The sequence below is a fragment of the Nelumbo nucifera genome, chromosome 4, assembly GCF_055504915.1.
Source record: "Nelumbo nucifera cultivar China Antique chromosome 4, China Antique-T2T, whole genome shotgun sequence".
Taxonomy (NCBI): Eukaryota; Viridiplantae; Streptophyta; class Magnoliopsida; order Proteales; family Nelumbonaceae; genus Nelumbo; species Nelumbo nucifera.
In genome coordinates this window covers 97117939-97178886 of record NC_142652.1, presented here as the reverse complement: position 1 = coordinate 97178886, position 60948 = coordinate 97117939, and the positions used below count along the sequence as shown (strand labels likewise).

The following is a 60948-nucleotide window of genomic DNA, read 5'->3' as shown; positions in this document are numbered from 1 at the left end:
TGGCCTAGGCCCGTGCGGGCCCATGTCGTGCCATGGGCCGAGCCTTGGGCCAGGTCGGGCCATGCATCAGGCCATAGCTATTTATTTAAAAAAAATTGACAAAAAAACTTAAAATTTTAATTTTAAATGAATTTTGTGTATACAATTGCTTATATATAATAATTAAATAAATTAATATAATAAAATTTAAAAATTTATTTAATTTATTAATATATTATATACTATATATTATTATACAATTATAATTTATATAATATTATATAAATATATATAAAACATATATATGGGTCATGCCGTAGACCGTGTTATTGCCCGTGGATCAACATGTCAGTGGACCTAAAACCACAGACCCAACATGACCCGCATGATTATACCAGACCTGACATGACACGTGGACCATTGTGTTGGGCCAGTCCAAATTCGTGCCAGGCCATGCCAAGCCACGAAAGACACGATCCGATTTACACCTCTAATGGCGGTGGAGGAGAGATGGAACTTGTAATGCCAAGTGGTGGAGAAAGAAGGATGGTGGAGCAAGAGTGGCGGTGGAAGACTTCGATCGGTAAAAAAGAAAGAAAAATATATATGATAGAAATATATTGAATAAAAATGGAATGTGATAGACCATAGACAGTTTGACATGAAAAATTGTCATCGTCAAAGCCCGACCTGTACACAAAATATTTTATTTTCAGTGTACTTTTATAAAGTGGTATTATATTAATTTAGTTATAATTTAATAAATTAATAAACTAATTTATATTTTCTAATAGTAAACTAATATTTATTAATAATTTAAGAAACAAATATAATATATATATATTTATTATATATAATATAAATTCTTTTTTATTATATGTAATAGTATCGGGCTGGGCTTATTTGAGAAAGCTCGAGCCCGACCCAAAAAATGACTGGGCCTGGTATTTAAAGCCCGAGCCCACGGGCCTCAAGTTTTGCCCAAACCCGAAAAATAATGGGCTGGGTTGGGCTAGGTAGCCTTACTATCAAGTTTTGCATATATAGTTTTAGAAGGCTTTAATTGTGGAAATATCTTTTAAAACACATTCCACTCCCTCTTAGGTTAGGCTATTTGGGCAACAAGTGGTATCAATGAGACACTGTAAAGTGGGTTAGGTTTGATATGGAACAACCTTACTCCAAAACTAAACTGAAACCTATTTAAGAGCAACTTGACCTTACTATTAGGACCATATTAACATGGATTTATGACTTAGCCTGACCCTCTCTAACATCCCTTCTCCTTTCTAAAGTCATAAAGGAATGCTGATATACTAGGGCTGTTCATAAGAAGGCCCAACCCGACCAACCCGACTAGCCCGAACCGACCCAACTTGACCAAACCGACCAACCCAGACCGACCTAACCCGAGTCAGCTGGGTTTTCATCAGCACCGATTGGTTTCGGGTTGTACAAATTCATAAACCGATGGTTCGGGTCGGTTTCTATTTTCTTGTGTGAAAACCGAAATCGATTTAGTTCCTACTTAACTAAAAACTGAAATATCTGAAAATATATATTCCCATATCTATATCTAAAAAATATATATTATGAAATATGTCAGATATATATTTCCAGAAAATATATATTCCAATATATTTGTATGTATATTTTTGTTTATATATATATCTAAAATACATATTTCAGTTTTAAATATATTTCTAGAAAACTAGGTGGACATGGGGGGCATGGATGAACTTAGAGCCGAAACAGACCCAAACCGACCCAACCCGACTCAAATCGACCAGGTCGATTTTGCTTAACACTGGGTCGGTTTCGGTTTCTATCTCAGGTAACCCGACCAAGTCGGACCGGTTAGAAAAACCTCAGTAAACTGACCCAACCCGACCCATGAGCAGCCCTACGATATACAATGAGTTTATGCAACTTTACTTGTCTCCTATCATCATGAGTGCAACTTGAGTAGGCCTAACTTAAGTTTTCATATAGGTTGGGCCTAAGTTTTTAGGCTATGGGATGGGCTTGGGCCATAAGACTTGAACTAACCTTGGATTGAAGTCTGGGTAGATCAAGCCTGACCCAATCTTGGCCATAAATTTTAGAAATCTCATTGACACCCACCCCACAAATTGTAATCTCATCATACACTTACAACAATTTAAAACTTCCCACTCCATACCCCTTCTTTATTGGCATTAATACCCTTGCTATCACTCTTCCCAATTGTACGATGAAATAAATATTTATAAGGTGAGGTGAGAGTGAATTAAGATTCCTCAATTAAAATTTAATAAAAGATGGTTATATAAGTATTGAACGATCTATCATATACTACCTGATTGGTCACCTCTCTGTTATGATACCTTCTGATTTTGATTGGTTGTAAAATTTTCGTTATCATAGTTGAATCCAATCAAAATGTATACATAAAAGGTTTGAACTAGTTGCCCAAAGGCTCCAAACCCGAGCCCAGACCAGCCAAAACTCATATCTCTTTCGATAAAGCTCGAACTAAGGAAATAGGACTCAGTCAAAGCAAAATCTATTCGAACAATCATCATAGCCTAGCATTGGGAATATCTCTTCACGAAATAAAGCATAAAACTATAGAAATATTCCTGATGCAAGGCTATAAAGACTGTTTGAATAGTATTCAAACGGATTTTGCTCTGATTGAAGCCATGTCCAAACTAAAATTTGGATTAAACTCAGGTTAGGCTTGAATTAAGCTTCAACTCGACCCAACCCCACCACCACTCACCTTGAACTTTAGAGTTCACATCTGCGCTCTACAAGGGGTGCCCTCACAACGTCTGAATACACATCTCTTCGGTGCATTGAGAATATCTCCCTATGATGACATTATTGCTTCTGGTATTATTATTGGAGAGATGCTCCCAATACAGGGCGGAGATCTGCTGTTGGACGTTGTGGGGCGCAGATCTGAACTCCGAACTTGATACAATCACACTCCGTGGTCGGTGGTCCATTGATGTTGTTCATAATTCCATCTTCAAACACATTTGCTTTTATGGTGGGTCCCAAGATTGACTACTATTCAGCTGATTTTTAACTGAAATCGTATTTGATCATCATAAAACCGTCACACCATGCTCAAACCCCTTCACAGCCGTGCATCGGAAATATTTACCATGATAATGAATAATACATATAAATACGGAGATATTCTCGATGCACGGCTGGAAAAAAGGCTGTGAGGATGGTGTGTCGGTGTGAGAACCAAACTCGAATTCTTTTTACTGTGTTCCGCTTACTAGACGGCAACTTATGATTTATGAACCATTGCGTCATTCCCTTCTTCCATACACTTGCTCGTACCTGTATCACCGTAGTATATTACGTACGGTTCTATCCTCTACCATCAACAACCAGGACACTGGCAAGACAAATCGTAGGAAAAAAAAAGAACAAGAATACATCTAATCCCGAATCCTGGCTTCAAAGATAGGAGAACTCAATTTGCCATGTGTTTCTCACTGAAAATACGAATCTGGACTTACCCGTCTCTCTAATTCAACTTTTGAGGAAATTCTTGTGGAGGTCGCTTTCTAGCTTCTACGAACAAGACCTACCATCGCAGAAGTCTCTCTTTTTCTCGCTCAAAGACGGGAATTTAATGAATTTAATGTGTTTCATCCTGTAAAACGGTTTGGGTGCGCGTCAGAATTCTATATCTTTGATTCCTTGGCTTCAGAAGTTGCCAAGAAAATATGGTTGCTGCAGCGAATTCCCCCTTTCCCCCTTTGGCCAGTTTCCGGTGCTCCTTTCAATCTGCTAGATTTTTGGTTCCCAGCAGAAAGAGATTGGGTTCGTATTTCGGGGAGAGGAAGATTATTTGTGCTTGTTCGGCCCCTCCGAGGAGCTGTAGCGGTGGCGTATCTGCAATCAAGTTCAATGTTGGTTCGCCAAATTTCCATTTACTCTGGAACTTTCAACTTTCGTGTTATCTTTTTTTTTTTTTTGCATTTTGATTTTTTTTGGCATCTGACATTGCTTCAAATTCGTGGGCGATGTGCTGAAATATGTTTTAGCTGAAATTTATGTGGAGAAGATTGTAATAATGACTTTTATGTTAATTATGTTGTTAGGGATCGTCTAAAAAAGATAATATGCGTGCGGTTAGAGAGGTTGAGGATGAGTCGGATGTCCTTATTGAGTGTAGAGATGTTTACAAGTCATTTGGGGACAAGCACATCTTGAGAGGTCTGAGCTTCAAGGTGAATTTGACTTTTCTTTTTATTGAACATTTATGTTATATATGTTGAATCATGGTGCTGTTTCGTTAAACCAAAATCTAGCACTTCAAGGTCTATTTTCTACAACCCAGTTTCTGTTTCATTAAACTGATTAGCCCATATGTTGAATGATTTATCATCTGAAGCACTCCGCAAGAATTTGTAAAAAGGAGAAGGCACCATGGAAAAATGGCCTTTCTCTTGTTAGGCTGTGAAGTTGGTAGCCAGTTTATCTATCTGCTGCCAGCTACCCTCCTTGTCTGCGGGGTTTGGATATCTATACTAATGGATTGGAAACGCAAATATCTATTTTAAGTGATTGACCTACCTAACCTTCTTGATATCTCCACATGGGTTCTCTTTTTTATTAGTGTTTTTATATTACTCTCAATCTGGTTACACTAGAAACTAGAAAGTATATATGGTTTACTCTTCAAAGAGCCAAGGAGATTTTGCAGTTTGGGTAAGAAGTAAACCATGCTAAAATACAGATACATTGCATTATCTTGGCTGAGGTTATTATTTTAGTTTGCTTATTGGCATTAGGGTTGCAAAGGGGAATTTGACTCAATCTTAGGACTTTAGGATAGAGAACAAAATAAAGCAAGTGCAGGCTTCATGCTGGATGGAACACAAAGTGGATAGTAGGTAAACTTTTCATTCCCTTGAAAGCTCAATATCACTATTCCCTTCTTTCATGATATTTATCAGATATACCCTATGTTGGGAAGTAAGCTAAAGTTCTTGGTGGGCTTATGGTGGAGGGACATTCCTCCTTATGCCCTTCATTATAAACCTAATCTGCACTAGAATTCTGTTAGAATTAGGGTTGAAGAAATATTAGAGAGACTAGAAGAAGAAGTAGAAGAAGAAGAGAGGAGAATAAAGAAGAAGAAAATTCTGTTTCGAACTAGAGAACTCAGATCACTCTCTAGTCGGCCAGATTGAATTTATATGTTTCTATCCATAATAACAAAAGACTATTTTGTCCCTACTTAAGTGTGGGACACATCATCTAACAGAAACATTACACATCGGCTTTAAACATAAATATAAAGACTAAAATACCCCTACACAGTCAACACTAACACTCCCTCTCAAGCTAGTGAGTATATATCATATAGTCCTAGCTTGTTACATATGTAATCTACTCTCCCCCGACTCAACCCTTTGATGAACATGCCCATTGATTTCCTGTGTTAACATATGCAGTATTTATCACTCCACTCATCACCTTCTCTCTCACAAAGTGACAGTCAACTTCTATATGCTTTGTTCTCTCATGAAAAATCGGATTAGAAGAGATGTGGACTGCAGCTTGGTTGTCACAATAAAGCTTCATTGGAGTGTTAATCGAATATCTCATCTCCTGTAGAAGATTTCTCAGCCACACTAATTCACAAGTGGTATGTGCCATAGCTCTATATTCGGCTTCTGCACTGCTTCTTGCCATAACTGTCCGTTTCTTACTTTTCCATGTTAGCATATTACCTCCAAGGAAAGTATAATAACCTGTAGTGGATTTTTTGTCAGATATAGAGCTAGCCCAATCAGCATCAGTATATCCCTCTATTTCGAGATTTCCTCCACTCTGATATATCAAGCCACGACCAGGAGCTCCCTTCAAATACCTTACAATCCTTAGAACTGCATTCCAATGTGGAACCTGGGGTTTCTGCATGAATTGACTCACCACACTAACTGCAAATGAAATATCTAGCCGGGTAATGGTTAGGTAATTTAGTTTATCCACCAACCGCCTGTACCTTCCAGGATCATCAAACTCTTCACCCATATCACTACTCAGCTTGGTATTTGATTCCATAGGTGTTTCAGCTGGTTTGACACCTAATAATCCTGTTTTTTCCAACAAATCAAGAACATATTTCCTCTGGCACAAATTAATACCATGCTTAGACCTTGCTACTTCTATCCCCAAGAAGTATTTTAGTTTACCAAGGTCCTTTGTTTGAAAGTGTTCCTACAGAAAGATCTTCAACCTATAAATTCCTAATTTATCACTCCCGGTAATGATAATATCATCTACATATACCACCAATAAGATCTTTCCGGCCTGTGAGTCATGACTGAAGGCTAAGTGGTCAACCTGACACTGCTTCATACCAAACTTCTTTACCACTTTACTGAACCTACCAAACCATGCACGAGGAGATTTTTTAAGTCCATAAATGGCCTTCTTTAGTCTGCACACCTTACCATCCTCCCCCTGAGCAACAAACCCCGATGGTTGCTCCATAAAGACTTCCTCAAGTAGATCACCATGTAAGAAAGCATTCTTGATGTCAAGCTGAAAGAGAGGCCAATCATACATAGCAACTAGAGATATCACAATACGAACTGAACCAATTTTAGCAACAGGAGAGAAGGTCTCTGTGTAGTCAATACCATATGTTTGGGAATACCCTTTGGCAGCCAGTCTAGCTTTTAACCGCTCTACACTGCCATTGGGTAAATGCTTAATAGTGTATACCCACTTACAACCGACAATTTGCTTACTAGGAGGAAGTGTGGTGAGATCCCATGTATGACTATGAGTTAAGGTAGAGAGTTCTTCTTTCATTGCATGGTGCCACTCTGGAGAGGCAAGGGGTTCCTGGACATTCGTAGGAATGGTAATAGAAGATAACAAAGAGATAAACTGGCGATGGGAAGCAGAAAGATGAGTGATAGAAACATAATTAGAAATAGGATGAAGAGTGCAATTGTGTTTACATTTCTGCAAGGAAATTGGAAGATCAAGATAAAAAATTGGGGTTGTAGCTGGTGTGGGAACAACTGTCGGATTTGTTGACGGTGATGGAGCTGGAGGAGGAACCGGTACATGTTGTCAATGTGTATTGGGAATTGGGGACTCCATCAGGGTAGAACTTTTAGCTGCTGTACAAGGGGTGCAATTTGCAAACCAGCTGGGCGTACAACACCTAATAATCGAGGGGGATTCCAAAGTGGTGGTGGGTTGGTTGAAAAATCCTGAAGAGGCTATGTGGCGTTACAAGAATGAAATGAAGAAATTTAGTTGGTTGACAAGGAATATGTTGGTCACTGTACAGTGGGTGGGGAGATCAGCAAATACTTTGCAGATATGTTAGCTAAGCAAGGGGTAAATAGGGAAGAATTATTTTGGGCTCAGTTGTGATTTTTGCTTTTCTTTCCTAGTTTACTTGTAAGGTTCAAGAAGGGGCTGCAGCTCGCGCCTCTCGCTGGGATGTTGTATGAACTCACTCTAAATTTGCTTTTGAATTAATAAATTTATTATCATTCATCAAAAAAAAAAAGAGGAGGAGGTGGTGGGGAAGAAGAAGCATCACTTGACCCTGAGAAAAATAGAGTGGACTCAAAGAAAGTAACATCATCACACATAAAGGAACGTCAGGAGCTAGGGTGATAACACTTATACCCTTTCTGGGTCTGGGAATAGCCAAGGAAAATACACTTAATGGATCGTGCATCTAACTTGTCCCTTCTCGGTACAAGATTATGAACAAAATAGACACACCAAAAAACCCGAGGAGTAAGGGGAAATGAAGACAAGGTAGGAAACAAAGTGGTGAAGGGAGAATGATCTTTAAGGATGGGCGTGGGCATCCGGTTAATCAAAAAGCAAGATGTAAGCACAACATCACTCCAAAAAGGTTTGGGTACATACATATGGTGCATAAGGGATCAAGCGGTTTCCTAAAGGTGATGGTTCTTTCTCTCAGCTACTCCATTTTGTTGTGGGGTGTAAGTACATGAAGTCTGATGGATAATGCCACGTTGTTCCAAATACTCCTGAAATGGTGTATAAAAGTATTCACGACCATTATCAGAATGGAGACTCTTAATTTGTACACCAAATTGGTGCGAATTTCAGCATAAATTTTTTGGAAAATGGAAAACAATTTAATCTTTTCTTTCATTAGGTAAAGCCATGTCATCCTTGAATAATCATCAACAAAAATAACGAAGTATTTATAACCATTGTATGACATTATTTTATTTGGACCCATACATTTGAATGAACTAAAGAAAAATGACTCGACATACGATTATCAACCCTAGGACTAAAGGGAACACGATGATGTTTCCCTAATTGACATGCCTCACAATCCAAAACAGAAAGATGACTCGACAGAACAAGAGACTTCAAAACTTTAAGTGATGGATGACCAAATCTACAATGCCACCGAAGAGGAGAAAGAGATGTCTGAAGGGCTGTTGATGCACTGCCACCACCATCAAGATAATACAGTCCACCAACTTCATGCCCTCCACCAATCTTCATCCCCATCTTGAGATCCTGAAGAATACAAGAAGAAGGGTAAAAAGTGATAGATCAATTAAGGGACTTGGTCAACTTACTAACAAACATAAGTTTAAAAGGAAACTTGGGAACATACAAAACTGAGGATAAAGATAAAGGGTATATGTTAACATTACCAACACCACAAATGGAAGATGTGGAACCATTAGTAAGGGTAACAGAGTGTGATGTTGGGCACTGAGAAAGGGAGGAAAACAAACTTGGACTTCCAATCATGTGATTGGAGGCTCTAGAGTCAGTAATCTAGGGGCTAGGTTTGGATGCCAGACAAGCCATACCTGAGTGTGCAAGAGTGGCTGTATTTTGTTGAGATGTGGCTTGAACAAACTTCTCATACTCATCACGTGGAACACTCATCATCTCCTTCCTGGGAACATCTGTAGATACAGAGGGCATCTGATCAGCTGGATGACCCTCCTGTCTGGAACTACTATAACTGGTCATTGCACGATTTGCCCAAGTTGAGGGTGGGCCATGCAAATCATAACAATAATTGATGGTATGTCCTTCCATACCACAATGCGTACATCTTCTTGGACTAGAACTACGTCCTCTACCACAAACTCCCCTTGAATCTCGACCTCCAATACGTCCACCACCACTACTACGACCATACATCGGTCCATTGCTACCACTATGGCCAGATTGAGCTCCCTGAGGTCCACCTCTAACACCACAACCTCCCCCTCTTGACACTGCAAAGGCCGACCTGTCAGAGATACTAGAATTCTCTGTAGGTCTAATAGAGATCTTCCGAAGACGAGCAAACATCTCTTCTAAAGATGGAAGAGCTGACCCTCCTAGTATTTGTGCCCTCACTGGTTCATATTCAGGTTTCGGTCCTACCAAAAATCTGGTCACATCTAGTTGTTCTCTCTGCTGTTGCTGAATTTTAACATCAGAGGTGAGGGGATGGTACACATTCAGCTCATTGCGAAGGTTTCTCATGCTAGCATAGTACTCCTCAAGACTTTGATTACCTTGTTGCAGATTAAAGTATTCCTGATAAAGCTGATACGCTCTAGTTGTGTTGTCTTGTCCCAAATACAGCTTCTTGGCATGATCCCAAACCTCCTTGGTTGTATCAAGGAACATGAAATTCATATTGATCTTGGGTTCCATACTATTCCATAACCAGGTTATAATCTGTGCATCCTCTTGTTCCCAACCACCATACTCATGAGACTCGGTAGAGGGTTTTTCTTCCCTTATATGCCTCACTTTCTTCTCAGCAAGAAAGACCTCTACAGATTTCGCCCAAGGCACGTAGTTTTCCCCATTCATTTTGATAGAAGTCATCTGAACATTCAAGTAGTCTGTGGGAACCACCACACTAGTTTTGTTGTCACTGTTATCTCCCATATCTGATTTTTTTTTTCCTAATTCACTTCTCACCACACTGCACACTACACCACATTGCACTCAGCACCACTTGTTGCTGAAATTATTAATCCCTACCTTGACCAAGCCCCTTGAGGCAAGATCAGAGAAGTCTATGCTAGAGTTTTAAATTATTAATCCCTACACACACGAAAAAAGATTTTATAATTTTAATTAATTTTTAAGAAGATATTTTATTAGGATGAATTAATGAACAACATTAGCAAATAGGGGGTTCTCACCAAAATTTTGTGTAGGGATTAAGAATTTAAGACCCCAACATGAACTTTTTGGTCTTTTTTCTTACAAAAAAAACATGGACTTGTTTGGGCTTGTCTCATGGGGCTTGGTACAAAGGTGGCTTGTAGAATCAGGAATGCAAAAAATATTTTACATCACAATAGCTATTTTGAAGGAATAAAACTGGGAAAAACAAGAGATATAGGGTTTTGCATGCTTGAATATGTTTTGTATGCATGATTAACTTTTAAATTTTCATTTGAATATTTTTTTATATGTTGTGTTTATGCATTTTAATTTTAAATAATAGGTTTTAAAAAAAAATTAAAATTTGAGTTTATAATTTCAATTATTGTGTTTAATATTTAATTTTTTAATTTTTAATTTTTGGATTTTTACACCTTGCCTTGGGTGCAAATTTTCCCTTGTGCTTTTTTTGTGCCTTACACTTTTAAAACACTGGAACGGGGTTAGATTATATAGAGAATGATTTAGAGGTAACTAAAAGGAAGTCGAAAACAAGGCAAAGGAGGATTTGACAATGGTGGAGTCAGGTGATTATATAGAGAATGATTTAGAGGAGAAATCAGATAATGATGAAGGTGTTGAAGGTTCTATTTTGATGGTGTTGGAGGATGTGGTGGGCAATGCTGTAGAGGTAAGATCTGAGTTTAGCATTGCTGTTCAAAAGGTCCTTTTTGTTGGTAGTAAATGAAAAAGAAAATTTATTAATAGAAGTACATCTAATAGCGATGAGATATCACTACAGAGCAAAGCTACAAAGGGGAGCATAACAAAAGAAAGATACATTGAGAAAGAAAAAGGAGAAGAAAACTTAGTCCATATGAAACAAAGAAAAAACAATTAAGCCGGCTGCAAAGTGTTCCAAAATCCAAAACCAAGATCTTCCTTTGTGATTCCTTTGAACTCTAGGAGAATGATGATCCAGTCCATAATTTGTTTGCTGCATAGAAGTGTTATATGTTCCCTTAGCAAGCTTTCTCGTCAAATATTCTTCTATTTCTTTCTTTCCAAAGTTCCCAACAAACCGTGAAAGGAATGCAGCTCCAAGCGATATTTGCCTTGACATTTCCAGATATCTTAGGCCATTTGGAGAAAATTTCCTCCACTGAATTGGGAGACCATCCACCAGCCTTGGAGAGCCTGAAGAAAAAAACCCAAATGAACTTGGAGAAGAGGCACTCAACAAGAAAATGAAAGACATTCCTCAGCATTCTCACAAAGATCGCATCTGCTAGCTAAGTGAAAGCCTGTCTTGAAGATGATTTAATGTCAATATGCCATCCAATGCCACTAGCCAAGCAAAAACTTCCACCCTTGGGGGAACATGGTTTCCCCAGATGTTCAAAAGGTCCTTCTTGTTGAGAAGGTTATGAATATCAATAGGATGGCATTTCTGTGGGTAATGTTTATGATGATGTGGTGTGGTCTCAAGACTTGTTAGTTTGGTTGAGTATTGAAATGTATAAAATTACCATTGGAAACGTGGGGTGATATGGTTTTGATTAGAGTGGTTAAAAAGTGAAAAACTCCAAGAGTCAGCATTTGGCTTGTTTTAGCAGGGTTTTCTCTTAGCTTGTAAGTGATCTTTGTAGGGCTGGGCCTTATAGAAGTTATGAAAGGGTTTAGAAGAGGTGGGTTGGTAAGGGAAGTATTCATCCCTTTAATCAATACTTTGGAAGCGGGATGCTAAGTCTTGTTGGGTGATATGGTTTTGATTAGAGTGGTTAAAAAGTGAAAAACTCCAAGAGTCAGCATTTGGCTTGTTTTAGCAGGGTTTTCTCTTAGCTTGTAAGTGATCTTTGTAGGGCTGGGCCTTATAAAAGTTATGAAAGGGTTTAGAAGAGGAGGGTTGGTAAGGGAAGTATTCATCCCTTTAATCAATACTTTGGAAGCGGGATGCTAAGTCTTGCTGATGATTGTTCTGATCTATTTCCAAAGGAAAGATTGAGGATATTGAACTATTGGTAAAAGAAAACTTGAAAGGGATGAGTTTTGATGTTGGATATGGTACTTATTTGTATGAATGGTTGGGATGCCTTAGATTCATTGGGTTAACGGAGAAAGCTTGATTCTTGAAGACTCGAGATGGTGGATGTTGAAAAGAGGGCGAGTTAGAAGTAGAATATGAAGATGAGGTAGAGAACATTCATATTGATGATTTTTTTCAAGTATGTAAAGAATTGCATTTAACAAGGGTAGTTGAAAAGGAAGTGCAAGTTGGCAAAAAATTGGGCTTGATCTTTCTTGGGGGGAGAGGATTTTGCTAGTTCTATGTAGTTGAGAAGAAAGTGAAAGTAGTAAGCTCTCTAATAATATTTGTATGTAATTGATGGTCTTGGAGAAAATGTGAGTGACATATTGGATGTTCAAGGTGAAGGTTTTCCATGATTGGCTTCTTTCTGAGAGATTCTGGTCTCTTTTTAGTAGGTTTCTATGTTAATATATATATTGCAGTGTTAGTGGAAAATTTTTAGTATAATTTCTCAAGTAACATAATTCACCCAATTAGACTAATAATTGAGCTTTTTGATATTTGGGTAAGTTTCATTTAGGAAATCACATAGATGTTCATTTAATTACATCTTTGCTAGGTGCAGAGAAAACCTCTTGATTCTGGCTTAGAAATACAAATAAGCATAATAAACTAAGTAGAATTTTTCTAGAGATTTTTCCTTTGAAGGTGTATATTGCCTCTTTATTTGAACGAAAACCAACAAATATAAATAAATAATCTTTTTTTTCTTTGTATAGCAAGAAAATAGGGATCATAATTATCCATATTTCATGAATAGTGCTGTAGGTGTTCTTTAAAATTTAAATAATGATTTTGTGTATTATCATGTTGTGAGGAACCATAATTTGCCAAGTTTTCTAAGCTAGACTGTAGATGGTTTTCTCTCTTGTACAAAGTAATGATTTCTGAGGTCAAAATGAAGTAAGGAACCATAATCAGCCAAGTTTCATAGAAAAGGTTGTAGATGGTCGTCTCTTTGCATATAAAATAGTAATTTTATGGGTTAAGATGGAGTAAGGAACCATAATCATCCAAATTTCAAAGAAAAAGGCTGTAGATAGTTATCTCCCTTACATGTATTTCAATATGAGACAAAGAAGAAAAGAAAGAAATAAATAAGGGAAGAAAGAAAGGGGTGAGGAGTAGAAGGAATATGGTCCTCCATCTCATGAAGGAGGCTATAGGAATATCATACTTGCGGAGATTCTATAACTTGATGTATCTTATTAGTATAGTCCTTTTGTACATTACTTATACTTCTTATTCTTCTTTTCTCTTTCAGCCCTATATGGGCATTCTTGTAATTGTACATATCTTTTAATATATAAGAGACTCTTTGAGGTGGGGGTCATTCATTCTTGACACCTCTAAGATTATTCTTGTTCTTCTCTCTATTCAGACAAGAGTGTTGACATGGTATCAGAGCGGGTTGCTCTCTGATCTATTTTCTCTTTCTCGTGAAACTCACTAGAAGCAGTAATCCTGTCATATTAGGGCTGTTTTGATCAACTTTTTTCTGTTCAGTCTTCTTTGCGCAACCAGTAGGAGAGATTTCGTTAGATCTCTCTTGTGAGACATTGGTTCGAGGCCAAACTTCAAATCTGGTGTCGCCTAGACTTGATCTACTCTTCCTACAAACATCATCTGATTTGGTGAAGTTTTCGAAGGAGTTCTGATCTTCTTCTTGGGGTGGCAACACTGTACAATTTCTTTTTTTGGACTGCAACAGCTTTGGACTTCAGATTTGGTGTCGCCTAGACCTGATCTATTCTACCTACAAACAACATCTGGTTTGGTGAAGTTTTCGAAGGAGTTCTGATCTTCTTGGGGTTGTAACACTATACAGTTTCCTTTTTTGGACTGTAACTTTTTTTTGGACTTCTGGTCTTCTACATCAGCCTGCGATTTGAGTTCCTTCTCTCTAGATTGAAGGGTCCTCTCAAGCTCTTCTTAATCCTACACTAAGTTTCTGGTTTGGAGATTTCTAGGGACTGTTTCGATCAGCACAAGATATCTCCTTATTCTTGAAAAAGACGCCTGCTGTGTTGGTAAATCACAGTTTTCTCTCAATCGGCTGACTCGATCAACTTATAACCCTAGATCTGGTGTCGTCCTAGGGTTTTCTTGCTTCTCATTTATTTGATTCAGACTTCAGATTCATATTTGAAGGGTTTTAGACTTGACAGTCCTAAAACTTGCCTTTTTTGGACTATCATCCTGAGTTCTTGATTGCTAAATTTGGTTGTCTCTGATATCCTTGTGCCTGAACTGCTGTTTTCTTGCTGAAATGACCTCCAATAGAGAAGATATTATTCCTATAAAGCTGGAAGGATCAACCTATGGAATTGACACTGTTGCTGTAGCACATGGGAGTAAGAAATCTACTACTGGTGGTGATTCTTTTGTTATAGGTGATTCTCTGGCATCTATGGTTGAGGAAAACACTCGACAATTGGTAACTTCTACTATTTCTTCTGCTCTTCCTGCCATTGGCTTACATGGTGAGTTTTCCGGTTATTGTGCTTCTTATTCTCATACTTGGATCATTGACTCCAGAGCTACCAACCACATGACAGGAGCCTACCCTAACCAACCAAGTAACCTTACTAAAACCCATCACAAACATATTGTTACTGCCAATGGTGAAAAGTTAAACATCATTGGTAGTAGTGATCTGTCTCTTAAGCTTTCACCCACTGCATCTTTCCCTCTTACCAAGACCCTTCTTCTTGTTCTTAATCTCACTACAAACTTGATTTCTGTTGGCCAATTAATTAATGAAGGTAACATTCTCATCTTCTCTCAGGATAGATGTTTAATTTAGGACCGGAACACTGGAAAGGTGAAAGGGAAGGGGCGCAGGTTGGGCTGTCTGTTTGCATTGGAGTTTGAGAAGCCTAAAACAGTAGCATCATCAGTTTATTTTAGTTCCTCCACTTCTAGTTCATTTCTGAGTCATAGAAATAATGTTTGGGACTTATGGCATAAACGTTTGGGTCATTTACATTCTGAAAAATTAAAATTTTTGTTTGATTCAGGCCTTATTAAGAATAAAGTTCCTTCCTTGCACACCTTTGATACATCTTGTGTTTCTTGTTGCTTAAGTAAGAGTCGTACCTTACCATTTCCTCACATATCTGAGCATGCTACCTCTCCCTTCGAGCTTATACATAGTGATGTCTGGATTGCTTCTGTCCCTTCTCGGCTTGGATACAAATATTTTGTGTCGTTCATTGATGATTGTACCAGGTACACATGGATATACTTTTTTCGCTACAAGTCTGAGGTGTTCCCAACATTTAAGTTGTTTCATGCTATGGTGCGGGTTCGGTTTCAATCACAAGTGTGTATTCTCCGTTCGGATTCAGGGGGAGAATACATTGATGGAGATTTTTTATCCTATTTGAAGGACCATGGAATACAAGTGCAACGAAGTTGTCTAGATACTCCTCAGCAGAATGGAGTGGCCGAGTGCAAGAATTGACATATCCTTAGTGTTGTGAGGACATTATTGTAGGAGTCCCATACTCCACCTTCCTTTTGGGTAGAGGCGGCCAGTACAGCTGTGTTTTTGATCAATTATATTCATTCCTCTGTCCACAAAGGATTTCTTTGTTATGACCCCTCTATTCGTCGCATTCGTATATCACGTAATGTTGTTTTCCTTGAGCACATTTCATTTTTTGTTGGAATTGCTAGATTGTCTGTTTCTATTTTGCCAAACTTTGATTCACGGGATGCTCCACCTCCTTCTGCTGAGAAGGACTTTCTCGTCTTCTCTCGCAAGTGGTTATGTGCTCCAGCCCCTACGCCTGCGACTCTCCTTCCTCTTGGTTTAGATCATCATTCTACCACTGCTCCTATAAGTGATACCTCTACTTCAGACACTCTTCATACTTCTATTCCTCTTCGTCGTTCTACTCGTATATCTAGACCTCCTGACCGCTATGGTTTTCCTTTAAACCATAGCTCTTTGTCCACTGTCCTATCCCCCACAAATGTTCCTCGCTCCTACCAGGAAGCTAATAGTAGCCCTCATTGGAAGGAAGCCATGGATGTAGAATTTCATGCTTTACATGAGAATGACACTTGGGATCTTGTGCTTGCTTCTCCAGATGCATCCATTGTTGGGAGTCGTTGGGTTTATAACATTAAGCTGAAGTCTGATGGATCCCTTGATCGATACAAGGCACGTTTAGTTGCCCAGGGATATAGTCAGGAGTATGGTATTGACAATGAAGAAACCTTTTCTCCTGTTGCAAAGATCACCACAGTCCGTGTTCTTTTAGCAGTGTCTGCTGCTCAGTCTTGGACCATATGCCAACTTGATGTGAAGAATGCCTTTCTTCATGGTCAGTTGAAGGAGACGGTCTACATGAAGCCTCCTATTGGATACTGCAGTGATCCTTCTTTAGTATGTTGCATCAAAAAATCTCTATATGGTCTAAAACAAGCTCCTCGGGCATGGTTTGAACGCTTTCGCGATGTTGTAGTTGCTGCTGGATATAGCTAGAGTTCTTCTGATCACTCTTTATATGTTAGGCGACGACCTCAGGGTAATACCATTCTCCTACTATATGTTGATGACATGTTGTTGACTGGGAATGATGTTGAAGGCATTCGTGAATTGAAACTATTACTTCATAATTCCTTTCACATGAAGGACTTGGGCCCTCTCACATATTTCCTGGGACTGGAAGTACATCGTAGTGATCGAGAGTATTTTGTTTGTTAAACTTGCTGGTCTTAATGATGAAACGCATGTTGATACACCTATGGAGCTAAATCTTAAGCTATCTAAATCTGAAGGTCCATTACTTCCTGATGCTGCCTTATATCGCCAGTTTGTGGGGTCCCTCATTTATCTCACTATGACTTGGCCTGATATTTCTCATGCTGTTCAGGTTGTTAGTTAATTTGTTATTTTGTTTCTTCTCCTCGTCAGCCTCATATGACTGCTGTTCATTGCATCATTCGATATGTTAGAAGCATAACTTCCCAGTGACTGTTCTTCTCCTCCTCCTGTCCTATTCAGTTGAGAGCATATGTTGATGCGTATTGGGCTAGTTGTCCAGACACTTAGGTCCACTTCTGGGTGGTGTGTTTTTATGGGTGATTCACTCATCTCTTGGAAGTGTAAGAAACAACAAACAATCTCCAAGTTTTTCACTGAAGCAGAGTATAGGGCCATGTCTTCGGTTTGCAGTGAGATTGTTTGGTTACAGTCTCTCTTTATGGATCTTGGCATTCAGCTCCCTACTCCTATTCCTCTCTATGTAGACAATACGAGTACTATCAAGATTGCATCTAACCCTGTCTTCCATGAGAGGACCAAGCACATCGAGGTGGATTGCCACTTTATCCGAGATCTCTTCACTACTGGGTCTATATTGCTTCCTCTTGTAGCATCAGACATGCAGATTGCTGATATCTTCACTAAAGCTATGACTAAAGTTCGTCATCTCTTTCTTATAGACAAACTGATGCTTATGTCTAGGCATCAGTTTGAGGGGGGGGGTGGAGACTCTATAACTTGATGTATCTTATTACTCTAGTCCTTGTTGTACATTACTTATACTTCTTATTCTTCTTTTTTCTCTTTCAGCCCTATATGGGCATTCTTGTAATTGTACATATCTTTTAATATATAAGAGACTCTTTGAGGTGGGGGTCATTCATTCTTGACACCTCTAAGATTATTCTTGTTCTTCTCTCTATTTAGACAAGAGTGCTAACAATACTAAAGAAGTGTAGGAGGAAAACAAGATTCCCTACCTTCCTCTTCTTCCATTTTTTATGCTCTTCACGCCAATCTTCTTTTTTCTCTTCTCACTTGCGTCTTGGTGCTGAGAATCCTGGAGATAGCATAGTATTAGCCAACAGAATGGGGTGATAGGAATAAAAGGAATATGGTCCTCCATCTCATGAGGGAGGCTGTAGGAATATCATAGTGAAGAGGTGGAGGAAAACATGTTGGGGTGGGATTTACTGCAAAAATTAAAATTAAAAGAAAGAATGATAAATTAACAGGAAAGCTTACTCCTATCTTTTCTTCCTTTTTCTTTGATGTTTTTTTTTCTCACTTTCTATATATAAAAAAAGAATTGAGCACATTTATCCATATCCCTTTTCTTTAATGGATGGATTAGAGTGCCTAAAACCTACCATAATCCATAAATAACCCACTTAGCCATTTATTTTTTTTTATAAATAACAGTTTTTTTTTTGATTACTTTTGAAGGGCCACACAACGGGGGGTAGCCCATCCCCCAACCCATAACTCCCCCCACTCAGGTGCAGGAGGGATTCAATCCCAAGTCTCCGCTACAACCAGCAGGTGACCTTACCAACCGGCTGGTTGGCACCTTGCCCCACTTAGCCATTTATCATAGTTTGCATTTCCTTTTGGAGTCATTTTTTTCTTTCAAAATTTATATTTTCATTTTTTTCTTAGGTGAGTGTACTTTTTCTTTCTCCCCATATTTTGTATGAAGGCCATTTTCCAAGAGGTCATTCATACATGTATTTGTGTTTCCTGTGCTCTTCCATCCAAATTTTGTTTGCAAAAACATGTCAGGATGGATGGGCTTTACTAGTGGTTTAACAAAGGGCCCAAAACCTCAACCCAACTCGGCCTTAATCTCAGGTAATTGGGGTTGGCTATATAGATCCTATCCTGCTTTTATGCTTTACCAAGAGCCATATTTTCTGTCAAATTTTAAGTCCGTAGATCACTTCTTAACACTTCAACTTATATTATTTTTGGTCTTTCCCTTGGTCTTTTAATAGTGTTCTACTTGCACAAGAATGTTCCTCATTAGTGCAGTCATTGATCATCTGTGCAATTACCAAATCATCTCAGTCAAATTTCTGTCATCTTGTCACCAATTGAGGCTACTCTAGGTCCTCTCCAATGTGCATATTGTTAATCCTATCCCTTCTTGTCTTGCCGTTTGTCCATCTCACTATCTTCATATCAGCTACACATTAAAGTTACATGTAAGTATGAAGACCTTTCCTTACAAGGTTAGGAAGAAAGACCAGAAGCATCAATGGCTGACCAAGATCTTATCACAAAGAGAAAAAAGATACAGAAATTAACTGAAAGTTTTACAGAACAGTAGTCCTTCTCTTGCCACCCTCTTGCTAAGCTATCGGCTATAGAATCAGGTGACCTTGCAATTCAATTGAAGTATTGAACCAGCTATTTTTCTTGTCTGCTGTGATTCAAACCTCTCTAATACAATTGAAGTCTCCATGGACCATTGGATAATGGTTCATCCATCCAACCACCACTAGATAATCATCATTTACTCCAGTCTCTCTAGTCCCAGGGAGAAGCTTACTGTCAAGCCTAAACACTTGCGGTGGTCTAGTCCTAATATATCACTTAGCTTCATCAGTCCTATATAAAAGGAACCTGAGTCTGCAACACTAGGGAATGTTCTTGTGTAGTGGTTGACTGGTTGTAATGGATGCTAAAATTCAGCTCCCACCATGTATTCAATAAAATCTTAAGAAACACCCTTATGTCCCAAGTTGTACACAAGGAGAAAACTTAGTGTATTGATAAAAAAAAGGGAGAAAACCTATGGGATGCAACCTATGGTATTTCTTTCTTTCTTCTCTCTTATAAATGTCCGTTTACTCAATGTTGGAAGCTTGAATGTTACCACATTAGTAATTGCCTATGATTTGCCGACTTATTGATGTAGAAATAAAATGACAGTTTGTTACAGGCCCGCGAATAGGTTCTCGTCACGGGTCGGTCCACGGGGAAAACCTCCTGTTTTCCCTTGTTCCTCCATTTTCTTGAGGAACCTATCTTGGCGCCTTAATGGTGATTTGTTCAAGAGACCACCAACTCTCCTCTACTCTGTCTTGACTGAGAATTTCGATGCCTCTATTGAATATCATTAGCTCCTTTAAATAGGAGATTACAAGAAGATAAGAATCCCACTTTTAGGAGGACTCCCTACTGATCTATACTACTGAATTTAGATAAGAACACTGAACAGATAAGACTCCCTACTAGATAAGATAAGACTCCCTACTAGATAAGATAGAACTGTATCTAGCTAGATAAGATGAGTACACTGAATTAGATAAGATGAGAACACTGAGTTAATCGCCCATTACTGCTGCTGTCCATTAAACTCTGAATTAGTCGCCCATTACTGCTGCTGTCCATCACTGCTGCTGTTAGCGGCTGTAAAAGCATCCACAACACAGTTTTACCTAAATTTATTTTTGAATCTACTTCAATAAAACAGTTTTTGATGTTTTCTGCTGGTTCTTTCTTTCTTTGCCTATTTATCTAGAAATTGTACTCAAGTCTTATGTTGGTTTCTCTTTCTATATGTTCTTATTGTAATCGTATATGCACACACAGATTAGACATGGAGAAGCTGTTGGAATAATTGGGCCTTCTGGCACTGGGAAATCTACGGTTCTAAAGATTATAGCAGGACTGCTTGCTCCTGACAAGGTAACCTTTTGAGGGAGTTAGGGCTAAAGTGTCCTTGGTTAGCATTTGAAAGGTGAAGAATTCTCTTTGCAACAATGTGTTCTTATTTAATATATCTGACTTATTGATCAACTTTGCTAATCCTCTCTTTTCTTTTATTGCAATGCATGCTCTTATTTTTTATTCTTTAACTTGAATTAGAACTATCATAACACCCAAACGACTACAAACACTGATGCAGAAGATGTTGCTAGTATTTTGGTAGCTAGTAATGATATGAAGGCAGTAGGAAGACTTAAACATGTATGAAGTTATACTTGTTTCAACGTAACTTATTAAATTTTAAACATGTATGAAGTTATACTTGTTTCAACGTAACTTATTAAATTTTAGAACATAATTTATTAAACTGAAACTGTAAGAAGTTATAAAGTTGTGCTTATTTATTAAGCTGAAACCTAGGTGATGGATTTTGATTAAGAAAGTTCTACATCCCATGGTAATTCCTTAATTTTTACATAGCATAATCGACATCTATACTGAAAAAGGCAATGATATTAACAACCATGCCAAAGCATCGGAAAACTTCAAATCTATAAGAGAATGGCATATATTACTTTCAATATCTGATGTAGGGGTCTTACTAATTTAAGATATGGTGGTGGGATTTGTGAGGTGAATGAGGGGCTGTGGGCGATGAGAGATGAAGAATATGGATGGAAAAGTAAGTAGAATGCTTGCTTCCCACCAAAGAATAAGGAATTAGAAAGAAAGAAGTGACTTTGTGAAGGAAAGAGTGAAGAGAGGAAAGGAGAAAGTGAAAATGGAGGAAGGGAGGTTTCAGCAGACTGAGGTTCGAAGAAGATCTCTAAGGGTGGAAGCAAAGCAGTTCCTATTTGAAAGTTACAGGGTGAAAGGGAAGAAAGCTTTAAAAATCAGAGAAATTAATATGGCCATGGTGTTGCTGGTAGGGGAAGAAGCATTGGTGTGGTTTCAGACTTTCATGGAAGATGCTGTTCAGGTGAGTAGGAATCTGAATACAAAGATTCAATTGAGATTAATGGCAGGAGGTATATAGCAGAAAGAAGGGAGAATCCTAAAGGAAGGTACGTGGTGCTTATGGAATTTTTTGGGGAAGGAAAAAAGCAGATGGTCTGCTTCCCTGAAGGTAAGAAGTGGAATGGCTGGGAAGAAGTTTCAGGGATTTTGAAGGACTTACATTACATGAGAGGAAGCTAGAGAAGAAAGTAGAAGGGAGCTAGTAGAAGAAACACAGGGGGTTTATGGAGACTCTACAGTGAGGGAGCAGAAGGAGCTGCCAGAAGAGGTAACAGAAATGCAGCTCATGGCTCAAGTAGCAAAGGACTGTTGAATGGTTTGCAACATGCACAAAAATGACTGGGAGAAGAAATTTATTCTTACCTTAACAGCCCCACCAAAGGACTGGAGGAGAATTTCTGAAGAGTTACTAAAGAAGCTGAAGTTAAACAGTACTATTATTTTAACCCCCTTTGAAAAGTGTAAGGCCCTTCTAGAGTTAGTAGAAGAGAAAATGGAACTCCAGGCTATATGTTGCCAATTGGAGTCAGCCTCTGTGACTTTTTCAAAATGGACTCCTCATTCTAACTCTAAGGATCTGCATGTGAGGGACAAAATAAATGTTCGAATCTTGGGGCTACCATTTCACGTATGGATTTCAGATGTTTTTGTCTCAATAGCAAATCTGTGCAAAGCAAGGTTAGAGGGCTTTTTTGTTAAAGACCTCCATTCAGCTGCAGTATGTTTGAGTAATGTAAACTTGGAAGATATCCCACGTTCAGTAAAGGTACTGGTTGATGGAATCTTTTACTTAGCCTGGCTAGTTACAGCCATTGAAGCTGAGCTTTGGAGGAAGGGAAGAAGGGAAGAAGATGAGAAGGTAGAAGAAGAATGGTTACGTGGAAGAAGTCAAGTGGATGCAGGAAAGGAGAAAGGAAATTACACTGAAATGGCAAAGCAAAGTCTGGGGAGAGGAAAAGGTGAACTAAAAGAGGAAGAAGTTTATAAGGCAAGGAAAGAAAGGGATGAGACACATGGCTGGTCTTATGCTGAGGCGCTGACCAATGGATCTCGACATGTGAAACAATCCCAAACTCAAATTTCAAAAGAAGGGGTGGGTCAGCCAGCTGGTGTATCGGATTTGAACAGAACTGAACCATTAGGGTCAAAGGTTAATAAGCCATCACATGGCACTTTAAGTAATCATGTGATGGGTAATAAGAAAAATGGGCCTGGGCTTTTGAAACATAGGCTGGGTACCTTGAAACATAATTTGGGCCCAGCTGTTGGGCCTCAAAGGCTTAGTTGTCAAGGCGACGCCTAGGTGACTAGGCGATTTTTAGAAGTCGCCTCGCCCAATGCCTAGGTGTTTTTGTATTAGGCGCAAGGAAAAGGAGTGTGATAAAAGACCTAATAAAAAGAGAGGATCCTGATGTGGTAACGCTGCAAGAGACCAAATTAACAGAATTGGATCGAACGTTGATCAGTAGTTTGTGGAGATCGAGAGGAATAAGATGGGTTGAGGCTCCATCTTGGGGAGCTTCAGGGGGTATAGTGATCTTGTGGAAGGATGAAGTGCTTGAAGCAATGGAAGAATTGATAGGTAGGTATACCATATCATTAAAATTCAAGAGCGTGGAGGATTGATTCAATTCGGTATTAACTAATGTCTATGGACCAATCTTTGGGTGGGCACTCAACCCCTCAAAGATTGTTTCCCCTCGCTCTATTCCATTTCCCTTCACAAACATGAGCCAATTGCAACTTTTCTCCCGAGCCCGTTAAACCCCTTATCTTTAAACTGGGACTTTGGGTTTCGTAGAGGGTTAAGGGATGGTGAGTCGAGTTGTGTTATTGAGCTAATTCATTTACTAGAATTTGTTTGCTTGGACCCCACTTCTTCTGATCAAAGGGTTTGGACTCCTCTTCCAAAAGGTACTTTTACTTGCTCTTCTTTTCTAAAATCCCTCAGTTCTAACCCCATTTCCCAAGGATTCCCTGTCAAAGAAGTCTGGGCGCGACCTATTCCCCTAAAAATTGCTGTATTCTGCTGGGAAGTCTTCTATGGGAAAATCAATACTTTGGAAAACTTACAGAAAAAGAGACCCTCGCTTTGTCTTCCCCAAATTGGTGTTCCTTGTGTAAGGCCGAGAATGAGGACTGTTTTCATTTGCTGATCTCCTGTTTCTTTGCTACAACTATATGGAGGTGGAGCCTTTGTTTATTTGGAGGTAGGTGGTCTATGCCTTCTGGTTTAAGCTTGTTATTCAACCCATATGTCTTTGTTTGGCACACTAGAAGAGGTAAGGTCATGTGGAAATGTGTTAGGGCAGCCACTCTGTGGACTCTTTGGGAGGAAAGGAATGCAAGGAAAGAGGGTTAGATGAAATGAAGGATTGTATCCTAACAAGAGCAATCCATTGGCTGAAAACTGTGGATATCTTTGATGACTTCTCCTTTGATGACTTGTGGAGGAATTGGCTAGTAATAGCTAACACTTCAACAAAGAAGGATAGAATTCTGTCAGAATGGATTCCGCCTTTGGAAGGTGTCATCAAGCTGAATTTTGATGGAAGCAGCCAAGGCAACCCCGGCCCTTCAGGTATAAGGGGTATCCAAAGAAATAAGGACAACAACATAATTTCCCTATTCTCAGGACCAATGGGAGTGGGGGATTCCACAAGGGCAAAAATCCTTGCTGTAGTACAAGGAATTCAGATCGCCAACCAGCTTGGGGTGGAGCATCTCCTAGTTGAAGGGGACTCTTAGGTGGTAACAAGGTGGCTCCTAAACTTGGATACCACCATCTGGGGCTACAAAGATCTCATCAAAAAAGTAAAGTGGTTAACCAACAATATGAGAGTTGAGGTAAAATGGGTTAGTAGGTCTGCTAATTCTTTGGCTGATGCTTTAGCCAAACATGGGGTTTATAGGGAAGATCTTTTTTGTGCTTCTATGTAAGTTGTTATTAATTTGGAAATCTGTACTTAACTAGCCCGGAGAGGTTGCAACTCGCGCCTTTCCTTGGGGACTTTGTACTATTGTTGTTGATTAATAAAATTATTTCAATTATAAAAAATAAAAGGTGGGAAGGAATCAAATTCCATAAGAAATTGCAAAGATTAAGATCTAAAATAAAGGAGTGGAATAGGGATCATTTTGGAAGGTTAGAAGAAAGGAAACTGACTCTAATTTCCCAGATTGAAGAGTTGGGCAATGTGGAAAGTGAGAGAAATCTCAGTGCGGAAGAGAGGGATTTAAGATGACAATCAAAGAAAGAATTGGAAGAAGTTCTTAAGAGAGAGGAAATATCTTGGAGACAAAATTCAAGACAAAAATGGATAAAGGAAGGGGAAGGAATACAAAATTCTTTCATGCGATCGCCAATGGAAGAAGGCACAAAAACTTTGTGGCTAGGTTGGAAATCAATGGAGAGCTAATCTCAAATCAGGATGAAATTGCTAGAATCTTTGTGGACCACTTTAAATCCCTTTACAGGAGACCTCTGGAGGATAGGTTGAGTTTAGAAGGATTGGAGTGGCCTTTACTAGATGAGGAGGTAGCAATATGGCTGGAAAGAGATTTTGAGGAAGAAGAAATAAGAAAGGCAGTGTTCTCCATGATTAGGTCTAAAGCATCGGGCCCAGATGGATTCACAATGGCTTTCTATCAGGATTGTTGGGAAGTGCTGAAAGATGATTTACTTAAAGTCTCTAAGGAATTCTCAAATACCCATATTGTTAGCCCTAGAGTTAATGCAACTTTCTTGGCCTTGATTCCAAAAAAAGGTGATGCTAGCCACCCAAAGGATTTCCGACCCATTAGTCTAGTGACCAGTGTTTACAAGATAATTGCTAAAGTTCTATCATTGAGGATCAAAGTAATTCTCCCTTCCCTCATCAGTCAGTATCAAGGAGCTTTTGTTCAAGGGAGAGGAATAGTTGATCAAATTCTAATAGCCAATGAATGTGTAGAGGAGATGAAGAGATCTAGGAAGGAAGGTTTTGTGTGCAAATTGGACTTAGAAAAGGCCTATGGCATGGTGGATTGGGGTTTTTTGAAAGAAGTTTTGCATCAATGGGGGTTCGGGGAGAGATGGTGCAATTGGATGCTTGGGTGTGTACGATCTTGTCAATTTTCTATCCTTGTTAATGGAGTGGTAAAAGACTTCTTCCCCGCTTGTAGAGGGTTAAGGCAAGGTGATCCCCTCCCACCCTTCCTTTTTACTTTAGTGGCAGTTCAAGAAGATGATTTTAGGGGTTGGAGAGTGGGTAGAGACAATGTTCCAATTACTCATCTCCAATTTGCAGATGATATCATTATTTTTTGTGAAGGGGGAGACATTAGGAAAGTTGGGAGATTGAAAAATCTAATCAAGAAGTTTGAAAAAGTGTTAGACTCCTCTCTATGGTAGACAAAGAAGATGATTTTAGGGGTTGGAGAGTGGGTAGAGACAATGTTCCACTTACTCATCTCCAATTTGCAGATGATATCATTATTTTTTGTGAAGGGGGAGACATCAGGAAAGTTGGGAGATTGAAAAATCTAATCAAGAAGTTTGAAAAAGTGTCAAATATGAAAATCAATTTGGACAAGAGTTGCATAGCATGGATTAATATGGAGGGGATGGTTCTACATAGGATAACAAATTGCTTAGAATGTCATATCACCCCGTGGCCTTTGACCTACTTAGGGCTTCCCCTAGGTGCAAACCCGAAGGAAAGTAGGTTTTGGAACCTAGTTATAGAAAGATGTAAAAAGAGATTGGCTGCTTGGAAGAGAAGTTATATCTCTTTGGGAGGTAGTATCACTCTGATAAAATAAACTTTGGCTAACCTACCCATCTACTTCCTTTCTGTTTTTAGGATTCCACCAAGAGAAGAAAAGAAATTAGAAAAAATTATGAGGGATTTCCTTTGGGAGCCGGGAGAGACTAGAAAGGACCACTTAATAAAATGGGAGATTGTGTAAAAGAAAGGAAGAAGGTGGTTTAGGTCTAGAGAATGTAAGGAATAAGAATATAGCATGTTGTACAGGAAGAAGAGAGAAAGGGAGAGAGGAGAGGAGAGACAAGAGGACTAAGAGTCCAAAGAGATAACTGCAGGCGGCGCAATATGTTATATTTATACTAGGGCGACAACAACTAAACATAAAGAAAAGGAAAAGTACAATAGTACCCCTGCGATACTATACATATATAAAATAACATCTGTTAACACTCCCCCTCAAGTTGGAGCATAGATATCAATCATGCCCAACTTGTCACATAGATCATGATGTCTTGAGTGGTGTAGTCCTTTTGTAAAGATGTCTGCAAGTTGGTCCTCAGAGCTGACATAGGGAGTACACACTTCGCCTGTGATGACTTTCTCTCTGATAAAATGCTTGTCGACTTCGATGTGTTTTGTTCTATCATGTAGCACTGGGTTAGCAGCAATGTTTATGGCTGCTTTGTTATCACAGAATAGGGTCATAGGCCTATCCACTGGAAAACCCAACTCACTCAACAGATTCTTTATCCACATACTTTCAGCCACTCCATGAGCCATTGCTCGATATTCAACTTCAGCACTGGATCTAGCCACCACACTTTGCTTTTTACTTCTCCAGGTAACTAGGTTTCCTCCTATGAAGGTGCAGTAACCACTAGTAGACTTTCTGTCATTTTGAGATCCAACCCAATCTGCATCAGTATACACTTCAACTTTCAAATGCCCGTGTCTTTGAAACAACAAGCCAGCACCTGGAAACCTTTTAAGATATCGGAGGATTCTTTCTGCTGCTTCAAGATAAGTGGACATAGGTGCATGCATAAACTGGCTAAGGACACCAACAGCATAAGCAATGTCTGGGCGGGTCATAGAAAGATATAACAATCTCCCTACAAGTCTCTGAAATTGTTTCACATCCTTGATAGGTTCACCCTGGCTGTCACCTAATTTATGGTTGGGATCAATGGGAGAGTCAACTGGCTTCACTCCCATTTTTCCAGTATCCTGGAGTAAATCTAGGACATACTTCTTTTGGGAAATGAAGATACCCCTTTTTGAGCGGGCAACTTCAATTCCAAGGAAGTATCTTGGAGGCCCTAGATCCTTTACTTCAAACTGTGTGGCAAGAAAAATCTTCAACCTCTGGATTTCATCCTTCCAGTCACCAGTGACAATTATATCATCAACATATACTATCAAAGCAACAATTTTACCTTCTCCTCTTTTCACAAATAGTGTGTGATCAAATTGACATTGCTTGTATCCTTTCTACTGAACCGCAACATGGAATCTGCTGAACCAGGCTCTTGGTGATTGTTTCAGCCCGTATAAAGACTTCTTCAACTTGCAGACCTTCTATTCATTGCCTTGAACCTGAAAACCAGGGGGTTGTATCATGTAAACTTCCTTTTCAAGGTCACCATTCAAGAATGCATTCTTGATATCAAGCTGATGTAGATCCCAGTCAAGGTTAGCAGCAAGAGAGAATAAAACTCTAATGGAGTTCATCTTGGCAACAGGAGCAAAGGTCTCTGCATAATCAACTCTGTACACCTGAGTAAACCCCTTTGCCACTAAACGAGCTTTATACCTCTCCACCGTGCCATCAGCCCTATATTTGACTGTGAACACCCATTTACATCCAACTGGATCATTTCCCTTAGGAAGATCTACAAGTTCCCATGTGCCATTTTTATGAAGGGCATTAATTTCTTCCTTCATAGCATCTGTCCATTTAGGTACTGAAAGAGCTTCTGCCACATTCTTAGGGATAGGGACACTGTCAATGGAAGTAAGAAATGCACGAAAAGAGGGAGAAATGTTCTCATAGGAAACAAAGTGGGAAATGGGGTGTTTAGTGGTGCACGATCTAACACCTTTCCTATGAGCAATAGGAAGGTCAAGGTCATTAGTAATAGAGGTATCAATTGTAATGGGGTCAGGGACATCATTGGGAACCAAGGTACCTGAGTGAGTATGATCCGCCCCCGAGGAGTTTGATGGCACTAGAGGTACAACTTCTAGATTCTCCACAGCTCTTGAATTTGGTTGGCCTTTGCGACGACGGAAGAAGACACGAATAGGCGGAGGATTAGGAAGAGGAGGGAGCTGGACCAGTTTCTCCTCATTCCTACACTCCCCCTGAGGAGAAACAGGGAAAAAAAAGCTCATTCTCAAAGAAAGAGACATCCATGGAAATATAGAATTTCCGAAAAACATGATCAAAACAACGGTATCCCTTCTGAGTGAAGGAGTACCCCAGGAATATGCAAGGAATAGCACGAAAATCCAATTTCCCACGAGTGGAAGACAGATTTTGGACAAAGCACCGACAACCAAATACGCGAGGAGGAATGGGAAGAAGAGGGGCCTTAGGGAAGAGAAGCTGATGTGGGGCTTTGCACTCTAACCAACGAGAGGGCATACGGTTAATGAGGTAGGTAGAACAAAGGACAACCTCAAGCCAAAAACATTTGGGGACATTCATATGGAGTAATAAACCCCGGGCCACTTCAAGGAGATGGCGGTTCTTCCGTTCAGCAACACCATTTTGTTGTGGTGTTCGGGCACAAGAGCTACGGTGAAGTGAACCACGCGAAGCAAAGAATTCCGTGAGATCACTATGAAAATACTCTTTCGCATTATCTGATTGAAAATTTTGGATTTCAGTTTGAAATTGAGTGAGGACCATCCGCTGAAAATCTTGGATAATTTTTGGTACTTCCTCCCTGGTTCGCATGGGATATACCCAAGTATATCTAGAATAATCATCAATGATGGTGATAAAATACTTGTAACCACTCTCAGATGGTAAAGTAACAGGGCCCCACACATCAGAATGAACAATGTGAAAAGGAAATTCAGATTTACTATTTTTTGGAAGAAAATGAGTTCTACAATGTTTACTCAATTGACACGTTTGACAAGAGAAATCTGAAACAGACACCGACTTAAATAGATCTGGAAACACCACTTTCAAAGACTCAAAAGATAAATGACCAAGGCGACAATGCCATAAATAAACTTGACTCTTACAGGACTGACTCTTAGACTCTGTAACATGAAGACCAGCCTTATTCTCCAGCATGTAAAGTCCATCAACCATACGTCCTCTACCAATTGTCCTCCCCGAGGCTAGATCCTGGATCACACAGTAAGAAGGGAAAAAGGTCACTGAGTAGTTTAAGGAATTAGTAACACTACTAACAAAGAACAAATTAATGGGAAATTTTGGAACATGTAAAACATCAGAGAGGGTAAGGCCAAGGGGAAGAGAGACGGTTCCTTGACCAGCTATGGAAGCATATGATCCATCGGCTAGTCTCACCTTGTCTCTTCCAGAAAGAAGGTGATAGGTTTGAAAGTAAGAGGATGTACCAGTCATGTGTTTTCACGCTCTAGAATCAATGATCCATGGAGAGTCAAGGGTATGAGAAGCAACATAGAAAGCTGTGGCAGAGTTACCTGATGTAGACGCAAATGAGGTTGAGGGAGGAGCATCTATCTGACGAATTGCTCTACCATAGAGCTCTAAATGGTCACGGAAGGAATTCATAATATCCTCCCTTGGGTCAGATCCAGATGAATGTGTCTGAGTCACAGTATGGATGGGGGGCTGATTCTCTCGAGTAGCCATGTTGGCCATAGTGTGTTTCTTTGTACCTTGCTGTCCTGACCTTTTATTCACATCTGAACTTTGCTTCTTATTCAGATCTTGAGCCCATTTCGGCTTTCCATGGAGATCCCAACATGTATCTCGGGTGTGTCGGGGCTTCTGGCAATGAGTACACCACAATTTATCTTTGTCATCCATTTTTTTCTGAAGTTCTCCTTTCCTGGAAGAATTTCCTCCACTAGTAGTAACACTCCCTTTCGCGGCCAACACAACTGCATCTCCACCAGAACTGTTCATCAGATTCCTTCTGCTTTCTTCAGATTGTACAAGAGCATAAACTTCCTGGACTGATGGAAGATCCTTAAAACTGAGGATCTGGACCCTGATAGACTCATATGTAGGGTTCAAACCATGTAAGAAAGCAAACACTCTCTGCTGGGAGACGAGTTTTTTGTACAGTTTTGCATCTTCATCACACTTCCATTCCACACTCTGATAATGATCCAACTCCTTCCAGATAGAAGTCAAGTCAGAGTAATATACAGATAGATACCTCTCCCCCTGTTTACAAGTAGATGATTCTGCCTGTAGTTGGTAGATTTTTGCATAGTGTCGCAGTTCCGAATATGTTGATTTTGCTTGTTCCCAGATCTCATTTGCCGTTTCAGCCCACATGAAATTCCTCCTTATTTGAGGTTGCATAGAGACTAAAAGCGAAGACATAACCATGCTGTTTTCCTGATTCCATCTATCATATTCAGCACTCCCAGAATGTGGTTCTTTTATTCTCCCATTAATATAACCTATCTTCCCCCTTGCAGTGATGTACAGCTTGATCCCTCTTGACCACTCTAAATAATTTAAACCATCAAGAGGGACAACAGCCATGGGAAAGGATAGGTCCACACCCCCACTCATTCCATTCAGCGTTGAGGAAACTCCGGATGTAGCAGAATCTTCACCACTCATGATTTCAGATTCAAAAACAACACCCAAAAGAGGAACACAACCTTAAAATAGTTGTTACAGAAGGTACTAGCCACTTCCAGACCTTCAGTCCATCAAAAAACTGTTGTTGCAGCACATAAACAAGGTCCTTACGACCTATGGTTTCAACTTCCAGACCTTCAGTCCACCAAAAAGCTGCTGTTGCAGCACATAAACAAGGTCCTTACGACCTACGGTTTCACAGGGATCAAACGACCCCACAAAAAAAGGAGAAGAAAGAGGTGCAACTCACCTCACATCCAATCGGCAGACCTAGAACAGGTCCAGCACAGGCACACGACCAGAAAGGAGAAGAGTGTAAACAAAAGGTACTTCAGTCGAACATCAGGACAGCCAAACAGCAGATGAGAACAAAGTAAAAGAAGGTTACTTCAGTCGAACATCAGGGCAGCTGAACAGCAGATGAACAGTAGATGATAACTTCTGAAAGTTTGTCACCCTCGAAACAAAGTCTTTTACATGCTGGAAGAGGAAAAGACAGACTGCTCGACTTCACCCTTCAGACCTGGACATCCTGCTCTGATACCATGTTGTACAGGAAGAAGAGAGAAAGGGAGAGAGGAGAGGAGAGACAAGAGGACTGAGAGTCCAAAGAGATACTGCAGGCGGCGCAGTATGTTATATTTATACTAGGGCGACAACAACTAAACATAAAGAAAAGGAAAAGTACAATAATACCCCTGCGGTACTATACATATATAAAATAACATCTGTTAACATAGCTCTATTAGGGAAATGGTTATGGAGATGGCCTCTTCAGTGAGAAAATTTGTGGGTTGAGGTAGTGGCAAGCATACATGGTAGATTGGAGAATGGCTGGGACGCTGGTGTATTGCGTAGAGCTACCTTGACAGCACCTTGGAAAGCAATTCATAGCCTCCTCCCTCAGTTTCTCAGGTACATCAGGTATGATGTTGGCTCAGGGAATTTAATTCAGGTCTGGGAAGACTCTTGGCTTGGTGACCGACCTTTAAAGGAGGTATTTCCTTCTTTGTATTCTATTTCTTTGTATAAAAAAAAGGTGAGATGGCTTAGTGGCTTAAAGTAGTGTTAAGAGATTCAACGCTATCATTAATTGATCTATGCTGTCCAGCTCAGGTTAAGAGTCTATATCAATATTTTTATCTAGGATCTTTTTTTTGATGAATAATAATAAATTTATTGATTCAGAAACAAATTTAGAGTGAGTTCATACATCATCCCAGCGAGAGGCGCGAGCTGCAGCCTCTCCTTGAATCTTACAAGTAAACTAGGAAAGAAAAACAAGAATCACAACTGAGCCCAAAATAATTCTTCCCTATTTACCCCTTGCTTAGCTAACATATCTGACAAAGTATTTGCTGATCTCCCCACCCACTGTACAGTGACCAACATATTCCTTGTCAACCAACTAAATTTCTTCATTTCATTCTTGTATTGCCACATAGCCTCTTCAGAATTTTTCAACCAACCCACCACCACTTTGGAGTCCCCCTCAATTATTAGTTGTTGTACCCCCAGCTGGTTTGCAAATTGCACCCCTTGTACAACAGCTAAGAGTTCTGCCCTGATGGAGTTCCCAAATCCCAAGGGACCTGAGTAAAGCAACAAAATCCCTCCCTTCGCATTTCTCAAAGCACCCCCCATTCCGGATAAACCTGGATTACCCATGCTATTTCCATCAAAGTTCAACTTTAGTGAGCCTTCGGATGGAGGAGACCGGCTTGTAATTGATTTGTCCTTTAGAGATGAACACCTCGCTACTGCTGACCAATTTCTCCAGAGGTCATTAAAGGAGAATTGATGAAGGATTTCCAAGGTCTTCAGCCAATGTATTGCCCTATTTAACACACAGTCTTTCAAATCCTGGCTGCTCCTTTCCTTTTCTTGAAAGATTCTAAGATTTCTTTCTTCCCAAAGAGTCCAAATCAAAGCAACACGAGCACATCTACACATAATTCTCCCTATTTTTGTAGGCCAATAAAAGGTAGAATGGTTGAAGAGCATGTGAACTTCTGCTGGTAGGCTCCAACTACCCCCAAACAACGAAAGTAGCCAAGCCCAAAGGTCTGTAGAAAAGGGACAAGATATTAATAAATGGTAACAATCCTCACCGTGAGCTCTACAGAGGATACACCAATTAGGAGAAATACAGAGTTAAGGTCTTCTCTTTTGTAGGTTATCTAAAGTGTTAACTTTCCCATGGAATACTTCCCAACAAAATGCCATAATTTTTGGGGGAACTGATCTACACCAAATTTCTTTTGACGGAAAGGGTTGGTGAATAGAAAGTTGAGAGATGGACTTGAAGAAAGAAGCACAAGTGAAGGTTCCATTGGGTCTAGGAGTCCAAACCCTCTTATCTGGCTTGGAGGGATCCAAACAAACCTATTAAGACAACCAAGCAAAGCAGAAAGAGAATCAATTTCATCATCTCTAAGTCCTACGAAACCCAAAATTCCAAGTAGGATCTAAGGGTGTTCCCAAAGGTGAGACAAGTTTTGAGACCACTTCTTTTTTGTACAAAGAAATAGAAAAAAGCGAAGGGAACAAATCCTTTAACGGTGTGTCTCCTACCCAAATATCCTCCCAAAAAAGGACAGAGTTGCCAGAACAAACTTCATACCTGATAAAATTGAGGAATTGAGGAAGGGTGTTGTGAATAGCCTTCCAAGGTGCTGCTAGGTTAGCTTGCCTCGATACACCAGCATCCCATCCATTCTCTGACCTCCCATGAATGCTTCCCACCACCTCATGCCACAATCTCTCTCTTTCCAAAGGCCATCGCCACAACCATTTCCCTAACAGAGTTTGATTTTTTCTAGTTACCCTCCCAAGTCCCAAACCCCCTCTTCTTTACTTCTGCACACAATTTCCCAATTAACCAAGTGATCCTTTTTTTCTTGTCCCGGCTCCCATAAGAAATCTCTCATCAACTTCTCTAGTTTCCTAGCTTCCCTAACTGGTATCACAAACTTACTATCCCACTCCTCTCTCTCTAGACCTCCCACCATTCTGCATTGGCCTTTTGTTTTTGTCATGACCACTGGCCCTTGTTCTACCCTGCTGTTGCTGAGATATGCCTTCTCCCTTATGGAGGCTTTTTTATCATTTGCTACTCTTTGGACTAAGAACTCTTTGAGCAACCAGTCAACTTCCCCCCAATCTTGGTTCTGTTTTCCTGCTGGTAGACACACCAGTTGCCTTCGTCCCTTACCAAAAAATTCAGCCAAAGCTATGAAGAAACCTTTTCTATTCCTCTTACATTCAACAATATATCTTCTCCCTTCTAATGTACTAAAATCCTGCCAGTTTATCTGCTTACCTTTTGAACAGGCTCCAGCTATGAACTCTCTTAGCCACTCGATCACTTCTAATCCTTCCAGCAATACTGTACCCTTTTTCGCTTCCCTTACCTTCAGGCTTACCTTCCCCTTGATTCTCATCTCTTCGAACATGAGATTTTTTGCTTCTATCTTCAAGGATCTTCTCCACTGACCTGCCTGCATGAACTCCATTAAAACATTCACTTCCCCAGTACCACTCTACAGCACTCTCTCCAACTGGTTTTCACATGTTGGTCTCTTGCCAGTTTATTTTTTATCTAGGATCTTAGGAAATGGAGTTCTTTCCCATTTCTCATATAGACTGTGGGTAGACATATTTTTATCAATATGTGGGTAGATTGATAAAAAAAAAGGTCATTTCAATTTTTTTGGCTCTTCCTTCTTTGTCTTTGAGTCTTAATTGGGATCTCGGATTTCGGAGGGGTTTGAGGGATGAGGAAGCAACTTATCTGTCAGAGCTTTTCCTTCTTCTTGATAGTGTTTGCTTAGAGCTTTCTTGTCCAGATAGAAGAATTTGGTTCCCAAGCTCTAAAGGTTCCTTTTCTTGTGCCTCCTTTTTTAAAGCTCTTTGTTAGTCCCCTTCCTCTCTGTCCTTTCCTTGGAAAGAAGTGTGATTTCAGCTGATTCCCCCTAAAATTAAGGCTTTCTGTTGGGAAGTGGCTATTGGGGAAAATTAACACTCTGAATTATTTGCAAAAGAAGAGGCCTTTTCTGTGTATTTCTCCGAATTGGTGCACTCTATACAAATCTGATGGTGAATCTTGTTACCATTTACTATTTTCCTGTTCATTTGCTACAGATATATGGGATTGGTTTTTCTCTTTGTTTGGGTGCAGGTGGATTATGCCAATGGAGATAAAAATGCTATTTGACCCATCTACCTTTGCTTTACCAAAGAAGAGGGGAAGAGTAATGCGGAGGTACACTAGAGCAGCAATGGTGTGGACCTTGTGGGAAGAGAGAAATGCCAGAATCTTCCAAGAGAAAGAAAGGAGCAAACGACAAATTATGGAGTGTGTAATGACTAGGGTTGTACATTGGCTACAAACGTTGGAACTATTCAAAAATTTCACATTTGATGATATTTGGAGGAATTGGTCTTTAGTGGCTTCTAGCTCAGTGCAGAAGGTTAAGGCAAGGTTGGCTTGGATACCTCCCATTGAAGGATTTCTGAAACTAAACTTCGATGGGAGTAGTCAAGGCAACCTAGGCCCAACTGGAATAGGAGGGGTCATCAGAGACAAGGAAGGAAATTTAAGAGCACTCTTCTCAGGACCAGTGGGGAATGGAGACTCCTTAAAGGCAGAATTGTATGCAGCTCTACAAGGCGTACAGATTGCAAGAGAGTTAGGATTGGAAAATTTGGTGATAAAAGGGGACTTCAAGGTGGTGGTGGGTTGGTTAAAAAACCCAGATTCAGTGATTTGGGCTTACAGAAATGAAATGAAGAAATTCAAATGGATTACTCAGCAGATGGATGTAACTATACAATGGGTGGGGTGTATTGATAAAAAAAAAGAAACTATACAATGGGTGGGGAGGGAGGCAAATGCTTTTGCTGATTCTCTAGCTAAACAAGGAGTAACTAGGGATCAGTTGTACTGGACCCACTTGTAACTTTATGATGTTTCTGTATTAATGAGTGAGGCTGCACCTTGCACCTCATATTGGGATGCTTGTAATGGACTTTTTATCATTTGCTTCTAATGAAATCAATTGAACTTTTATCTATGAAAAAAAAAGAAGTGACTTTGTGAAGCTTCAATATGTGAAGTCTAGACTGAAGATATGGAGCAAAGGAACTCTTAATCCTATTTCCACTGAAAAAGATAGAATCTGGAAAGAGTTGACTTTGTTAGATGATAAAGAAGCTAAGGGTTTGCTTGATTGGGATGAATTGGAGAAAGGGTGTTGTGTTAAGCTTGAGTGGGAGAATATTGTATGGAGGGAAGAAATGTATTGGAGGCATAGATCTAGAGTGCAATGGATCAAGGAGGGAGATGGCAATACGTGTTACTTCCACAACGCCTGGTCTCCTAGGCAATGCCTAGGCGATAGATTTTTTTAAGTAAAAAACATATATCCTAGGGTGGTTCCCTAGGTTCCATAACCATATTTCCTTAATAATTATCCATAATTTTCATAAGAAAAGTATAAACTTCATGTTTAAGTCTAGAAAATCAACATATTCGTGAGAAGAACAAGGAGAAAGAAAAGAAATTAAAAAATATAGGGGCTGAACCCCTATTTTTGTTAAAGGAAAAGAAGAAAAAAAAGGTGGAAGGAAATGATTAGACAAATTTTAAGTTCTTCCTTACTTATTGGTTCAGATTTTGAAGTCTTTGAGGGTTCAATACAGTAGTTAACAATGTCTGTGTTGATTAAACCCTAACAAATTAGAAAATAATAAAAAGAAATTAGTATATTTTTTTGATCAGTAAAAAGAAAGAAAAAAGAAATTAGTATATAAACACACAAAATTAATAGTTTAGTTTAGTAATGTCTATTTTATAATTATAATATTAAAAGATTAAGAATGTAAAAGTTTTTTATAACACAATATACAAAACTACTTGGCAATTAGGCAAGGTGAGCCTCCAAGGGTACAACAATATGAGAAACTATTGAACTAAGTATCTAGGAAACTATTTTTCCATTATCCAGATTCTATTGTGAATAGGCCTTGGTGTTGATTTCATCAGGTTGATGGTAAACTTTCTTCATAAGCAGTTCACATTCTTCTCATGGGTACAACAATATGAGTAAGGGTGTCAATGGGCTGGTTTTGGATTGGATCCCATCCAGTCCAAAATCAATTTGGACGGACCAACAAGACATATTGGATTGGACCAATCCGGTCCAAAATATTTATTAGATTGGATTGGACCCGGTCCGTCTGTAATAAATTTATATTGGATTGGGTTGGATTAAGCCAATATCTGGTCCATTGTTATAAGATAAGAATATAGGTGTCAATGGACTGGGTTTGGGTTGAAACCAATCTAAATCAAAACGAATTTGAACATATTGGATGGTCCAGACATTCAATTGGACTGGTCCAAAATATTCATTGGATTGGATTGGACCTGGTCCATTTATAATGGACTCACATATGGACTGGATTGGATTGGACCAAATCCTGTCCAATTGACACCCCTAGATTTGAGAAACTATTGAACTAGGTATCCAGGAAACTATTTTTCCATTATCCAGATACAATTGTGGATAGGCCTTGGTGTCGATTTCATCAGGTTTAGTAACTTTTCCATTCAAATATCCCTCCAGAACTTTTCCTTCAACAAAGAAATCAAAATGGAACTTCCACCATGCTGTAATTAGTTCCATCAAACTTCATGGGAATGATAAGCCTTCTTAGCCATTCTAGATAATAATCACAGTTCAAACAGAGGAATAACAGTACTAAAATCAATGCTCAAATGAGATAAACTAGTGATAAACCTGCCAAATTCAATCAGAAACAATCCAAACACAAAGCAGGAGTAACATCCCATCGAATGGAACAAGATTTCTCAGCAGAAATCTCACAACAGCAGGTGTAGGTTGATGGCAATCCAAAGAAGGAAGGTTCCGGGACTGTTGATCATAAGGCAGGATCAAAACCCCTCTACAATTGAATCCAACTTCAGATCAGATCAAATGGATAATGAAAGAAGGCCAGACTGACACTAACTCCAGATTCTTAGGATGATCGGATCAGCCGATCAGAAGAAATGAAAAAAATACCGACCTGCTGGGCGTCTTCTCCAGGAAAACTCTACTAGTTTCGGTTGATCAAGACAACCTTCAAAAAGTCCTCAAACAGGACTTGGTGATAATCCAACGACTCCCCAAACAATCCTCCAACATCCAAAAACTGAAACAGAATCAACAGCTGGTAGAGTGGAAACAATAATAGGGATTCCAGGGGTGTCAATGTAATGATTGACCTCCACCCCCAAAGAGTGGAAACAATAATAAAAGAATAAAAGTAAAGTACAATAGGGATTATAGTAGTTAAAAGTTATTGTGTGATAGAAAAAAGAAAAAGAAAAGAAAAGAAGAAAGAGAAGAGGAAGAGACGAAGAAGTGTTTGTCGAGAGAATGAGGTGTGTTACTGTTCACACCTAGAAACTTGATATTTGAACATAATGAAAAATTACAAAAAATCCCAGAAATAGGTGCCCTAATACAAAAACATATAGAAGGACAAAACTGCCCTTACACTCTCAACACTCCCCCTCAAGATGAACATAGATATTTATCATGCTCAGCTTGCCCAAATTGTTGTTAAGTTTTGGCTTGGGAACACCTTTAATGAGACAATCGACGAACTGATCTTCAGACCTCACAAAAGGTAAACAAATCTCTCCACTGGCAATTCTTTTTCTAATGAAGTGCTTGTCAATCTCTATATGCTTTGTACAATCATGTTGAACAGGATTGCAGACTATATTTATGGCCAGCTTGGTTGTCACAATATAAGATCATTGGAGTATCAATTTGTACACCTATTTCTTTCAACAAGTTTTTTTTTTTTTTTAATCAATAACAAAGGATTTCATTAATTAGAGAAAAAGGAATACAAAGGGGAGGTAACCTCTCTTATCCCCCCCACACAAGAAACATTGCAGAAAATTACAGTTGAGCCCAAAAGGAGTTTGCACATCTCTTAACCCAAGCTACTTTAACTTCCATTTCTTTTTTCAACCACTTGAATTTTTTCTTCTCATTGCTATACATCCACAAGCCAGTTTTATCTCCCTTTAGCCAATCTATCACCAGCTTAGAATCTCCTTTGATGATCAGCTTCCTCAAGTTTAAGTCCTTAGCTCTTTGAATACCTTCTAAAGCTGCCAAAATCTCAGCTTTAAGAGAGTCACCCTCTTCAATTGGGCCTGAGAACAAAGAAGTTATTTTCCCTTTTCCATCCCTTTTCCATCCCCAATACCCTAAGGCCCTGGGTTACCAATGCTGCTTCCTTCAAAGTTCAATTTATAGAATCCACTTGGAGGGGGGACCAAGTTGGAACTGAAACCTCTTGAACCGGGGCTGAAAAGGCAATTTCTTTCCATTTTCTTGACAAATCATCTATTGAGACATTGTTGAAGAGATCCATTGATTTAAGCCAATGGAATACCTTGGAGCAAATCACCTCCTGAATGGTTTCCTTATTCCTCTCCTTCATTGAAAAAATTCTGGAATTCCTTTCTTCCCAGACAGTCCAAACAACAACTCTCACACAACGCCACATTATTCTTCTCCTTTTCTTTGGCAATCTAGAAAAGGAAGGAGCAAACAAACTTTTAACATCTGGTGGTGGGGCCCACCTGCATCCAAACAAAGAAGAAAACTATTCCCATAAACCTTTAGCAAATGAGCAAGAGATCAATAAATGGTAGTAATTCTCACCATCAACCTTACAAAGACAACACCAATAAGGATACAAACAACTCTTTGTTCTTTTTATTTGAAGCACATCACAGGTGTTGATTCTTTCCAAGTAAGCTTCCTAGCAAAAACAACCAATCCTAGGAGGGATAGGTTTTCTCCACAACTCTTTAACAGGAAAAGGTAGACTCCCAATAGTATCCGGTTGGGTTAGGGTTTTGAAAAAGGAAGAGCAAGTAAACAAACCATGAGTAGTGGGGGTCCGGATTCTTCTATCAGCTTGAAGTGGGTCCAAGTACACCCCATCAAGTACGCTCAAGAGAGACAAAGTACTACTTAACTCAGCATCCCTAATAGCCCTTCTTAAACCCAAATCCCAACCAAATCCAGAACCAGAATTGTAAGGAACTAGGAAGGTAGAGATAGGCTCATTTTTATAAAGCGGCAAAGCCGACTACTATCAATATATTGTTCTTAGTAGTCGACTACTATCAGTATACTATTCCTAGTTGTCGGTTACATGATGAAGAGGTTTCCTAGTAGTCGACTACTGGGACACTATTGTAATTTTATCTCTTGTACTTTGATTGCCCTAATATATAATAGAATGGCTAGCACTGCTAGCACACTTTTGAGCCTTTCTCACATTGTTTCTCTCTTTTTTTCTCTTTTTTGTCTTCTTGGAAAACAAAAACAATATTACTTCTTTTGTTACTTGCAAAATATGTGGTTCTACATTACTTTGATAGTTGACAAACTTCACACTATAGACTAGAACTAAGCAAAGGCTCAAACAAACTAGAAAACAAAAACATCAGTGGACCAAAAGACACATGCCCAAGACGGTGATGCCACAATTTCAATTGACTTAGTTTCTTATCATGATAGGACTCAAATTGACACATTAACCCTAACTTTGGAGACTGATAAAGAAGATAAACTCCATCGGCCTGATGTCCATTGCCATTTGTCTTCCTGTACTCAGATCTTGAAAGACACAATAAGATGGAATGAAGGTTACATAACAGTTATGAGATTTGGTAAGGGAACTAATAAATATAAGATTTTTATGCAATTGTGGAACTTGGAATACAGAGTTCAGAGTTGTTGGTAAGTTTAACTTCACCCAAACCTGAGATTGGAGTCTGAGATCCATCAATAATGGTAATGTTACCTTTCACTGAAAATAATCTATAAGTGGTTAAGTAGGAAGGCATATCGGTCATATGATCATTGGCTCCTTTGCAGTACTATAGTACCTGATTTTGCAAAGGCACTGGAAGGTGTATGTGAACCAGCAGATGTAGACAACCCACTCTTTACGTTGAAGTAAGATGCCTCTTAGTTTGTTCATCACATTGGAGGTGTCATGAGTAGGTGCTTGAGTAGGAGGATTTCCCTTAAGCATATTCGTCTGAGAATCATGACTACCTGTAGCAACATGAGCATTTCCCTTCTTTCGAGTTTTAAACTTTTCAAGCTTTAGGTGGGGATTCAATTTTCAATATCCATCCTTGGTGTGCTTTGACTTCTTGTAATATTCACAAATAATCTCTTTAGGTTTTTCAAACATAGGAGGTTTACCAGAACTCTGGGTTTTGTGGACACAAGGGCAGTGTGCTCACCTATATGTACTTACATCATAGCATTCCTTCTCTCCTCATTCTGCACGAGGGAATATGCTGTGGAGAGTGACAAGATATCATCACTAAGGATGTGTTGCTTGGTGAAGTCATAGTCAGCATTCAGTCCAACAAGGAAATCAAAAACTTGGTTTTTCTCAATTTACTTTCTGTTTTGTTCAACATCAACAGGATCCTTCCACACCAAAGCCTTTAAATGATCAATTTCTTCCCAAATTGATTATAGGGAAGAGAAATACATAGCCACCGACCTCTCCCCCTGACACATATTACATGCTTCGCTCCTTAATTGATAGATTCTAACAATGTTTTTAGCTTGGGAATAAGTGGCAGTTAACCTGTCCTAAATATCCTTGGCTGTTGAAAGGAACATATAGTTGCGGGTGATGTGTGGCTAGCCTACATAAAGCATACAAGCCATGACATGACTGACAGATTATTCTGCTCCTATTTGGATCTTCAGGCTTTGGTTTAACTTCCTTACTAGTAATAAATCCAAGCTTACCTCTCCCACTGATTGTAGGCTTAGCTGATTGGGACCATTCAAGGGAATTTGTCCCATCAAGTTTTATGGTAGTAATCTGTCCACTGGCATTATCATTACCTCCCAGGAAGACATAGGTAGACACACGGACATCATTGTGTGAGTCCATTGATCACAATCCTTCCAAAAACAATATTTCTCATCAACACTACAGTATCCCAACTCTAGCTGAACACCCAAAACCCTTTGCCACAAGATTGAACAAGGGTTGCATCAATAAAATAAGGGAAAAACAGGTGCTGGTAACAAAATGGTGGAAGAAAAAAGTTTTCTCAAAAATGTTTTAGGGCTCCAAAAGGTTGAGGATCACTTCCTGCAGACTTAGTAATTTCCCACGATCCAAACACAAGAAGTTTTAAAGGCAGCCAACCCACCATATGAGAATACAAGCCCCAAACTTCAGATCTGGAATTTTCACCAATTTTCATCCAGAAAATCCAAAAAAAAAAACAATCTTAAACATCTTCAACCTACCATGAAACATATACCAAAATTCCTTTAAAATTGAGGTGCATCAATGTGCATAAAAAACACATAGGGCTGTACGGACTGTTGACGTCAACTGGTGGCATGCTGATGTCAGTAGGTTTGTCTGTGAGTCACGACCAGCAGAAGATGATTCCCTTGATCTCAAGGTGCTCTGATACCAAGTTAGAAGGTATTGTGTGATAAGAGGAAAGAAAAGAAAAAAGAGGAGAGAAGAAGAGACGAAGAGGTGTTTGTTGAGAGAATGAGGTGTGTTACTGTTCACACCTATAAACTTGATATTTTAACATAATGACTAAACTAGTGGAGGGGGCCCTGCGTTGCAGGGGCTTGCCATAAACTATTAGGCTCGAGCTTGATTCGAATTAGAGACTTGAGCTCGAGCTCGAGCTCGGCTCGAGTCAAAAGCTAGGAAGTTTGTGCTCGGCTACCTTTGATTGCAGGTCTCTCAAGTAGCCGAGGTGCCGAACTGAGGTCTCCCTCAATTTCCGAGGTGCCAAACCGATGTCTCCCTCAATTGCTGAAGTGTTGAGCTGAGGTTTCCCTAGTAGGCGAGGTGTCGAGCTAAGGTCTCCCTTAGTTGGCAAGGTGCCGCCGAGCTGAGGTCTCCCTCAGTTGTCAAGGTGTTGAGCCGAGATCTCCCACAGTGACCGAGGTGTCGAGTTGAGGTCTCCCTCAGTGATCGAGGTGTCGTCTAGCTCGAGCTCGATTCGAATTAGAGACTTGAGCTTGAGCTCAAAAGTTTAAGCTTGGCACGACTCGAACTTGACTACCTTTGATTGCAGGTCCCCTAGCAGTGAGCTGAGGTCTCCCTCAGTTGGAGAGAGAGTGGCATTCTTGTAATTTATAATGAGAGAGAGAGATGGCAGGAGAGAGAGAGAGAGTTGGTAGGAGAGAGAGTGGCATTCTTGTAATTTGAAAGAAATGAGAGAGAGAGAGTTGGTAGGAGAGAGTGGCATTCTTGTAATTTGAAAGAAAAAAAAGCAAAAGAGAGAGTTGGTAGAGAGTGGCATTCTTGTAATTTCTAAGAAAAAAGGCAAAAAATACTGTTAGATTCCATTTCCCTCATCCTCAGGCCTTCTTACATACACATTTCAGCTTAAAATATTTATATAGATTACAAAAGAAGCAACTAGTTGCCCTAATACAAAAACATATAAAAGGAAAAAACTGCCCTTACTCAACAATAGTATTACAGTACATCAAGATTCTCCACACCAAGTGTTGATAATTTTGTTGCATTGATGTGCTAAGCTAATTATTTGGCTATTTCATGTGGATGAATAACCATGGATTGAAACATGTAACTGGTGCTTAAATGTTTAGGAATTTACATTCCACTGGTCCTCTTCTTTTGATTTGGTGCATTCTAATTATCTACATAGGCCAATTTGTAGCAGTTCTTAGTGCCAATAGAATAAGTTATTTTAGGCATTAATTTTATAATTTTCAATCCACTTTGTAAATAATATTTATGCTAAATGTGCAGGGGGAGGTTTTCATTCGGGGAAGGAAGAGGCATGGTCTGATTAGTGACGAGGAGATAACAGGCCTTAGGATTGGTTTGGTACATCTTGTCTTCTATGTTGTATTATTATTAGTAGTATAGGGTTTGTCTTTCTGGAAAATAATTTGATGCTTGTATTTCCTTTTATTTTGATAACAGGTATTTCAGAGTGCTGCACTTTTTGATTCTTTAACAGTTCGTGAAAATGTTGGTTTCCTTTTGTAAGTGAAACTCTGCATTATCTTATAATTGATATCCACTCTTTTTTCCAGATCAGGAAGATTAATTCTTGCAATAACTGACATCATGCCTAATTTGGTATGCTGCTGGATAGGTATGAAAATTCCTTAATGTCCAAGGAGCAAATAGCAGAGCTTGTGACTGAAAATTTGGCTGCTGTTGGGTTGAAGGTATGGTTGAAAGGGCAACTGCTGTGCATGTTTCTAGCAATTTTATAAGGACAAGGATTTTTTTTTTTTTTTCTTTGTGGGGGTGGGGGGGGGGGGGGGGTGTGTCTGATCTGACATGTGTCCTAGAAGAAAGTAACATTTTATGGGAAAAATGGAATTCATATTGTATGTTGGTTGTTCATTTATATCAAATAATCTAGGGGGAAAAAAAAGGAAAACCTTACATTGAAGTGCCCCTCAAGAATCCAATGTGTGTTTGACATGGATACTTCATCCATTTAGGAGAGTATGCAAAACTAGTTTCTAGCATGTAAAGTAGCGTATATTGAGTGTTAAACTATCATATGTTTATTCTTTAGTGCTGCAGGGGCACATTTGTAATTTTTTCTCTTGATTTTTATGTCTTGGGTCGCCCTAGTATAAATATTTAAACTGACGCTGCCAGCCTATCTTTTTGATTCTGAATCTTTCTTCTCTCTTCTCTCCTCTGACTTTCTAACACTTCCTACTAAGAAAACATGGTATCAGAGCATCGGCTTTGGGATTAAAGACAGTCCAATCAAGTTTTTTTTTTTTTTTTTCCTTCAGACTTCTTTTCTTTTTGGATTGAATCTAGAGGGAAGTGCATCAGCTGACCTGTAAGTGGTTCCTATGCTTTTTTCCCCTTTTTTTTCTTGTATGCCAAGAAATCACCCGAAAGAGGGGTGAATAGAGTTCCATGTGGTTCGTGTGTTCCTTTTTGTACCCAGGTAGGTGGGTTGTATTGGTCTGTATGACCTGTACCTGCTGCAGCATCAGTTCTCTACATTGTTTTGGTGATTGCAGTGCTTGTGTGGCCTGAAATAGGGTGACATGATACTTGTAGGGGCTGTCCATAACATGAATAGTCTGTTTTTTACCTCTGGAATTTTTTTCAGCAGTGTGGTAGTGTGTGATTTTTGGTGTGAACAAGGGGAATGATTCTATAGTGCTGGTTTGTAGAAATCAAGTGTTCTTATGATAGCAGTGATAATCTCTCTTTTCTGCTGTTCTTTGTGACTGAATAGTGAAATCAGACCTCTCCTAGCATGTCTTTTGAGGATTCATGGTGGATTGAGTGGGGGATTTGATATGAACTTTCCTATGGCTGTAATTCCCTTTGATGGACTTAGTTACCTAGAATGGTCAAAGGAAATTAAACTCTACATAACTGCAAGGCGAAAGATAGGTGATATTAATGGTAAGATTAAAGAGTCGAAGTCTGGGAGTGTAGACCATGATAAGTGGGATAAAGAAAATAGTATGGTGATGTTGAGCCTGCTACTGTCCATGCTGCCATAGGTCATGTGGCGTATGAGATTTGGGAGCAAGCTAAATGTACCTATTCAGAACAATGGCATTATGCAAAGATTTATCTTGCAAGCAGCTTCCTCAACCTGCAAGTAGGGGGAGAGGAGTTTCTCTGTATACTATAATTTGACCTTATTCCAACTTCAATAAAGAGAAGTAAAGTGAAAGAAAACAGAGAAAAAGAAGCAAAGGTAGAAGGTAGGGAAGAGATAGAGAAGAGGAAGAGAAGAAAAGAGGGAAGACAAGCAAGGAGAAGTCGAACTCACTCTCCTCACTGTTGACCCAGCTTGTATTAACATTTTACTGATTTCTGAAATGACAACAATGCCCCTAGATAAGCTACAACACATATAAGAGATAAAAAATAACAAGGGAAAAGACAAGTATGACCCTTCCAACTAATTCTAACAATTCTAAGACTCCCACTCAATCTAGAGCATATGTATCATAAAGTTCTAGTTTGTTACAAATGTAATCCATCCTTGAGCGACCCAAACTTTTAGTAAAAATATCAATTGCTTGGTCTTCAGATTTAACATAGGGAGTAACAATATCTCCATTTGTTACTTTATCTCTCACAAAATGGCAATCAACTTCAATATGTTTAGTCCTTTCATGAAACATTGGATCGGAGGTAATATGTGTTGTGTCTTGGTTGTCACAAGATAATTTAATGGGTTGTCTAATTGTGATATTCATCTCCTGAAGAAGATGCTTTAGCCAAACTAGCTTACAAGTAGCATGGGCCATTGCTTGTATTTAGCTTCAGCACTACTCCTAACAACCACACTCTACTTCTTGCTTTTCCAAGTGACAAGATTTCTGTACAAGAAGGTACAATAACTTGTAGTAGACTTCCTGTCCGTTGGAGACCCTGCACAATTTGCATTTGAATACCCTACCAAAGATATATCTCCCCTTTTATTATACAACTCTCGACTGGGAGCACCCTTTAGATACATCAACTCCCTCATAATACCATCCAAATGAGTAGTCAACAGTTGTAGCATTCTACATGAATTGATTGAGGACTCCAACATTAAAGGAGATGTCAGGCCTAGTGATGGTAAGATAGACCAGCTTGCCTACCAATCTCCGGTATCTTGTGGGGTCTTCTAATGGCTCCTCCTGACTATCAATTATCTTCACATTGGGATCCATAGGAGACCTCGGGAAAGGGCTTCCTCTTTGCTAAGTATGGACATATGAAGTTGGTGACTTATACAGATGCTGATTAGGCTGGAAATATAAATGACAGGAGATCCACGTGTGGTTACTGTGTTATGGTAGCAGGAGATGTCTTGTAGAGAAGTAAAAAGCAATTTGTTGTAGCCAGATGCTTAGCTGAGGTAGAATATAGGACCATGGCCCATGGAGTTTCAAAGTTGTTGTAGCTTAAGTCCCTTCTAGAAGAGATGGGCATTGCCTATGATAAGCCTCTGATGTTGTACTATGATAATTAGCCAGCCATTAATATTGCTTATAATCCAGTTCAACATGATAGAACAAAGCACATTGAAGTAGACAAGCATTTCATAAGAGAAAGAGTGGCATCAAGAGATGTTTGCCTTCCTTTCATTTCTTTAGAAGAACATTTAGCAGATGTTTTGACCAAGGGTGTCCTAAAGCAAAGTTACAACACTATGTAAGCAAGCTGGGTATTATTGATATCTATGCTCAATATGATGGGCTGAATGGGCCTTAATCCTTTTATTTTATTTGTGCTGCTAATAGCGTGTCATGTTAAGTTAATGGGCCAGTTTTGTTTCTTTTTTATCATCTTTACTGAGTTAGCCACCCCACTGAGGGCATCCTTGTAATTGTACCTAAGTTACAATCAGCTTTAATAAAGGTTTTAGGCGACTGAAAAGAGGATCACTTAGCTCTCTTCTTTCTTCTTCTTCCCACTTTCTTCTTCCTTCTGAACTTCCTCTTTCTTCTTCTTTTTCTATTTTCTCTTAACTAAAACTCAGATTTATTTCTGGTTTATTTCCAACTCATTTCTCTGCTGATCACACAGCAGTAAATTTGATAAATCATTAAGTATATCTAATGGGCACCCTCTCTCTCATAACAGAAATTTATTAATCCAAAGGAGTGGCAAGGTACATGCATAAAGTACTAGACCAACATGGACCTCATGTACCTGGAGGCACAACTTGTTACAGAACTGATCTGTACTGGTTTCAGCCCTAGAATAACAGAGATTAGTAGCAGAGAGAGAGAGAGAGAACTGGTTCGGACTAGAGAACTATTCTATCTCTAGTCAGCCAGGTATTATTTATATGTTTCTAATTAAAAGCACAAAGACACTTATTAGGGGTGTCAACGGTATTCGAAAATCCGATTTCGAATCGAATTCGAGATTCAACATAATCGAATTGAATTTGGATAATTCGAATATTTAATCGGTTGAATTCAGATATCCTATTCATATCAAATAGCTAATCGGATTCGAATTTGGATATGACCTGATTCGATTCGGTAAATATCCAAATTCGACCGATTACTTAATTCTTATATAAAATATTTAAATGTTTTATATAATTTATATATATAATAATTGAATTATATAAGTAATTTATATATTTATGTAGTTTATATAAATAAAATATTTATTGATCAAATTCAAATTGAATATTCAAATATTTAATCGAATTCGAACATTAATTTTCAATATCTGCTGGATATCGAATCGAATTCGGATATCAGATTTCCTAATTGGGTTCAAACTTGGATATTGCCTGATTCAGTTCGAATTCGATCCATTTACACCCTTAACACTTATGCCCCTAATTAAGTATGGGACATAATGCTTAAACCAGAATATAAATGACTTTACACCACACTCTTAATATAAAATAAAATGACCAAAATACCCCTGTACAGCCGACTCTAACAAAACTCAACTCCATACGAATGCATAAGAGAAGAAGTGTCTTGTACTATGAAAAAAGGAGCCCTATCAACCCCTTCCCTATCAAGAGCATCCACCAAAATATTTTCTGATTTCATATCCAGTGGAATTAGATCTTCGCTCAGGATGCCAGGGTTTTAGCCTCTCTAGTAGGTGTCAATACCTCCACAGTTCACACCACTCTAAACCATCCTACAAGAATCTACAACTTACTGAACCTCTGCCCATGCTGGTCTGATATTCAGTCTAATCCCTGAAAATGTACCTTTATCTCAGCAATGCCTAAAGCAAACCTTAGTTTATCCTCAAAGCCTTTCTAAACTAAACTTTGGACTTTTATGCAAATATGCAAATTCATCACTCGAAGATGTGAAGAAAAAATTAACTTGACATTCATGCAGGGAGTTGAGGATCGATTGCCTTCGGAGCTGTCTGGTGGAATGAAGAAACGAGTGGCATTGGCTCGGTCGATAATTTATGACAACACAAAGGAGACAATAGAACCAGAGGTATGTTCAAATTAATATAACCAGTAGTTGAAGAGAGCTCTTCTCTTGTTTTTGGAATTTAATAGATGTTTTTCAGCCTATTTTGTTTTGCATGGCCAAAAGCAAGCTGTTTTTCTCATCTTTACATTATCTGGAAATACTCAAAATTTAGTAGCCTAGAAAGCAAAAGAAGTCATTACCTATAGCTGGATGTCTAGTGGAAGAACATGTATGACATGGTAGAAAAAAAATCTCCTATGCATAGATACCTGATGGATGGGTGCGGCTTATGAGTTGTTGTATGCCTCAAATGAATTGGTGAACACATCAGGCTTATAAGTTGTAAGCCTCAAAAGAAACATGGGCTCTGATGTCCTTTCATCTCTATTTTTATACTTTCTTAATGGAAATGAAAATTACAATGATACCCCAAATAATTAAAAGGTAAATTACTGAAACACCTTTAACATTAGTTCTCTATAGTAGTACAGCCCTTATGAATTATGATCAGTTTGAACCACACTGCTTTCTTAGATTCCGATTGATGATTGCCCCTGGTTTTTTATCTTACCTTTTTTTTTTCTCTTTGTTTGAATCTATAAAATTATATTTGGTCTATTGGAGACTGCATGATGCCATGATACTCATTTTTTGGAAACTTATGAGAAAGGTTACTTGCAATACAAACTTGTTATGTTTCTTAAGAGAATTTTCTTTTTCTTTTTGTTTTCCTGATTAGGTGCTCTTGTATGACGAACCTACTGCTGGACTTGATCCCATTGCATCTACTGTGGTTGAAGATCTGATCCGCTCTGTCCATTTGAAGGGTGAAGATGCTATGGGGAAACCAGGGAAAATTGCATCTTATGTGGTTGTCACTCACCAACATAGTACCATAAGAAGAGCTGTGGACAGGTAAATTTTCTATCAAATAACATTTATACTGTATTTGGTTTGATAAAAGAAAGTTGAGGGAAAGTTATTAAGGAATTTCACAAACTTTGTTGAGAACTTCCATCAATGTTCTGTTTTCTCTTATTTTATATCAAAACCAAATACATAGTATTTTCAAAATGTCTTAAGCTAACAGCAAGGTCTTTCAACATAGGTTATTGTTCCTCTATGAGGGGAGAGTCGTCTGGGAAGGAATGACTGATGAGTTCACCACATCAACAAATCCGATAGTGAGACAGGTAAAGTTGCATTGGGTGTGTCTCACGCCCCTTACTGCCTATCAATTAGTGTGAACAAAAGTAGGAATTGATATCTGAAAACTTGGTTCTGGCAGAGCCGCAGAATAAATACCAATTCTAAATAATGTTAATATTGATTCTAGGACTTGCAAATTTTTAGTCAATTAAGAATGATAGGATTTTGGAGAGAAAAAGGTTCTTTGAGTTTTGGAATAGCTCTACCAATGTTTTAAAAGGTATGGAAGGCAATATGCCTGGAGGCACGAGGCGCTCTCAAAATGACCTTGAGGTGCATGCTGGAGGCATTGATCCCTCTGAAGCATACACCTCGGGTAGGGCTGTCAATCAGTTGGTTCTACCTGGCAGACCCAAATTGACGGAACTGATTATATCGGTTCTGGTTCTGTGGTTTTGTCTCGACTAATAATTGGGTCAGTTTTGGATCTTGCTTGTTTCAATCCAACACAGACCCCGACTGATTATTTTGTTAGTATGTAAGGGCTTCCTAGTTATTTTGTAATTTTTATTATATTTTGTGTAAAAGTGTAAATTTGATAGATAATACATAAGACAATTATGATTAAAAACACTTGATTTATTAATATATAAATAATTTATTATTTTACTATCATTTTATTAAGGTTATATTATCAAAAAACAAGTTTTAGGTTATTTATTTAAATGATTATGGCTCAGTGTAATTGGGTTAGACCCAATTATTAATTGGGACGGTTCTGGGTTTATTGTTTTGATGGGACTGGTACAGGCAGTCCCAATCCAGACCCAACCCATTGACAGCCCTAACCTTGGGAGCATGAGGCATGCTAGGTGTGTGCCTCACACAGAAAGAAGAAAAGTATAGGAATGGGAAGGAAAAGGAACTCTGGCGGGGGCTCCGCTTCTGGACTGCCTTGGCTCCCCCCCAGGGCCACTATTCTGATGCAACCAATGTGTTTTTCTGTGCTAGGAGGCCCTGCTTCAACTAGCCTTGTGCATCCTCATTCTTCTTAATATGACATCTTTTAAAGAAACAAGAATCCTTTTCTTCTTCCTCTTCTTGAGGAGGCTTACACCTCATGTCTCTAGGTAGTGACACGCCTCCACGTTTTTAAACATTGAGCTGTACAAATCCTATGTATGGTTATTTAATTTCAAGAGTCCTTGGACTTCTAAAAGGGTGCACAAAACTATTCCTTTACTGTGTATCAAGTTTTCTTCTCTTTTGGCTCTCGTTTTCCAAAATCAGCCCGATGAATTGGCTCCAAAATCAAGCTGATTGAGTTTTTTTTTTTTTTTTTCTGCCCCTTAAATCTAGTTTGCTCGTTCTAACACTAATTAATTCTTTTTTTTTAATGGTAAGTTACCAATTCATCAAATACATGTTAGTTCTAAAATAGATTTTGTTTCTTATCTGGATTTCCAGTTTGCCTCTGGAAGCTTAGATGGACCAATCAACTATCTATGATGAGTACTCTACATACGATTGAAACACTTGGTCATGGCTTCTTGAATGTGGATAGCATCTCTGCGTTCAACTTGAGAAATCATCTGATCTTGGTGGATCTACCAAACTTGGAAGTTTGTGAAAAGTCGTTCAGGATGGATCTGCCATCTGATATTCACAATCTGATTCCTATATTTATTCTTTTTCCTTTTCTGTCTTTGGATTCTTCTTGTTGGTACTCTTATTTAATCTGCACAAGCTTACACTTCTTGGGGATTTATTTTGTGTTCCCCACTGGAGAAAAATGGAACGCATGAATAAGCTATTGTGCATTGGAAATGTATGACTACCCTAATGTTTTTTTTTTGTTATAAATTCTTATGAATTATGATTGCCATTTTATAAAAAGGCTAAAGATCAGCAATGCCAAGTAGTCAATATCGTATTGAGTATTGGGCAAATAGGAAAGATCATGTCTACAAAATCAGCTTAGCTTTGTCAAGGTTTAAACTTTAAAGTATTATGATTTTGGTGCCATTCCACGCATGTTGCACAGTACAGTTGATGGATAGTATGCAGATTATTTTGAACTTTTGTAATATTGTCCTTCGTAGTAGTTAATGTATCAGTGGGATAAAAAATTGATACATATCGGTACTTTGAACTTTTGTAATATTGTCTATCAATATATACTACCCATTGACAACGCCTTGTTAATTATATCTGGTTATCAAAATGACAGGGATCTTATCATTATGATTCTTGTTTAAATCAAGGTTCAAAGTATTGGCCAAGGCAAAGAGTCTTAAGACAATTTTTAAGAGAAATTAAATAAATTCTAAAAAATATATCATCAAACACCAAATGTAAATATCCGATGATTATAAATAAGTTATAAATACATTTAAAAATGATGAAAGAACTAAAATGTGTTAATATTTATAACTATATAAATTTTAGGAAAAATTTCCGATTAGTATCCTGTATTTTGGGCCTAGTGTCATTTTGGTCCTTAAAATGTGACAATTCAAAACATGTCAATCCAGCACCTACCATAAACCAGCCGTTAACCAGTTGTTAAATGTCATTTGAAAAAGTGCAATTGTCCTTCAAGTGTCATCTAATTTTCTTTATTAATTATCGAAACGTTAATAAAAATATGAACAGTCCCAAATCTTTTTTTTTCTTATATTCAAGAAAGTTGGGGTCACGTCTCACTGGGGTGGCTAGAACACTTTTGGCACCTCTTCTCCTATCTTCTTCTCTCCTTTCTTTTCTTCTCCAAGAACTTTCTGCTTCTATCTTCACATCCATCTCTTATTTTTTCCTTATTTTTACTTTCTAATTGGTATTAGAGCCTCATTTAGGGCTTATAAGGGAGATTCAATGCATGTTTGAGATCAGCAAACTACATAGAAGCTTAGAAGACCAATTAATTTAATCTAGAAAACCCAATTCTTTGTTTTTTTGGAGAGTGATTGTCCAAGGCTGGTGGTTGAATGACAAACGAAAATCATGAAGAATTGGAGAGAGAAAGTGCCTTACAAAGTCTCAACTAGGCTTTTTCATCTTAGAGTGAGGTAGTTGAGAGGATTCTCCATTTCTTTTTACTTGGGGTGATTCATCCTAAAGCAATTTTTGAGATCGACACCCTACCTTGCAATTTCTATTAGACCCGAAAGAACCAGTGTGAGTGGGAGAGGTAAGACAATGCAGGGAGGTCTTTCTCTAAGATGGTAGATGGCTCTGAGGAGAGGAGAGGAAGAGAGAGGAGAGAAGGTTGCAGGAAAGCTTCAATGGAGGTTGTGAGAGAGGCTGAGAGCATAGCCCGAAGCTTACGCAAGGGTGTAATAAGGCATCCTCTATTTATAGAGGAAGTCACTTAATGGAATAGGAAATCACATAACAGAAGAGAGAACTTTCCCAAAAGTGGGAAAGTCTTTTAATCAGTTAGATTTAAGACATAGAGGGCATAAGTAGGGTTTTTCCACATCTCATTATGGAGATCCAAGGGTTTAGGTACCACCCTTCTAGAAGCCCCTTTTGCCTTAGATGCTTTTGTTAAGATATTCATGCATTAATTTGTCATTGTGGGTCTTTGTGGATATGTTATACTACTGCGCTGCAATGCCAAGGGATGTGTCATTATTATGCGAAGAACTAATGTGGTGATGTGCTGAATCATGGAACAATAGTGATGTTTCTAAGGTATTACTGGTTGTGTTCTACGTTGTGACAATGGCTCATTACTTTTCTTCATGGATATAGTTGTTTATAGTGGTTTAAGATCTGCGTGAGACTACACTATGAGGACTTTTAGGCTAAGTTGTAGTTGTATTTGGGTGCCTTTGGCATAATTATCTTATTGTATAAGTATATTTTAGATTGTGTGTATGCCCTCAATTCCAACCGATGTATTGCATAATTTATATGAATAAAGGAACATTCATTCCATGTGCCATTTGGGTTGTTTTACTAAATTATCCTTGGTTCACATTAGTATTATGTACGATACCACATAATTAATTTAATATGGGCTCAAATATTCACAACTAGTGAATATACTTGGGGAAATTTATCCTAACAAGGTTGACATTCTCACACTGTCCAAGTTTGTGGAGCAGTGGGTTTCAACTACTCAGGTTATGACCTAAGGTGTGAGGGTGAGTGTTTACAAAAAATATTGAATTAGACCAAACCCAGCATGTTCCAGAACTTTATGATAGATGGAACAAATGGGTGTTGCTTGTAATCCCTAACTTGATATTGATATCGGGTTCATTATTAGACTTGTTTGTTTTTCATATACCAACCAATGAGATCCTTCTAGGTAAAAAATTTGTATATTTTGGGGCATTCAATGATGGTATGCCAATTGATGATTAATGTGATATGATCTGCCACTATGTCAAGACATAGAGAATACTTTGTACAACTTTCTCTTTGGACTCCTGAATTTATTGATAGTAGAATTTTGTTTATCCTCAACGAAGGATTCAAGCGGTGTTGGAAGTTAGACACCATGTCATAAGGACAAAGAGGGAAAAAGTGTTTAGACACTTTATGAGACTGATTACCAAAGTCCATATCAGCATGGGTCGAATTAGCCTATGAGTCTAATGAGAATTTAAGTGGTTGTCTCTATTAGCTTGCATAAAGCATGTGACATGTTAGCTCTCCCATTGAGTTATGGGTCCCACACCATACAAGCTATGATTTTCCAATTGGATAATTTTTTTTCCAGAATTATTAGAGAGTTAATGGATTATCAGAAGTATCACATTAGAGTCTTAGTCAAACTATGTGTTAGAAAAGTCTAGTAAGATTAGGATTTGACTACGTAGACTAGTTAGATGGATTCCAATCTAATGGTTGATTTAAGAGAGCTAGGCTCACTCTAATCTTGTCTTAAACAAGTTAAGCGTTATAATTAGATTAGGATAGGACTCATTCATCCCTCCCAAGTCTATAAATAGATTGGAACATAAAGAGGTCGGATCCATCCCACTCTCTCATTACTACTTGAATTCCACACTACCTTTGTGTGATCTTTTGGCTAGGGTTTTGAACCCCATTTGACTGGCCCTTTTATCCACTATTTCTAGCACTATTTCAGGTTTGTTTGGGGTCAAAATTCTTGCCCAAAAACATGAGAAATGTTAGACCTTTGCTGCTATAACTTTTGGAGAAAGAATTCAAGGCTGCAAGTTCAAAGTTGCACCATCTTCAACTTGTTGCAGTGCATTGCGGAAGATTTGGCTTGGGTGTGAACACCACACTGAGTTATGCAATTGTGGACTTCAAAATCAGGTAATGTGATGAATTTTGACTGAAAATATCAGATTTTTTATGGTCTAAAATCCATTCAATCCAAGAAGAGAAAACTCCAAATTTTCTCTTATGCGGTTTCAGCATCAGGGTTTCAATGAAAATTTGATTTTTTACCACTCTAATGGCTAGAATGTTTTTATAACATGATCATTGGATGATCATCCTTCATGTGTGACCTAAGTTTGTGATGCTATGTGAGGGTGTTGTAGTCATACTTGAGTGTCTATAACATTGTCTCCATAGAATCCAAATTTGTATACTTACATTGGCCCCCCCTCCCCTCCTTATTGATAAAAGAAATTATGTCAGGCAAAGTCTATTTCTACACGAATTAAGAAAGAAAGGTTGAGTCAATTTGACATTTTCTTATTCTAAGGTAGCCCCCTTATTAATTGAAGTATTTTTGTTAATAAGTATATTGCTAGGAAAAGTCTTGCATTAGAGATCGGATCTGCTACTCACAAAGCATGCCTCACACTGACCTCTTAGGCACATCCCACCGTGCAGTGGGAACATCTCCCATGATTGACAACATATAAGTACGAGAGATGTTCCCTATACATGGTGGGATGTGCCTGTGAGGTCAGTATGAGGCATGCTGCGTGAGGAGCAGATCCATTTCCTTGGGTTAAGTACAATGCAACCCAATGCAGAATTCTGAATGATGGCCCCCAATAGTCTACTAATAGCCCCTCTATAAACTACATCCTTCCCATGAATTTAGCATCAATTTACGTCAAGATTCATCCCCTGCATGGTAGGGCTAAAAAATTCTGACCTGGACTGATCAATTATTCTCCCGTTTTCCTTTGTTGCAACGATTTAGTATTTTGATGTGGCATTTGGCATTTGTCATTCTCCCGTTTTCATTTGTCATTCATTAGCCATAACTACGGTAGCACATCAATTGCATGACTGTTAAATGTCTGACAAATAACGATAAGATGTTCACAGAGTAAAGCAATATTTATGAAAATTGGAAACCCTCATAAATCATTTTTTGCAAACACAGGTTAACCCCATCATGACACGTGTAAGTGCATGTGTGTTGCTTCTTTATTTTAGGACTAGTAAATGACCTTGTATTAAGTACGAGGAATCGGTAATGTTAAATTTACATTATGGAATCAATACTGTTAAATTTATATTTATTAATATTCTAAATAATTATTAAAATTTCAAGAAATATTTATTTTAAAAAATAACTTTTCAATAATGATTAGAATATGGATAATTTTCTTTTGTTATAATAAGTAGAGGGTTAATAATTAACCGATATTGATAGAATGTAGGTAGAAGTGGTTCTAGATAATCACATTTGTATTTTCTGCATTTTTTAGGAATGTATTGAAAATGGTGATAGTGGGTTGTGAGATTTAGCAACAACTTCTCAGAAAATGTCACGTGTCTAACTTTATAGAAAAAATGAGAAGGCCATGTGTTTGGCAACTTGGTAGTGGGTTGTGGGATTTAGCAGAAATTTCTGATAAAGTGCCACATGTTTAGCTTTCTAGAAAATGAAAAGGCCACTTGTCTCAATTGCATGACTGTTAAATGTAGGATGTACACATTAAAGCAATGTTTATGAAAATTGGAAACCCTATTAAATCATTTTTTGCAAACACAGGGCTAACCCCATCATGACACGTGGAAGTGCATGCATGTTGCCTCTTTATTTTAGGATTGGCGCTTAAGATACTACCTATAATTTCAAAAAATATCTTGAGGTTACTGTTCATCTTATTCTCCCCTTCCGTTAGGAATGACAATAGGTGGATTCCCCACTCCCTCTTAAAGATCGGTAATACTTGAATTTTCCCTATCATGAGACAATTACTTAAAAGTATATTTAGTTTTAGAATATTTTAAAAATAGGATTATCGAAATAAGGTATTTTAGAAATTGGATTATGATAATTTAAAAGTATTTTAAAAATAGAATTATGCAATTTTAGGGTTTTAAGAATTTAGGAAAAAATTTATAGATATTTTAAAAATTAATATTAAACCTAGATATATTTTATTAATTTACTATCTAATTCAGGGTGGATTTGGAGAATTATATGAAATCCCCATCCCCGTTTCATCCCCGTTTAAGATCAGAGAAAACCCACACATTTGAGGAGGGGCCTCGGTTTTATGGAAAAAATTGTTATCCCTACTCTATATTTGCCAAACATTCTGTTTGTAACCTTTTTCTAATTAGGGATGGTTCAGTCCCATTAATCGTATTCTTCTCTATGTGCCGCCATTTCTGGCCTATGTTGAGCAAATGGATTTGGGGTATATGTCACAAAAGCAGTTAAAAATCAAAACCGAGGAAACAATGGAGGCTTTTGCCCTACTAACAGAGAATGGACTATTCTGGCAACCATCGACGAGAATGGACTATACGACGTGATCAAGGGTGAGATACTAAAACATGGGGTTCATGGAACCTCTATTGGCACATTAGTGTCCTAGGACCCAAACATTCCTATGGTCGGGTGGTGAATTTGGAATATTGTCAGAAGATGCGCCCTCTCTACTGACGTTGTGGGTGAAGGGGAACTTCACTCTAGTAGATTTAGCCAATAGTAAATGCTTTCATGTGGAGTTGATGTCACTGCATAAGGTCATGAAAGGTAACATCACAGAGTTTCAGTTGAGATTATGAAAGATGAATTCACATCTGCGCCCTACAACGTCTCACAACACATCTCTGTCTTGTATTGAGAATATCTCTCAATTATGACATCATTGAGACTGATACTATCATCGGATATGTTTACAATACAGGACGGAGATGTGCTGTGCGACGTTGTGGGGCGCAGATTTGAACTCTATGAAGACGAAGGCTAAGGGGAATATGCCACTGGTGTTGTGCCTCATGTTTTGGTTTAACAAGTGCGTGAGAAGGCAATCGTTGAGGTTAGTTTTCTGAGTTTCGTCCCTATGCGCATTGGGCGACTAGTGCGCAAGACCTTTGTGTCAGGAAGGCAAAGGAGGGGGAATGAGAAAGAATTTTGGGTAGACTGCGAAGAAGTTGAGGCTATAGAAGTTGTTGTTACTTGTTGGCTAATGGCTAGGGATGTTAGACATTTAGAAACTCAAGCACATTGAAATCAATGGCATATAGAGGAATATTTTTAAAAATTGGATTGTAGACTTAGTAAAATTTGGACATTCCTTTAAAGGATTAGCAAAATTAATTAAAATATCATTGAATTTTAAACATGATGGGATTGTAATTTTAGAAAAAATAAGACAATCCTCAATAAATTGTAATATTGGCATCTTTGGACCTTCCTTGACATTTTGCATCCAATAGGGTTTCTAGAGTCTAAATATTCTTTCTAAACTTTTTTAGCAAGAGCTTCAACACACAATACAAAAATGTATGGAGAGAGAGGATCACATTGCCTAATCCCTTTGAAGGGGTGAATTTCTTGAGAGTGCCATTAATCAAAATATGGAAAGAGGTAGACTCAGGGGCGGTAATTTTTAACCCAACCTGCTCAACCCACCCAACCCACCCATTTCTTAGCGGGTTGGGTCGTAACTTTTAATACTGGGTTCTTAGCGGGTGGGTCAACCCAATAACAAAATTTTAAATGGGTTGGGTGGGTTGGGTCATGGGTGTCCAACGGATATCCATCAATTAAGGATTCTACTTTTTCATCATTTGTTTATATCTAAGAGAGAAATCTTGACAAATTTCTCTTCCTCTACGAATGACAAGTCTCCTCCTCTATAACTCTAAAATCTGAGGGCGACAAGTCTCCTCCTCTACAATTTTCAGATTTGAGGGCGATAAGTCTCCTCCTCTACATATTTGAAATCTGAGGACGGAAAGCAGGGGCGGAGCCAGGGGATGGCAGAGGGGAGCCATGGCCCCCCCCTATGCCTTGAAAATCCTCATAGTAATTATTTAAATCCCACATATATTTTGCCCCTCTTACCCATGTTTCTTATCTTTTGGCCCCCCTATCCATGTTTATTACGCTTTGGCCCCCCTCAATAAAAAATCTTAGCACCACCCCTGGCGGCAAGTCTCCTCCTCTACTAATCTCTCCCTCCCTCTCTCTCTGGACCAAAACCCTAATCTAGTGGTAGTTAGAAGTGTAAAATGGGGTACAATACGGCCCGTGGGTGGCCCGCACAAAGTGTGGGCTGTGCCGTGCTACCCCCCAGGGATAAATTGGGGGGTTGGCTCGGCACGACCCACGGCCCAGGCCTGTGCGGGCCCATGTTGTGCCGTGGGCTGGGCTGGCCCGTGGGCCGAGCCTTGGGCCGGGTTGGGGCGTGCATCAGGCCAAAGCTATTTATTTAAAAAATCGACAAAAAAACTTCAAATTTTAATTGTATATGAATTTTGATGTATAAAATTGCTTATATATACAATAATTAAATAAATTAGTATAATAAAAGAAAAAAAATTATTTTTTAATATATTATTATATTATTATAATTTTTATAATATTATAAAAAATATATATGGGCCGTGTTGGGCCGGGCCCCAAGCCCAACACGACCCGTACGATCGTGTCGGGCCGCGGGCGAGGGTGAGGGAGGGAGGGAGGGAGGAAGAGGGTGATGGAAATCAAATGCCGCTACAACTCTTTGCAGCAGTGATGAGAGAGAGAGAGAGAGAGGGCGAGACAGAGAGAGAGAGGCGTTGCTGAGAGTTGCAGCGGCGGTGGCGGGAAGTTAAGAGGAGAGAGAGATGGAGAGGGTGAAGGGATGGGAGATCCATCATAAGGATGGCCGAACCCTACAAGAAGTTTGGGCAAATTTTCAAAAATTTCTTTACTCCCATCTAGGAATCCTATTCCCAATTTAGAAAACTGCATTTTCAAGGTTCGTTCTTGTAACCAAACCCGACCAAATCTGAAACCAAAATAAGGGAGGGATATACCTGATACGGAATCCACGCAAGAATGCTCCTCCCAACGTAGGTGTTCACGCGCAAAGAATGTACCAAATCCTTCCTCCACTGAAAATGACACATCTTGGGATGAGGCATGATCAGCAGGTAGTTCTTCACCAAGAACTAATGATTCTTTAGCAAGAATCGAATGGGACAGTGAGCACAGCTTCTAAATTGTTCCTTCTGGAAAGAAA

General features: G+C 38.8%; 1 protein-coding gene across 1 annotated transcript; it reads left to right on the top strand.

Annotated features, from left to right (window-relative positions):
* The first annotated feature begins 3369 nt into the window (after positions 1–3369).
* On the top strand, positions 3370–52423 carry ABCI13 (non-intrinsic ABC protein 11). The gene is made up of 10 exons (XM_010277668.3): positions 3370–3899; positions 4092–4220; positions 20613–20708; positions 44217–44294; positions 44394–44455; positions 44569–44644; positions 49292–49399; positions 50118–50293; positions 50487–50571; positions 51995–52423. Exons 1-10 carry the CDS (start codon positions 3714–3716, stop codon positions 52034–52036), a joined length of 1038 nt encoding a protein of 345 aa, XP_010275970.1. The 5' UTR covers positions 3370–3713; the 3' UTR covers positions 52037–52423.
* Positions 52424–60948: the final 8525 nt, after the last annotated feature.

What these genes read in the sequence shown, in the direction of transcription:
- ABCI13 (XM_010277668.3), top strand. Translation starts at nt 3,714, where the DNA reads ATGGTTGCTGCAGCGAATTCCCCCTTTCCCCCTTTGGCCAGTTTCCGG. An exon ending in GAAAATGTTGGTTTCCTTTT is followed by an intron (nt 44,456 to 44,568) that starts GTAAGTGAAACT and finishes GCTGCTGGATAG; the next exon opens with GTATGAAAATTCCTTAATGT. An exon ending in TGGCTGCTGTTGGGTTGAAG is followed by an intron (nt 44,645 to 49,291) that starts GTATGGTTGAAA and finishes ACATTCATGCAG; the next exon opens with GGAGTTGAGGATCGATTGCC.